This window comes from Nicotiana sylvestris, chromosome 8, assembly GCF_000393655.2.
Source record: "Nicotiana sylvestris chromosome 8, ASM39365v2, whole genome shotgun sequence".
Taxonomy (NCBI): domain Eukaryota; kingdom Viridiplantae; phylum Streptophyta; class Magnoliopsida; order Solanales; family Solanaceae; genus Nicotiana; species Nicotiana sylvestris.
The window spans coordinates 224,301,808-224,363,445 of record NC_091064.1 but is presented as its reverse complement, the minus strand read 5'-3'; the positions used below and the strand labels follow the sequence as shown (position 1 = coordinate 224,363,445).

The following is a 61,638-nucleotide window of genomic DNA, read 5'->3' as shown; positions in this document are numbered from 1 at the left end:
TGGTTTGCCATTAATCACAATGGAATAGGACACTGTGGTGACACAACTCATAATCCATTTAATGAACTGGCCTGGTATATTCATGTAACGACCCGATCGGTAGTTTTGAGTATTTGCACTTCGCTTGGTTGTTTGAGCGCATGAGTAGCTCCGTATGATGTATTATGATTTATGTGAATCGTCGGTTTACATTTTCATGTTATTCGGAATTGACTTGGAAGAATGATTCTCAGTTAGAAGTTTTAAATTTGAAAGGTTTGACCAAGTTTAACTTCTTTTAGTGTTTGACCTCGAATTGAATTTTTGATGGTTCCGTTAGCTCCGTTGGGTGATTTTAGACCTAGGAGCGCGTCCGGATCGTGATTTGGAGGTCTGTAGTAGGATTTGGCTTGAAATAGAGAAAGTTGGAATTTTGGAAAGTTTGACCGGGAGGTGGGCTTTTCGATATCGGAGTCAGATTCCAATTCCAGAAGTTGGAGCAGGTCCGTAATGTCAAATGTGACTTGTGTGCAAAATTTGAGGTCAATCGGACGTGATTTGATAAGTTTCGACATCAGTTGTGGAAGTTTGAAGTTTCAAATTCATCGATTTTGAATTGAGGTGTGATTCGTTGTTTTGATGTTGTTATATGTGTTTTTAGGTCTCGAGAGGATTATGTTTTGGAACTTGTTGGGATGTTCGGACGGGGTCCCGAGAGGCTCGGGTGAGTTTCGGACGGGGTTCGGATCATCTTCGTTAAATAGTGTATAGCTGAAGGCTGTTGGTTCTGGTGTTTCTGCATCTGCGAAAGAATTCACGCAGATGCGGACAGTTGATCGCAGAATTGAAGGAAGACTTGGTTGCAATGGATCGCAGAAGCGGGATTTGGGGCGCATCTGCGGCCCCGCAGAAGCGATGATCTTGGGCACAGAAGCAAGAGCTAGCGCATAAGCGTGTTTGGTTTCGCACCTGCGGATGCGCAGAAGCAGATGTTGGTTCACAGGTGCGAGGGGTCAGTTGGCTAGTGGGGTCCACAGACGGAGCTCGTGTTGCAAAAGCGGCTAATTGTCCGCAAATGCGAAAATTGCTGGCCAGAAGCTATAAATCGAGGTTTTAGTTCTTTCTTCATATTTTGAAATGTGGGACTCTGATTGAGGCGATTTTTGGAGCAATCTTCATCATAAGGATTGGGGTAAGTGTTCTACACTTGGTTTTGATTTTATTCCATGAATCTATCTCTATTTTTGGCGATTTTGGCCTAAAGTTTCATAATGTGAATTTTTGAATTTTGAATCTCGATCCAGAGTCGGATTTGAGTAAAATTAGTATGGTTGGACTCGTAATTGAATGAGTTGTTGGACCGGAGGGAGTACTATTTTCCATTACTTATAACTCTTCTGCACTATTAATGAAACATGTTTTGCTAATTAGGTTGTGTTTTAATTTTTTTGGTTTAATAACTAGAGTATTCATTACCACGCAAAATCATGGTTACCAGCAAGGTCAATTATCAAGGAAACTCTTCTAAAAAGTAAGAATGTCGATCCAAGTGGAGAAATCGTGGTTTTATCAATAACTTGCCCCGTTAGTTCCATTTCACACTATTTCATTTCCTTTACCAAAAATTCTATAAATACTTCTATAGCAACAAAAGTGGACTCCATCACAATTTTACTTATTTATGTTTCATAACGCCCGTTTACCTTGTGTTGCAGTGGAAGTCTCACTTATTTGAGCTTGTGGAGGATTTTTTTTTTTTTTTTTTTTGACGGAACAAAGATAGTATATTAAATATTACGGAGTACCATCAGTTACATCATTAAAAAAACTACAAGCCTTGAGGACATTCAAATTCCCCATCTCGGTCAAACTGCAACACATATTAATACTAATGTTTTTAACCAAATACACATAACTATACTTATTCATTGCTAAGTTATTTAAAACAAAACGGACAGGATTACCAAAAAGCTGGTGTTTTCTTGCATGCTTGAGTGCTTCCTTAGCCATCTTATGAGCTACCTTGTTTCCCTCCCGAAAGTTATGGCTGATCTTCGGTTGCTTCAGCTGGTGCATTAACCACCTGCAAATAACAATAGTCAAGCTGTAAGGGACACAATTAGAATGTAATATTTTGATTACCTCTGTTGCGTCCGTTTCAACCACCAGGTGTATAACCATGAGTTAGAGCAATTGTAAGTCCTTTCTTTAGGGCTTCCAATTCAGTTTGAGGAGTTGAAGATTGATCCAACAATTAAATATGTTCTATTTCAGGCAATTTTCATCCTTCTTTTTTATTTCCCGAATTGCAAGGTGTTTTATTGTTGTTAGTAATTTTGGTAGGAAAAGGGCCAAGATTATCCCTTTACTATAAGAAATATCTTAATTTTACTATCCGCTATACTTTGGCGCCATTTTACACCTTCGCCGTGAGTAAATCGTTTTGTATAATTATAGGATAATCTTAAATCATAGTAAAAAGTAGAAGGATGAATTTGGACATTTTTTGTTAATATTTTAACATGTGGAATTAAGTCAATCTATGCTAGAGCTCCTTTAAAGTAATGGCGAAATACACCATTTGCTACCGACAAGGATATGAAAAGCCCAAAGTATAACGAAGGATAATTTTAGACCTTTATACCTTTTTTCAGTGACCGTGGATTTTTGTAGTTTCAAATAAATTTTGGAATTAAATGTATACTTCTTTATTGGAGTTAATCATAGCTATGAAGATGCACTTTCTATGGCAAAAGCAGGTCTCCAACAGGGTTAATTCTTAAGTGAATCAATCGTCGTGGAATTTTTTACACTTCTTTCAACTAAGAATTTGCCTCAAGTAACTAGCTAAACCATCTCATATCAATAAACTATGTATCCGCTGGTTTATATGGTTATGTTGTTTCGTGTCGTATTAATGTTATTGAAATGTTGTTTCAGTTGAAACTTTACATCTACTACCTTGTGGTTTGGAGATCACAATCTTCAATTGTTTGAATATATGGCTGTCCTTTCCTTTAATTAGCACAGTTGTTTAATTTGGTATAATGCGGAATATACTGAGTTCGTTGTTGTTGGTATAGTACGGAATATATGATTTATGACCTCTCCAGGGAGCACAAAACAACAGCAGTATGCACGTTTGCTCGTCTTTATTTCAAGCACTTACCACATTCTTTACTTTTTAGCCGTCATATTTAGGTGAAGGACATCGACATGTCAGGCTTTCCTTTTGCATCACATATATAGCCACAGGCCATGAATGAAGAATCGTTCCTTAATACCAGTTTTGTAGATGTAACTGAAATCTTTGGTATTAAGAAACAGTTCTTCATCCATGGTCTTTGGCCAAGTGATACAAAAGTAAGAAGCTTGAAACGTAAATGTGTTGCAACTAAATCTGAAGACCAAAAAGTAGAAAATGTGGTAATTGCCAGTAATATTGTTATGTATTCAAGATATGTATGGTAAGCAACAAGAGGGGTAAGGTATTGTTATGTATTCAAGAGGGGTTGCTCTGATGGTAAGAAACTCCCACTTCCAACCGAGAGGTTGTGAGTTCGAGTCTCCCCAAGAGCAAGGTGGGAAGTTCTTGGAGGAAAGGATGACGGGGGTCTATTTGGAAACAGTCTCTCTACCCTACGGTAGGGGTAAGGTCTGCGTACACACTACCCTCTCCAGACCCTACTAAGTGGGATTATACTGGGTTGTTGTTGTTGTTGTATTCAAGATATGTATGAAAGGATGAGATTTAATTTGAGGCTTTGGCTCTATTTATATTGCAGCCAATAGTGTATCACACTAATATCATTTTTCACACACAAACGTCATTTATTAACTAAAAGTTTCAACCCCAATAGCATGGAAGAAGTCACTCCATCTAAACCTTTACCTTTACCTATACCTTATGTTTATATTGATATAGGCCAGATTGGGGGCAGCGACATAACTATGTTCTTTCTGAGAAGTTTTATTTTGTGTTTTATACAACTGACACTAGTTGTATCAGACTCCTTTTTATCTCACAAATTTGTGGACCCCAATCTTACATTTCTGGGTCCACAAAATATCTGGGCCCACAAAATTGTGAGACAAAAAAGTTGTCTTATACAACTAGTGTCAGTTGTATGAGACACGAAATAAAATTTTCCGTTCTTTCTGGTGCACTTGATACTGGTTTGGCATTTATGGCAGTTCTTTTGTATTTGTGTTTGGGATCGGAGAACATAAGTGTTAATTGGTGTTGAAATGATCTAGATGAATGTCCTTATGCTTCTTGTCCAAGGTGCCGTTTGGTTACAGTGAGAATGATTTTAGTTCTGGTTTTAAAATTAGGATCATCTTTTTCCACTGTTTCATTATTGGTATTGGCTAGTAACGATATAGATTTTACACCAAAAGTATTGTACCCAAGACAAAGGCGCCACTGGATTCTTTTAGAAACTGAGGACAGTTCAACCAGTACATTTGCACTAAAGCAGGGGCGGCCCGACGAATTTTGTAGCCTAAAGCCAAACTTTTTAAGGGGTCTTAACTTTTTTTTTTAAATTATTTATTTGAAGTCTATTTTTTTTAGTTTTTCTTAGATACAAAGTTATTAATGATTTTCTTATAATCAATAACTCCTAATAGGTATTTCTCAACTAACAATATAGCTAATCCATTTAACCTTTCTTGTTACATTGTTATTCTTCGGTAAGATTTTATCAATTTTAATTTTGAAAACATCTTTCCGCCGAAGCGATGGTGACATGAGTTATTAACATTATTCTATAAGAAATTTAGGCATTTGAAAAAGAATTAAATCTTTTTATTTGATTAAATGTATCAATTAAACAGTTATCTTCTAATTGTACTATTTTCTTTAATACTTTTAATTCAGAAAATAAATTTAAACCATCAATATCGAATTGATTATTATACTTTAAGGCAATATTTTTTCAAATTTCCAACATCTATACTGCCAACTAGAAAACCAAAAATATTTTCATATGCTTTAAATTGTTCGGATCTATTTTTTAGTGAAAAAATAGCTTGTCTATTATGTATAAAAGTAATTAACTCTAAAGGGCCCTTTGAAAGATTTTGAGATTTCGTTATCAACATTCACATCAAATTGTTACTTCCTATATATCAAACATTTCTTACGAAATTCAAATTTGATATTCATTTCAAATGCAATTTCCTTGGTAGAAATCATCACAGTTTCAAATCATTCTTCTCTATATTTGTTAAAGAAAGAAATCAAATTTTTTCACTTTACAGAACTTTTTTTTGAACTTATACATAGTCTATTAGATGTAACATAAAATGGGGCCTCCACAAATATGGAACCTAAAGCGATTGCTTTACTTGCTTTATGGAAGGGCCGCCCCTGCCACTAAGCGGACTTCTGGAATGGTGTTTAGATAATGTGCCATTTGCAACAAGTTCTTGTGCATGATAACACCTTGTGTCTTCTCAATATTCACATCCTGTATATTTGTAATGCTAGAAAGAGGTCTTATTGCCAGTCCGCCAAGATTGATTTTGATTCTGGTTTCAAAGAGGTTCTTAATTATGTGCTTTCATACGCTGTTCCTAGCACTTGAATATGTGCACCACTGATTTGTTGATCTGTATTTTGCAGTAACAACTGATTTACATAAAAGCATTTCCAGGTAGATTTAACTTCCAGTGCCATTTTGAGTAGTAAACGCTTTGTTGTTTGCCCTCAAGTTCCTTACTCTCATCCTCCCATTTTCTTTTCATAATTGTGCTCCATCTAACCAGCTAAGTTGCTCGGGCTCTTCACTTTCGATGATGCACCCGTGTCGACATGATGTGGGTGCTGGTGTGGGTATTATTTAAAACAAACCTCCCTCCGAAGGAAAGATATTGCATTTTCCAGCTGGATAGCCTCTTTTTATACATATATGGTCCGGCCCTTCCCCGGACCCCACATATAGCGGGAGCTTAGTACACCATGCCCTTATCTAGATTTCTAATGATTTGTACCTTGCCCCAAGTCGATATCCATTCTCTCTATTGATTGTACCTCATTGACCGAAAAAATATTGCTCTTTGCTAAGTTAATGTGCAACACAGAAATGCTTGTTTCTAATTGGCTCTTCACTTTTGATGATGCACCCGTGTCGATATGATGTAGGTGCGGGTGTGCGCGTGGGATCGCACCGGATCTGGTCAATTGATTTTGGGTACTTTGATCAAAAGCGACGTAGAAATTCAGGATAGATACAATGATTTCTGAAATCAAAAGAAAAGTTAGAGTGAAATTGAAGAAAATAGAACACCTTGTATATGGAAATATCTATGTCAGTACTTTTCTTTTTATCTCCTTTCCAAATTCTCCTCTTGATCAATTTTTTGCCTTCTCGAAATACCTTATAAATAATGTCTCATAATTTAGATATATTTTTATTAGATATTTGAACTCATTTTAGCCGAATCCTTGCACCCATATCCGTATTTAATTTCCTACTCCCGAATCTTAAAATTTGGATCATGAAGGATCCGACCTCTAGAGTCGCACCCGTATCGGACACCAGTGCCCGAGTCCTAGCAACTTAGCTAACCAACGGATATCCTCTTTGCTTCGCTACTTCCTTCCTCTCCAAAGAAAATCTCTTCTTAGATTGTCCAAAACTTTTTCAACTTTGAGAACTTGACATTGTATTTGTAATGAGTCTAGAACACTATTACTTAAAACCAACCTCCCTCCGAAGGAAAGATTATATTGCATTTTAATTCCAGCTGGATAGAGCGGGAGCTTAGTGCACCATACTGCCCTTTATCTAAATTTCTAATGATTTGTACCTTGTCCCAAGTCGATATCCATTCTCTCTATTGATTGTACCTCATTGACTGCAAAAATATTGCTCTTTGCTAAGTTAATGTGCAGCACAGAAATGCTGGTTTTTAATTGGCTTTCTTGGTTTTGTGGCAATGGGGCGGGTTGAGCTAAACCCGCAAAAATCTCAACTGTCCCACAGAGACACGGCCGAAAAGTAAAATGAATGATGCATATCAATTCTTTTTTTCAACTCAAACTATGTTATACAACCTTCTTTTACCGGAAAGACCTCTGTTGGAGTGAGAAAGTACGATGAAATGCTCATTTGCTAGTTAAGTAGATCCTTTTTGAAGTGTATTCTTCCTCTGCAGTATGGAAAGTCTGTATGTATTAGTTTTCTATGTCAATTCACAAACCGAAAGAGAGGCAAAAGTAGCTCGTCAGAACTGTATTTTAAACTGTTCTATAACGAGAAAATAAACAAGACTACAAAAGAGGGATAGAAAAGAAAATGCAGTACTTTGTTCCCCTTTATTATCAACTTTTCACCAGATTGTCAAAGAACAAGGTAGCAAAATTAGCTTTTTGGCTGCTCCCACGCCTAATAGCACATTGCATTGAACCGCACAACAAAACATTGTGATTAGAAATAACTTATCAAACTCCACAATATTATGTATGTTAGTGTAAGTTCACCCCTCCAATGTCAATTTCAAGAGCATTAACGAATCACTCCTAACCCTAAACTAGTGTCTCCATGACAAACTTGTTTCCATGTGAATAATGTGAAACCAGAAATAACATATTTACAAAATTGACTTTGTTTCTTTTAAAAAAAAAAAAGATTTTTTCAAAATTACCCTTATGTACGTATCCCTAAAAAGTCATTTACTTCTCCCATTTGAAAATAGAAGTGCTACTATAACTATGTTGCAAAATTTAATTAAGGGTAGTTTAGTCACACTAATTTTTTTTTTAATTGAAAATTTAGTATTTCCTTAATGGATGTGCCCAAAGCTAAGCAAAGGAAAATGTGCCATAAAAAGAATTGTAAATAAATGTAGAATTTAATTCAGTAGTCAAACTAATATAGAGAGATGAGATCTATACAAGCAAGTTGTCAGCTTTCCGTGTAGATAGATCAACATTACAAAATAGTACTCCCTCCGATCCAAAATAAGTGATTTTTTGACCGTTTTCTTGTGGTCCAAAATAAGTAATCTTTTCAGATTTCAAGAATGAGTTAATTATTTTTTTCTTATATTGTCCTTGGAGTAAATAGTGTTGGAATATGTATTAGGAGTGTTTATGTGAGATAGTAAAGGTTAATATGGTCAATTTTATTGTTAATTAATGTTAAACGGTGGATTTCTTAATCTGTGTGAAAATATCCAAAAAATCACTTATTTTGGACCGGAGGGAGTAATGAATAGTATGGCATTAATTAGAACCAGATATTACAGAATAAGATGTATTTTTTTAAAATAAATATACTGAAATAATCAAAGGAAATTAAAGGCGCCATAAATAGAATTGTAAATAAATGCAGAATTCAATGGTATTAATAGAGTAATTAGATTACCTATAATTAAGGTAATCAGATACTGAAGTACTAGTAATTATAGTAAAAAATTGAAGTCTAGAGAATTGGGGAATGCATTATAGAAAAAGTGCCTAGTAATTCACTCAATCAATTCATTCGACTCATTTGCCTTTCTTTCATCGGTTCTTTTCTTCACGATTAAGTATAAGTATTTTCATCATCATTTTTATCTCTGTGTTTTCTGTTCTAATATGGCCACCAGTGATAATGATGGTCGGCCTTTTCCTGAAGATCTAGCAATGGAGATTCTAATCAGGTTGCCGGTCGAGTCCTTGTTGCAATTCAAATGCGTCGGCAAGTACTGGTACGAAACAATTACGAGCCCTATCTTCATCAAAGAACACATGAATTGGAGCAGAAAGAACAAGCCCCCGAAAATCATGATTTATGATCATGTTGGATGCCCCTCAAATGATGATTCTCCGCTCAATCCCAATCCCATCACTTTGATTTCGGTCTCAGATGGTGTTGGCGTACATGCAAATCCTGATTATCTTCAGGAATTCATAGGCATGACGCACTTTTTAGGTTCTGTGGATGGCTTGTTTTTATTGGAGCGAGTAATTGATGACAGCATATTCAACATCTTCTTAGCTTTAAATTGAACTTTAATGGTGGGTTAACGATGTTTCTGCAGTTTTAGAAGAGGGAAAAAGGGTAAAAAGAACGTGTGTTTGAGTAAAACGTGAGTGAGGGTGAGGGTTTGGGAGAGAGAAACGTGGGAGGTGGGATATACGGTACCTTGAATTAAGGAGGGATATACGTTGCATTAATTGTACCCTTAAAATACACTATAGTATAGAATTGGTAATTTGGTATACTAAATGTAATTATATCAAACCTTAAACATTGAGGGTAATAAGGTTTCCTATATGGTATAGGAATGTAAAAATTCCTATAGAGAATCATGTTGTCTATTAGTTCCCACAGAAATCATGCACACTGCGGTAAGTAAATGACATAGAGGAATTTTATGTGGAAAATTTCCAGCTCAACAGGATTAGAAACCATGACCTACCCTTGTAGGATTTCAACTTCACTACTGAGCAATCTTTAGATTACAACCTATTGTAACCTAGGAATTAACCTCTTAGTCCCTCACCAACTTGTAACAACTCTGTTACAAGCAATCTGTAATAACTCTATTAAAAAGATTTTACAACTCGAATAACTCTAGCCAAGACACATACACAAAGGTTCGTTTATAATTTACAAAAGATTTCCTATACAATGCTTCTAAGTAAGCTAAGTAGGAATTACAAGTAAGAGCTTTTTACAAAGTTACAACTCAACTAAGAACATATAATAACTTGATATGGGAATTGGTCCGTAGCAGTTTTGTTCTTTGTTCTTGATGCACTTGAGAATCGTTTGCTGGATGATCAATCATTGTGGGAGTGCTTAGGTAAATTCTCTAAGTGTTCGAGTAATGTTTTGTCTAGATTTAATGTTAATATACAATTGATGACATCACTTGAATGACGTAAGCAATCTGGGTACAATATCTGTCACGACCCCAACCCCGGTTATGATGACGCCCAACACACTGCTAGGCAAGCCCGACCATTCAACAACATTATCCCAAATTCTTATTTAGATTATAGATAAATATCACAGAGAATTTACTAAGTCATCACTTTCAAGTGTATAATTAATAATAAAATCTGCGGAAATTCAACTAAAATACCACACCATAGCCCAATAGAATCCGGTGTCACGAATATGAGCCTCTAATACAAAATATCCACCTATTGCAAGTCTGTCTAGAAGGAATGCGGAATAAAAGATAGAGATAGAGGGGAGAGATCAAGGCTGCGAACGCCACGCAGCTACCTCGATACTCCCGGATACTGCTGCTCAGCTAAACAAATCCTCACTCAGCTTGTAGTGTACCTGGATCTGCACGCAAAGTGCAGGGAGTAATGTGAGTACTCCGACCCAGTGAGTAATAAATATAAATTAAGGCCGAGAATAAGAAATCATGGAAAAATACAAAGTAAACTATAACTGACAGTTTTGAACAACAAATAGTGAAGCAACAAGTCAATTAAATCAGAGTACCAAATACTGAGACAGGTATAACAGATAAAAACAAATGCATGAGCGCAATGCAATGCATATAATGGTACACTCTATGCATGAATGTAATGCAATGCATATGTTGGTATTCTCTAGTACCCACTGCGGCGTGCAGCCCGAGCCATCCATTTTATTTATCGTCGACGGCGCTCACTGGAGGTGTGTACAAACTCCGGAGGGGCTCCTACAGCCCAAGCGCAATATCAAGTCATCTTGTGGCATCAAATCTAGGCCCCCGACCTCGTATCAATATCAGTATAATCACCCAGGCTCTCGGCCTCAATATCAATGTAATCAACCAGGCTCTCGGCCTCAATATCAATATAACACTGTTGCGGCGCGCAACCCGATCCATGCTCAATCCAGAAATCATCATAAGCCCCTTGGACATTTGTAAAACAGTAGTTCTCAACTCGAAATATCATTTAGAAATATCATTTAAGTTTTCAAATCTTAGAAAGATGGCTGAGTTTGCAAAACAGTATTTAAAACCTTGGACTGAGATCAAATGATATGCATGTATGCGAAAATAGTGATGTCAATCCCTGAAGGATTTAAATAATTGGAAAGAAGCCTAAATGTAATAATTAAATCCAAGTAAGGATGATTCTCAATTTAGTTCAAGTAGAAAGCACGGTAAAAACATCTCTCGGGACGGACCAAGTCACAATCCCCAATGATGCTCTACTCACGCCCGTTATCCAGCGTGCAAGTCACCTCAATATAGTGTTACGATGTGAAATTCTGGAGTTTCAAACCCTCAGGACATCATTTACATCAATTACTCACCTCAAACCGGCTATTTCTTTAATTCGCGACGCCTTTGCCCCTCGAATTGGCCTCCGAATGCCTCGAATCTAGCCACAATAATTCGATTCAATCAATAAAAATTATAGGAATTAATTCCATACGGAATTCTACATTTTTATTAAAAACCCGATATTGCACTCAAAATTCGCCCATGGGGCCCACGTCTTAGAATCCGGCGAAACTCATAAAATCCGACAACTCATTCCGATACGAGTTCAACCATACCAAAATTATCAAATTCCGACAACAACTCGACCTCCAAATCTTAATTTTTCATTTTTGGAAGATTTTGTAAAAATCTTGATTTCTTCCATTTAAATCCGAATTAAACGATGAAAATAACCATGGATTTATGTAATATAAACACTTTCGAGTATAGGACACTTACTTGAGTTGAAATCGTGAAGAACACCTCAAAATCGCCCAAGAACCGAGCTCCAAAAATCCCAAAACGAAAATGAAGAAATGAGCATTTTTGGTCCTTAAGTTTCTGCCCGTCCGTCACTAAAAGTCTATTTTCGTCACTAAAAGTCGTCACTACAAGTCCACCAGAAACAGCTTTACCAGCTATATTCAATCGATCATAACTTTCTGTACAAATGTCTTAATGACAAATGGTTTAACTTTATGAAAACTAGAATCCAAGGGCTACAACTTTTGTGTTTTGCTTATTTTCGGATTCTATATATATTTCGAGATATAAGCTTCCAAAGTAGCCTCCTCGCATCAGAAATTTCTGGGAAATTTCAAAACAGCTTTACTTGCCCTTATTCAATCGATTATAACTTTCTGTACAAATATCCAAATGATAAATAGTTTAACTTTCTGGAAACTAGAATCCAAGGGCTACAACTTTTGTGTTTTGTACATTTTCCAATTCCTTATAGATTGGGCGATATAAGCTTCCAAAATATGCTCCTCGCATCAAAATTTTCGAACCTTGCTGTAAAAAATCCAGCAAGTTAAATTGGCCTAAAAATGGCCCGAAACCATTCTGAAACTCACCCGAGCCCCTCGGGACTCTAACCAAATATGCTGACATGTCTTTAAACATCATCCAAACTTGCTCCAATCATCATAACACCTCAACTAACACTAAAATCATCGAATTACATCGAATTCAAGCCTAAGTTCTTTTAAAACTTCCAAAACACGCATTCGATAAAAAACCCGACTAAACCACATCCGAATGACCTGAAATTTTGCACACACATCACAAATGATATAGTGAAGCTAGAGCAACTCTCGAAATTCCATTCCGACCCTCAGATCAAAATCTCACCTATCAACCGGAATTCGCCAAAATACTAATTTCGCCAATTCAAGCCTAATTCTACACCGGACCTCCAAAATTACTTCCGGTCACACTTCTAAGTCACAAACCATCCCCCGAAGCTAACCGAATCATCGAGATTCAAATCCGAGCCCTCTAACACATATGTCAACGTCCAGTTGACTTTTCCAAAACAAACCTTCTTTAAAGAGACTAAGTGTCTCATTTCCTACTAAAACTAATCCAAATCAACTCGTTCACACCCAACACTGATAATGAAGCATAAATAAATAGGAAATGGGTAAAATGGGGCAGTAACTCACGAAACGACGGGTCAGGTCGTCACAATATCCTTCCCAATAGGGCTGACTGCCGCACTATGCTGTACTGTTGCGTGTACACGCAGTCACTTTCCAACTGTTGGAGAGTTGACTGGTATGGTCAGCAGGGGAACTGATGTCCATCTGTTCCTCTTGTTGATTCTTTGACTTCTGAAAGACAGATGAACATCTTCGGCTTAAGTCTGTTTATTTCCATATGCTTGAGAATAAGTACCGGATGTGTATCAAATTCATTATTTGGTTCTTGACATTAAGTTTGTTAGATCATCAAAACATAAAATAAGGTACTTGTAACCTATAAATTTATCCCTTTTTGAGATGACAAACTTATAATTGAAATTCATACGAAGAGCCACAATGAACCAGAAATAACAACGGTTAACCTTGAATTCCCCCTAAATATGTGTTCCCCCTCGGTCAATGCACTCATTTATTCAATCTGAATATGTGTTTCCCCTCAGTCAATGCACTCATTTATTCAACCTGAATCTTTGTTCCCCCTCAGTAAATGCACTAATTTATTCAATTATGCATATTGCTTCCCCTTTTTAGCATAATAAAAAGAAGAAAACAAAGTAAAAGCAAAATGAAGTCCAATATGGTTAACTTATGCCACATGTGTGTATGAGACAAAATCAAATCGGAGAAATTCGACATGGGGAGACAATTGTCATGAGTAACCTGCGGTCGAATTGATCGCTAAGGTCGAGGTCGAGCAGTGATCACTAAAGCCGAGGTCGAGCAGATCAATAAGGCCAAGATCGAGTAGTGATCACTAAGGCCGAGGTCGAGCAGATCAATAAGGCCAAGGTCGAGCAGTGCAAATATATGTACCAGCTAGTTTTGCTTTGGAATCTTCAAAGGGAATATTCTACTGGATATTCCCTCTAAATTGTTAATTTTAGGTGTTTTTAGGGATATCCCTTATAAATAGGAAGAGGGGAATTCTAAAAGGGGGAGGGGCTTTTTCTCTTTCTCTCTCTCTCTAGAAAAATATATAAACACCTCTCTCTAAAGAGATGAGGGGATTCGTTATCCCATACCCTCCACCAGATCCGAAAAGGGTCCTAAGATTCTTGTATCTGTGTATCATTCATCTTTATCAAATGAAAGAGGATCCACCTCACTCAAGATCGGGTGAATATTTTCTTGAATTTACATTTTATTTGCCATTTAACTTTGAGGCTAGGCGATTGCTCTAGCGACTTCGAGGTATATCTGCCGCGTCTGAAAACCGAGGAGTCCCTTTCTATTCTTGCTTCTTTTTTGGTATTAGCCCTTCTGTATTTCTATTCTTTGTTAGACATTCTAGAGTTAGAGCTATGTAGTATCCTTAGCTTGTGATTCGTGGATTTCCGGGTCTTGGATATATGTAATGGTTTTTAGAGTTAAATACTATGTATGCCGAGCGGCACTTTTTAACGTTGTTTATTACTTTATTTCTGCTTTAAATTGTTTTACTTCCGCAAATTTGGATTTTCTTCCACAATTTAGGCTTATCTAGTTATAGGGACTAGATGTCATCACGATGGTTCGCGGAGGGCAAACCGGGGTCGTGATAAGTTGGTATCAGAGCTCTAAGTTCATAGGAGTCATGAATCACGTTTATTAGAGTCTCGCTGATCGGTACGGAGACGTCTGTACTTATCTACGAGAGGTTATGTAACTGTTAGGAAAATTCCATTTCATTTGATTTCCTTGTCGTGCGAGATTTTGAAATCACAATTCTAAACTTCTGTCTTCTATTCTCTCACAGATGGTGAGGACACGTGCTACACGAGAGGATCATGCACCCGCACCCCTTACTGCTGCCGTCAAAGGCCGGGGCCAAGGTAGAGGCCGAGGACGTGTACGCGGTGCAGCAAGAGCACCTGCGCGAGCTGCCACTGAGGAGACACCAGCAGTGCCAGTCAGAGTCCAAGCACCTGACATGCCTACTGCTACTACAACGGCAGCACTTCAGGAGACTCTTGCATAGTTCATGAGCATGTACACCACTTTGGCTCAAGCAGGGTTGCTTCCCCTTGCTGCAGCTACATCCCAGGCCGGGGGAGGAGCACAGACTCCCACCGCCCACACTCCTGAGCAGCTAGTGTATGTTGATCAGGTCCTAGAGATTATTCCTGTGTAGCCTGTAGCCCTAGGCCATCCCGAGGACAGGGCAGCGGCTTTAGAGGATGAGCAGCGGAAACTTGAGAGGTTAACGAAGTATGATCCTCCAGTATTCAGTGGGTCAGCATCAGAGGATGCCTTGGGATTTCTGGAGGAGTGCTACCATGTTCTCCGTACCATGGGTAAATCAGGATCGAGCGGGGTTTCCTTTACTACTTTCCAGCTTCAAGGAGCCGCCTATGAGTGGTGGCGCACCTATGAGTTAGACAGTCCGGACGAGGTTGCTTCACTGACTTGGACCCAGTTTTCAGATCTATTCCTGAGAGAGTTTGTTCCTCAGAGATGCATGGAGCACCAAGTTTGAGCATTTGCGCCAGGGTGCTATGACTGTCTCAGAGTATGCTGCTTGTTACACTAGCTTGGCTAGACATGTACCAGCCTTGGTTTCTACTGTTCGCGAGAGGGTTCACCGGTTTATTGAGGGGCTTATTCCCAGCATCAGGTCTAGCATGGCTCGTGAGTTGGAGATGGATATTCCTTATCAGCAGGTGGTGAGCATTACTAGGAGGATTGAGGGTATGCATGCTAGGGAGAGAGAGGAGAGGGAGGCTAAGAAGTCTCGAGAGTCGGGCCATTATTCTGGTGCCCGTGCCCCAACTGCATGTCGTCATGGTAGGGGTTATATGAGTTGCCCTATTCATTCAGCTCTTCCTGCAGCCAGTGGTATTCCAGATCCTCTTAGGCCTTAAGAGCCTTATTATGCACCTTCAGTTTCTAGCGCGCCTCCTGCGCGGGGTGCTTTCAGGGGTCAGTCCAGCAGACCTGGCCCGAGCTAGTCACAGCCACCACGTCCTCCCAGAGCTTGTTTTGAGTATGGTGACACATGCCATATGGTGAGGGATTGCCCTAGACTTAGGAGGGGTACACCTCCATAGACTTCTCAGCCACAACGTGCCCCGCAGAGTTCTCAGGCTATGGTTATAGCTCCAGTTGCTACCCCACCTGCTCATCCAGCTAGAGGTGGAAGTTGGGGAGGTAGAGGTCACCCTAGAGGGGGAGGCTAGGCCCAATACTATGCCATTCCTGGCCGTACCAAGGTTGTTGCCTCTGATTCTGTCATCACAGGTATTATACTAGTTTGTCACAGAGATGCATCGGTTCTATTCGATCTAGGCTCCACTTATTCTTATGTGTATTCTTATTTTGCTTCGTATTTGGGTGTATCTCGGGATTCTTTGAGTTCCTCTATTTATGTTTCTACTCATGTGGGAGATTCTCTTATTATAGATCGTATTTATCGGTCGTGTTTGGTTTCTCTTAGTGGTTTTGAGACCAAAGTCGATTTATTGTTACTCAGCATGGTAGATTTCGATATTATCTTGGGCATAGACTGATTGTCACCCCATTATGCTATTCTTGATTGTCATGCCAAGACTGTGACGATGGCTATGCCAGGTATGTCGTGTGTTGAGTGGAGGGGTACTTTAGATCACACTCCCAGTAGAGTTATTTCTTTCCTTAAAGCTCAGTGTATGGTTGAGAAGGGTTGTGACAGGTATTTAGCCTATGTGAAAGATGTCAGTATTGATACCCCTTAAGTTGATTTAGTTCCAGTAGTATAAGACTTTTCCGATGTGTTTCCAGCTGATCTTCCAGGCATGCCGCCTGATAGAGATATTGATTTTGGCATTGATCTGTTTCCGGTCACTCAGCCCATTTCTATTCCTCGGTATCGTATAGCTCCTCCCGAGTTGAAGGAGTTGAAGGATCAGTTATAGGAATTGTTTGATAAGGGCTTTATTCGACCCAATGTATCACCTTGGGGTGCTCCTGTCTTGTTTGTGAAGAAAAAAGATGGTTCTATGCGTATGTGTATTGATTATCGCCAGTTGAACAAGGTTACAATGAAGAACTATTATCTTTTGCCTCGTATTGATGATCTATTTGACCAGCTTCAGGGCGCATGAGTTTTCTAAGATTGACTTGCGCTCATGTTACCATCAGTTGAAGATTTGGGAGCCAAATATCCCGAAGACTGCTTTTAGGAATCGGTATGGTCATTACGAGTTTCTTGTTATGTCATTTGGGCTGACCAATGCCCCAGCAGCCTTTATGCATTTGATTCACAGTGTATTCCAGCCATATCTTGACTTTTTTGTCATTGTCTTTATTGATGACATTCTGGTGTATTCTCGGAGTCGGGAAGATCATGAGCAGCACCTGATGACAGTGCTTCAGACTCTGAGGGAAAAGAATTTATATGCAAAAATCTCAAAATGTGAGTTTTGATTGGATTCTGTGGCATTCTTAGGCCACGTGTTATCGATTGAGGGTATTCAAGTAGATCCGAAGAAGGTAGAGGCAGTGCAGAGTTGGCCCAGGCCATCCTCAGCTATAGAGATCCGCAGTTTACTCGGTTTGGGGGGTTACTACCATCATTTTGTGGAGGGATTTTCATCGATTGCAGCCCCTATAACTAGACTGACCCAGCCAGTGGACAGAAGAGTGTGAGGAGAGCTTTCAGAAGCTCAAGGCAGCTTTGACTGTAGCCCCAATTTTGATATTACCTACAGGTTTGAGGTCTTATACGGTCTATTGCAATGCCTCGAGGATTGGCCTCGGAGCGGTGTTGATGCAGGATAGTAAGGTGATTGCCTACGCATCCAGACAGTTGAAGGTACATGAGAAGAATTATCCGGTTCACGACCTTGAGTTAGCTTCCATTGTTCACGCCCTGAAGATTTGGCACCATCACTTATACGGTAGGCCTTGTGAGATTTATACTAACCATCGGAGTTTGTAGCACCTATTAAAGCAAAAGTATCTAAATTTGCACCAGAGGAGGTGGTTAGAGTTGCTGAAGGACTATGATATCACTATTCTGTATCACCGGGGAAAGGCCAATATGGTGGCCGATGCTTTGTGTCGCCGGGAAAAGATTTTAGGGAGTTTGGCTTATTTGCCAGCATAGGAGAGGCCTATGGCGATGGATGTTCAGGCCTTAGCCAGTCAGTTTGTGAGATTTGATCTTTCGGAGCCTAGTCGGGTTTTGGCTTGCGTGGTTTCTCGGTCTTCCTTATTTGATCTTATCAAGGAGCATCAGTATGATGACCCTCATTTGCTTGTCCTCAAGGAGAAGGTTCAGCATGGTGATGCCAGAGATGTGACAATTGGCGAGGACGGGGTATTGATGAGACAGGGTCGGATCTGTGTACCCAATGTTTATGGACTTTGGGAGTTAATTCTAGAGGAGGCCCACAGTTTGTGGTATTCCATTCATCCGGGCCGCAAAAATGTACCATGATTTGAGACAACACTATTGGTGGAGGCGGATGAAGAAAGATATAGTTGGGTTTGTAGCTCGGTGCTTCAACTATCAGCAGGTGAAGTATGAGCACCAGAGATCGGGTGGGTTGCTTCAGCAGATCGAGATAAGAACCCTTACTTACCTGCAAGTTCAAACCATTAGATTGAGTTAGGGTAATTAATCCTTGCTCCTGATTCTCTGTAGTTGCTTGTATCCGAGATCCTGCAGCACTTCCAAAGGTAATAATCCTTACGTTTTTGGGTCGTCCACACCCTCGTCCCTTTCCCATCGGCATGTCAAACCCTACCGACGTACGTTAACTTGCATGCGCCGAGAGCATGGAAAACAGAAGGTTATTTTGCAAAGTTGTTTTCCTCTAGTGTTTAAAGCCATGAACTGCATGACTATCACATTGGTACCTAAAATGACAAACCCTACAAGAGGGAAGGAGCATAGGCCTATCGCATGTTGCACTGTCCTATACAGGTTTATCTCCAAGATTTTGGCCAATAGATTCTAATGAGTCATAAAAGTTGTCATTCATATGTAACGCTCATTCCTGGTAGAAAGATAGCTGATAACATTATTTTGGTGATGAACTGATCAAAGGATGCACTAGGAAAAATATCTCACCAAGGTGCATGATAAAGATCGATCTTCAAAAGGCATAAGATTATGTTGAATGTTGCTATTTAGAGCAAGTGATGGTGGAAATGGGCTTCCCCACATAATTTATTGCTTGGGTGATGCGTGAAAATTGTCAACTCTACCATAATGATAAACGGGCAACCCACAGAACACCTTGATGCTGCTAAGGGTCTTAGACAAGGAGATCACATATCTCCTTTCTTGTTTGCTATTGATATGGAGTATTTGAGTAGAATCTTGAATGAACTGAAAGATTAAAATGCTTTTCAGTTTCACCCAAAGTGTGGTAGGCTGGGCATCACACACTTGGCATTTGCTGATGACTTGTTGTTATTTTCAAGAGGTGATTTTCCATATGTGTGTGTTATACATAAATGTTTTGAATAGTTTTCTAAAGCATATGGACTATTGGCTAATATAGGAAAGAGCTCAGTCTATTTTGGTGGGGTTTTACAGAGTGAAAGGGATAGAATCTTGCTAAGACTAGGCTATATATGGTGATCTGCCTTCCAAATATCATGGCAGCCCGTTGTCAACCAAAAAGCTCTCCTTAATACAATGGCAGCCTCTAACAGATAATATTGTTGCTAGAATTTCTTCCTGGACAGCTCAGAAACTTTTCCTATGCTGGTAGAGTCTAGCTAGTACAATCTGTACTCTTTGGTATTCAAGCGTATTGGGCACAAAATTTGTGTTGCCCGCTAAAGTCTTGAAGACAATTGATGTCTACTGTAGGAGTTACGTTTGGTCAGGTGCAAATATGATTACCAAAAAAGCATTAGTGGCCTGGGACAAAGTTTGTCTACCTTAATCTGCAGAGGTGGCCGATGCTTTGTGTTGCCGGGAAAAGATTTTAGGGAGTTTGGCTTATTTGCCAGCATTGGAGAGGCCTATGGCGATGGATGTTAAGGCCTTAGCCAGTCAGTTTGTGAGATTTGATCTTTCGGAGCCTAGTCGGGTTTTGGCTTGCGTGGTTTCTCGGTCTTCCTTATTTGATCGTATCAGGGAGCATCAGTATGATAACCCTCATTTGTTTGTCCTCAAGGAGAAGGTTCAGCATGGTGATACCCGAGATGTGACCATTGGCGAGGACGGGGTATTGAGGATACAGGGTCGGATCTGTGTACCCAATGTTGATGGACTTTGGGAGTTAATTCTAGAGGAGGCCCACAGTTTGTGGTATTCCATTCATCCGGGCCGCGAAAATGTACCATGATTTGAGATAGCACTATTGGTGGAGGCAGATGAAGAAAGATACAGTTGGGTTTGTAGCTCGGTGCTTCAACTATCAGCAGGTAAAGTATGAGCACCAGAGACCGGGTGGGTTACTTCAGCAGATAGAGATTAGAACCCTTACTTACCTGCAAGTTCAACCCATTAGATTGAGTTAGGGTAATTAATCCTTGCTCCTGATTCTCTGCAGCTGCTTGTATCTGAGATCCTGCAGCACTTCCAAAGGCAATAATCGTTATGTTTTTGAGCCATCCACACCCTCGTCCCTTTCCCATCTGCATGTCAAACCCTACCGACGTACGTTAACTTGCATGCGCCGAGAGCATGGAAAACAGAAGGTTATTTTGCAAAGTTGCTTTCCTCTAGTGTTTAAAGCCATGAACTGCATAACTATCACATTGGTACCTAAAATGACAAACCCTACAAGAGGGAAGGAGCATAGGCCTATCGCATGTTGCACTGTCCTATACAGGTTTATCTCCAAGATTTTGGCCAATAGATTCTGTTGAGTCATAAAAGTTGTCATTCATATATAACGCTCATTCCAGGTAGAAAGATAGCCGATAACATTATTTTGGTGCATGAACTGATCAAAGGATACACTAGGAAAAATATCTCACCAAGGTGCATGATAAAGATCGATCTTCAAAAGGCATAAGATTATGTTGAATGGTGCTATTTAGAGCAAGTGATGGTGGAAATGGGTTTTCCCACATAATTTATTGCTTGGGTGATGCGTGAAAACTGTCAACTCTACCATAATGATAAACGGGCAACCCACAGAACACCTTGATGCTACTAAGGGTCTTGGACAAGGAGATCACATATCTCCTTTCTTGTTTGCTATTGATATGGAGTATTTGAGTAGAATCTTGAATGAACTGAAAGATTAAAATGCCTTTTAGTTTCACCCAAAGTGTGGTAGGCTGGGCATCACACACTTGGAATTTGCTGATGACTTGTTGTTATTTTCAAGAGGTGATTTTCCATCTGTGTGTGTTATACATAAATGTTTTGAATAGTTTTCTAAAGCATATGGACTATTGGCTAATATAGGAAAGAGCTCAGTCTATTTTGGTGGGGTTTTACAGAGTGAAAAGGATAGAATCTTGCTAAGACTGGGCTATATATGGTGATCTGCCTTCCAAATATCATGGCATCCCGTTGTCAACCAAAAAGCTCTCCTTAATACAATGGCAGCCTCTAATAGATAATATTGTTGCTAGAATTTCTTCCTGGACAGCTCAGAAACTTTCCTATGTTGGTAGAGTCCAGCTAGTACAATTTGTACTCTTTGGTATTCAAGCGTATTGGGCACAAAATTTGTATTGCCCGCTAAAGTCTTGAAGACAATTGATGCCTACTGTAGGAGTTACGTTTGGTCAGGTGCAAATATGATTACCAAAAAAGCATTAGTGGCCTGGGACAAAGTTTGTCTACCCAGGAGGTCTGAACCTAATTAACCTGCATCTCTAGAACAAAGCGGCTATTGTTAAATCATGTTGGCACCTAGCCCACAAGCAGGATAAGCTGTGGATTAGGTGGGTGCATACTTTTTACATAAAGGGGCAACAGATGGAGCAAACTAAGCTACCACAATATATAGGCATGCTGGATCATTAGGCAAATCCTAGAAGCTGGAGAAATCCTTAAACAGGTGCAAGACAACCTTAGAGCTGGAAAAAGCATCATAAGGCAGATATACCCACAGTTAATAGGTGATTGTCCTAGAGTAATTTGGAAGCCCTTGATTTTCCAAAATGATGTCAGGCCTAAAGCAAGAATCACTGTGTGGCTTCAACTACAAGGAAAGTTATTAACAACAGATAGATTCGCTGAAACAAAATGTGCACTATGCCAAACTCAAGATGAGAGCAAGGACAATTTGTTTGTGGAATGTGAATTCACTAGGAACCTAGGGAGGAGACTTTTATTGTGGCTTCAGTGACAGAATAACCTAGCAACCAACTGGGAACATCATCTAAAGTGGGTTGTCATGAACTCTAAAAGGAGCTCACAGAAAGCTCAAATCTGAATGTGTATACTCCGATTGGGAACATGAGGATAGTTACTGTTTTATGCTTAAATAAACATCACATTTACCAAAATTCACAGCCAAACAAAATTTTCCTCTTTGGCATCCAACATGTCACAAAATCCCACCTCAGTCCTCGTAACTTAGAAATTTTATCTTGTATCTCACATATCACATAAGTTCCTTTTGCTATTTGTCAAAGTCATTTTATGTCCGTAATCAAGGTCTCATATATCACATAAAATGACTTATGTGATATATGATAACCTCTCCAACAGGATTCTAAGGTATTTAGTCATAGAATTTACCCATCATCAGTCGCGGGACCAGTTTTTCTAGTATTGGTTGCCAAATTATAACGAAGTAAACACACAAAAGAAGTTAAAAGGGTTCAATATATAGTATATATATACACCTATTCATACAATGTGATATATGTGACATATGAGACATAAACTAAGCTACCTCCGTAATGTATCATATATCACATAAGTTCCACTCCTGTTTAAAGTTTAATCAAGGAGTCAAATATGTCCGTAAGTTTCAATGGTTCGGCTCTCCATTCTCTCGTTTAATTCTTACTAAGCTCTCCTTAAAAAAATGAACGGTACGGCCCTCTTTGGTACCTGCTCTCCTCAGGCCTGTATGACGAAATCCAAGATTCCTCGTGGTCTGAGTCCTGACATCATAGGAGAATAGGCGACAACGTTTATCTATAAAAATGAGAGTTCTAGAATACCAAGACATTATATACGAAGGGGTTTTAACGGTAAATTGTTTGATCCAAACACCCGGTTGGATCATTACCCATATATCATAAACAAATCCTACAACATCGGTCATGAGGGCAATGAAGTCACCAAGCAATACCAGTCTCACATTGAAGTGATTGAAAGCGCGCCCAACATCTGGACCTCCGATATCTGCAAACACCTTATTACCAAAGTCAAATGAAAGAATGCTACAATCATCAAAATAATAAAGCCCTCCACATAGCAGCCAATAATAAGTTCCATTTAAATAAGCAGTACCAACGACATCTGCGCTGAATTCATGTACGAGATTTGCAGGTTCAAGGACTCTCAAATAATCCCTAGAACAAGAATAGATTGCTGCATATTCTGGAGTATTATGATTTCTGTCGTCATCCCAGAAGGACCGAAACCAAACAACCTTGTAGTCATTAGTTATGGGGTCTAATCTGAACCCAAAATTACTGCTCATTTGTGTGAAAAATGGTGGAAGCTGGAAGTTGGCTGCAGGAAGGGGCCTCACTTCCCTGGTGGCAGGATTCCACAATGACAAGGAGATGTTGTATATGCTGTCATCAATTTCTCGCTCCAACAAAAATAAGCCATCCACAGAACCTAAAAGGTACGCCATACCTCTAAAGCCCCGGAGATAATCGAGTGGATATTTAATTGCACCAGCATCTGAAACCGAAATAAAATAGATTGGAGGGGCGTAATCTGGGGCAGTATGATTATAAATCAAGATTTGAGGGGATTTCTGATTCATGTGGAGAAGGAGATCAAGAAATTAGACCTGGGGAATCGAGGAATGCCGACAATCACCATGAATTAAGTAATTATAGGGACATTGAGATCGATGAAGTCATGGAGGCAATGCGTAAGATGAGAAGGGGCAGAGCTACCGGGCCAGACGAAATTCCGGTTGAAATGTGGAGGTGTGTGGGTAGAGCAGGCGTGGAGTGGCTTACTGCATTGTTTAGTGTTATATTCAAGACTAATAGGATGCCTGAAGAGTGGAGGTGGAGTACAATGGTCCCGTTGTATAAGAACAAAGGTGATGTCCAGAGTTGTAACAACTATAGGGGCATTAAATTACTAAGTCATACCATGAAAGTTTGGGAGAGAGTGGTAGAAATGAGAGTGCGAAGGACGGTGTCTATTTCAGACAACCAGTTCGGGTTCATGCCGGGGCGATCTACCACAGAAGCTATCCACCTTATTAGGAGGATGGTGGAACAATACAGGGATAGGAAGAAGGATCTTCACATGATGTTTATTGATATGGAGAAAGCGTACGATAGGGTTCCTAGGGAGGTCTTATGGAGCTGCTTAGAGGATAAAGGGGTCCCAATTAACTATATTAGGGTGATTAAAGACATGTATGATGGAGCTAAGACTCGGGTTAGGACAGTAGGAGGCGACTCTGAACACTTTCCAGTTATTACGGGGTTGCACCAAGGGTCTGCGCTCAGCCCATTCCTATTTGCCCTGGTGATGGATGCACTGACTCATCATATTCAAGGGGAGGTGCCATGGTGCATGCTATTTGCTGATGACATTATTCTAATTGACGAGACACGAGGCGGCGTCAACGAGAGGCTAGAGATTTGGAGACATGCTCTTGAGTCTAAAGGTTTCAAGTTGAGCAGGACGAAGACGGAATACCTCGAGTGCAAATTTGGAGTTGAGCCGACGGAAGCGGGAGTTGAAGTGAGGCTTGACTCTCAAGTCATTCCCAAGAGAGGTAGTTTCAAGTACCTTGGATCGGTTATTCAGGGGATCGGGGAGATTGACGAGGATGTCACACACCGTATAGGGGTGGGGTGGATGAAGTGGAGGTTAGCGTCGGGAGTCTTGTGTGACAAGAAAGTGTCACCGTTACTAAAAGGTAAGTTTTATAGAGCAGTGGTTAGGCCTGTCATGTTATATGGAACTGAATGTTGGCCGGTAAAGAACTCACACATCCAGAAGATGAAAGTAGCAGAGATGAGGATGTTGAGGTGGATGTGCGGGCATACAAGAATAGATAAGATTAGGAATGAAGATATTCGAGAGAAGGTGGGCGTGGCCCCCATGGAGGACAAGATGCGGGAAGTAAGACTCAGATGGTTCGGGCACATTCAGAGGAGGAGCACTGATGCACCGGTGAGGAGGTGTGAGCGACTGGCTGTAGTGGGCACGCGGAGAGGTAGAGGGCGACCTAAGAAGTATTGGGGAGAGGTGATCAGACAGGACATGGCGCGACTTAGGATTACTGAGGACATGGCCCTTGACAGGGAATTATGGAGGTCGAGCATTAAGGTTGTAGGTTAGGGGAAAGTTGTGAATATTTCTACAGCACAATAGAGTGAGACTAGCCAGTTAGGTGTTAGACTAAGAATGTCATTGGTCTATTGATGCAGGGGTTTACCTGCTAGTTTTACTATACCAGCCATCTTTTTCATATTTCGTATTCTGTATTTCATATCTCTTGTATTGCTGTTATTTTACTATGCATTTTTACGGTACTAATATATTGGCTCCTGTTGCTTTTTGAGCCGAGGGTCTCCTGGAAACAACCTCTCTACCCTTCGGGGTAGGGGTAAGGTCTGCGTACATATTACCCTCCCCAGACCCCACTTGTGGGATTATACTGGGTCGTTGTTGTTGTTGTTGTTGTTGTTGTGTTCTTTGATGAAGATAGGGCTTGTGATTGTTTCGTACCAGTATTTGCCGACGCATTTGAATCGCAACAAGGATTTGACCGGCAACCTGGTTAGAATCTCCATTGCTACATCTTCAGGGAAAGGCCAACCATCATTATCATGGGTGGCCATATTAGGACAGAAAACAGAGAGATAATGCTTATTCGTGAAGAAAAGAAACCGATGAAGAAAGGCAAAATCAGTAGAATGAATTGATTGAGTGAATTGCTGGGCACTTCTTCTTTAATACATTCCCCAATTCTTTAGACTTCAATTTTTTACTATAATTACTGCTGCCAGTATCTGATTACCTTAATTTTAGGTAATCTAATTACTCTATTACTACCATTGAATTCTGCATTTATTTACCATTCTATTTATGGCGCCTTTAATTAATTCCTTTGCTTATTTCAGTATATTTATTTTTAAAAAAATAATCTCATTTTGTAATATTTGGTTCTAATTAATGCCATACTATTCATTGCTAGTTTTAGTACCCGCGCACACAAATTATATCAAATTGTAATCTATGTTGTTTGAATTATGTGCAAATAACCTTAAAATATAAACCTTTCATATAAAAATTATATAACATTAGATATTAATTTTGAAGCAAGATATGAAATTATTATTCAAATCTCGTAGTAGACAACTTTTATTTTATTTGTAGCAACCTAATCCCTTAATTTTATTACTTGTATTTCGTTTCATTGTCAATATTAAAAAATACTAAATATGTCATGTTGTGATCTGTGTTGTTTGAGCACATTATATCATATTATTTTAAGAAAATTCTTATTATCACTTTGTTTTTGACTGAAAGTCAAATATGTCTTATTCATCACATCATTTTATGCAAATTCTTTTTTATTTTTGTTCTTTTCTTATAGTTATTGTATTATTTATTATTTAATGTTATTATACTGTCATATAATTTTTTATTAGATTAATAATTTAATTAATATCTTGCTTATTATCTTTTTAATTGTCTTTAATAAATATAAATATTTTATTCTTAAAATTTGGTATATTGTTATGCTTGTATCCTCTTATTCGGAATTTTTTAATCATTTAAATTTAATAGTAAGATTTTTAAATATAATTTAATTATTTAATTTATTTATTTTTCAATTAATTTAAAGTATAAATCACACTACCTTTATTTTTTTATACATCTCTTCCCTACTATATTTTAAATAGTTTTTATATTAATATTTTACCTATAACCAAAATAATATCATATTTTATTTTAAATTATAACTTTGAATTAGTCTAAAATATTAATACATAAGTTATTTGATTATTACGTTCCAAATATATTGAGTTCTCTTATAATTATTTTTGTATTAGATGCAGTTAAATTTTCTTTTCTTTTTAGCTTTAAGATACAAATTTAATTTTTAATTATCATTAGTAAAATTACCTATATTAGAAATTAATTTATATTTTTAGAATTTTAATTTAATCATAGAAAAATATTTCTTAATTGTTTGACCACATTATATCTAAATATTGTAGTAATATTTTTACTGTTTTATTTCTTTACATGACATTTTCAAAAATAAAAAAATTATGAAATAAAAAAAAATCTCATCTTAATTTAAATAATTTTTATAATTTTATGTTGTAAATTGGACCGCATTTTCAAAATATTATGCTATGCTTTCAAACTTAAACTAACTGCACTCAATTCAGATATTAATCATAGGAAAATATTTTCTTAATTGTTTGAACACATTATATCTAAATATTGTAGTATTCACTGTCATTTTATTTCTTTACGTAATGTTTTTTCTTTTTTAGTTTTAAGATTCAAATTTAATTTCTAATTTTCATTAGTACCTATATTATGTATTTTTAAATATGTATTTGTTTTTTTATTTTTCATAAATAAGACTTCAATTTCGTGGTATTCTCCATAGTTTGAGCATTCTCAACACAGTTTTAAGAACTTTTTAATGTCAAATTCAAATAGTCTTTCCCTTTCTTTCTAATAGTAAATTTTTAATAATTTAATATAATTTTGCTATTTTTTAATCTAATATATAGTTTTATTACGTTTTATGTGGCTTTTCGTTAATTTGTAACTTTATTTAATATCATTATCACTACTATTCATTATATAATATAGATAAATATATATAAATTTTTGTAATCATAAAATAAATATTTGTTTTGTTTTAAAAATATTTCTCGAAAATTTAAAAAAAATTAAGTTTTGATAATATTTTTAAGTATTGTATATTTACATTTATTTTATTTTCTAAACTTATGATTTACAAATTTCCTCACATTTTCTCTAATTTATTTTTATTATTCAATATTTTAGTTTTTGATTTTATCTATTAGACTTGAGTTATGTGGACTTATCCATATTATGACTTTTCTTATCGTAATATAAAAAAACTTCTCATCTCAAATTTAAATAAGTTTTACCCTTCTCTCTATGATAAAAAATCTGAATTTTAATTTTTTTTTCTATTTATTATTTATTTTTAATATTATATTATTCAATAACTAATATTATTACATTTTCATGTGAATTTTTATTAGCTTGTTTGAATTTAATATCTATTTCTACCACATTCATTCTAATATAATATTGATAAAAATTTTAAAACTTTCTCATCTCAAATTCAAATAATTTTTATCATTCTATTTTCTAATTTGGACCGCATTTTAAAAAAGTATGTTATGCTTTCAAATTTAAATTATCTGCACTCAATTCAAATATTAATCATAGAAAAATATTTTCTTAATTATTTGAACACATTATATCTAAATGTTGCCAGTAGTATTTATGTATAAAATATTCGTTTGCATGATTTATCAATATTAATATGAGTTTGTTATTAAATTATTTTTTCTTGATTATTTAATTTTTTTTACCTTATAAATAATTTGTATACTTTATGTAAGATCTTAATTTGCTGCTTGAATTTATTTAATTTTTACACTCAATAAATTTTTAATATCATAAGTAAATTTTAGTTTTATTTTATAGCTCCAAAGTACAAATAGTCATAGCTTATCTCAATTTATGTCTTTCTATATTTTTTTATTTTTTTTAGGGAAAATGCATAAGTACCCCCCTAACCTATACCCGAATTCCCAACTACACACTTTTTCTTTGCGAGAATCCTATTACCCCCCTAAACTTATTTTAAATATAATTATTTGCACCCTTAATGCTGACAACCAAACTCTTGACAAGTGGTGAGCTACACGCACTCCCACATGTATTTTTAGTACTTTTTTTATTCTTTCTTCTTTTTCTTATCCTTTTTTCTTATTTCTTATTATTCTCATTTTTATTTTGTTATTTCATTCTCTTTCTTTTTGTTCTGGTCACCGGCGACATAAAATGGTGGTCGTCGAAATTTCACAAACACCATTTTTTCCGGCGATAGATTTTTATCCCGATCTAAGTGTGTTTTATTATATATATATATATATATATATATATATTGAAAGTGTAATTTATGTGTGGGAGGAAGAGCAAAAGAAATAAAAACGAATGTAAGCCGAGAAAACTTTTTCCAGCTAAAATTTCAATACATCATTTTTTTTTCCGGCGTGGGAAGGTTTTCTGATGATGAATTTTTTCCCCCAAATCTGAGTGTATTTTGCTTTGCTTATGAATAGATCTTTTTGAGAGTTTAATTTTTGTATGAAAAGAAAAAATGGAAGAAAAACGGTTAGACAAAGTCGCCGGTGAATGAATATCCGCCGAAAATAGAGAAGAAACGAAAAAAAAAGTAAAAGAAAAAAGACAAAGAAAAAAAAAGGAAAAGGATAAAAAATAATCTGAAAAATCATTTTTTCCTTCTTCTCACTCTCCTTTGGGAGAGTGAAATACACACACTCTGCCACGTCAGCGTTAAAGGTGCAAATAATTACATTTAAAATAAGTTTAGGGGGGTAATAGGATTCCCGCAAAGAAAAAGTGTGTAGTTGGGATTTCGAGTATAGGTCAGGGGGGTACTTATGCATTTTTTTTTTTTATTCTAGTTTTTTAATTAATTTTTTACCTCCATATTTCTAACTAATATAAAAGATTGGATTTGTCTAAGATCTATTTGGATTATATATAAGATTTATTAAACTACTTTCATTAATTATGTTTCTATTTATAATTTTTAATTATTAATATTGTCCTAAAATTGCTAAGTGGCTTCATTTTAGCTTGCCACTTGGCTTAACCACAATGCATACTACTCTTCTTTTAATATAATATAGATTTTGTTTCCATCTGAATAAGGCGAAACCAGAGATAACATATTTACGAAATTGACTTTGGTAATTGCAGTGATGATTCCGCTAGGAAGTGTAAAGAAAATGGCAATGACACAAGCTAGAATAACTCCCCACCAAGGTAACTGAAGTTGCCCATTGTAATATTCACAAGCAAAGACAGTGAGGGTAATGTTTGCCACAAGAATGCACCAAAACCACCACTCAGGTACTTGCTCATTAGTTTAGTGTGTATGTCCATTTTCTTCTCTTTGAAGCTTGATTTGTTTTTCTCCCATATTTCCTTGAAATCGAAAAATCCTCATGACATAACTTTCCACATAACACATGTAACATCTACCAATTAATAACTAATTTGTTACTACTAATTAATGTACCTTCCGTAAAATAAAAGGACGTGCATTACAGTAGCGCAGACAGAAGCGAAGCCAACTCCATAAGTAATTAATAACGAAAATGTACTAAAGATAAAGATATCCTTGTTGCTCATAGGAAGCAATGTCAAGATGAAAATTAGAGTCAATGATACTTGATATGTTGTAAACTTGGCCAGAGGAAGTGAAGAGTCCAGAAGAGAAAAGAGGGAATGTTTTGGCTTTGAAAACATCTAACCAGTAACATATTGGAGTCAAAATATACATAATGAAGAAGAATCCAACAGCAACATTAGCAGTAGCAAACCAAGGACTAGCTAATGGGCTTCCTAGGTACGAGGAAATAAAGGACCAGTCCAGGCCTTATATTTCTTTGTTCACACACCTCTCTCACCACCCTGTAAAATGTCATGTAAACAAGTATTTGAGATTTCACGCAACTTCAGGCTACTAAGTAAATAGTATAACTCTTTTTGTTATTTTACATAAAGTATAGTTCTATTCATGGATAATGACACATTTCAGCTAACACGTAATCTTTGTCCAAATTTTGATACAATTTCAACCTTTCATGATAGCAATATCATCAGGCCAAGGCGGGGCAAAGATCTAAAGACAACAATTACATTCTTTGTGTATACAGTTATAGCAATCAGTTAAAGAATAAGTGAATGCTTGAGAATTGATGTAATTCCAAGTAATGAGTGTCTCAACTTTGAAGGTGAAAAAGGGGCAAAGGATGCACGGTGCAGGGGATTTCATGAACTTATTGTATGCGTTCTAAAATTCAAACATAGTCTATTCTCTATAAATATAAAAGACGATGAGTGTTTAACATATCATCCGCTCATGTCTAAAGCACAATCAAGGAGTCAATATGTCTGGTAAGCTGCTACTATCCGACTCTCCATTCCCTCGTTTGATCGTTACTAAGCTCTCCTTGTAAAAACGAACCGAACAACCACTATAGTCATTTCTCCTAAGGCCCGGATGACGAAATCCAAGGCGCCTCGTCTCCTGGGTCGTAACATCATAGGAGAGCAGGCGACAACGATCGCTAACGAAAATGAACGTGTAAGGATTCCAAGACTAAACATATGGAAAATATGCAGAGGATTGAAACGTAATCATTTTATTCCAAACCCCAGGTTGGATCATTACCCATATGTCATGTTCAAATCTGTCCCAGTCAGCTACGCTAAAGAGGGCAAGGGAGTCGTCAAGCAATATCAGTTTCAGATGCCAATGAGTGAAAGGGCGCGGAGCATCTGGCCCTTCAATCTCTGTAAACACCTCATTGCCAAAGTCAAAGGAAAGAATGCTACAGTTACATATTTCACAGATCAGCAGCCAGTAATAAGCTCCATTTAGATAAGCAGTACCAAGGGTTTCTATACAATGTTTAAATAGGAAGATGTCTTGATTTTCAGGTTGAAGGATTCTCCATGAGTCCTTAGCACATGAATAGACGGCTGCATAAGGTTGATCGACCATAAAATTTATGATTTTATCCCAGAAGATCCGAAACCAAATAACCTTGTAGTCATTAGTCATGGGGTCTAATCCGAACCCAAACTGACGTCGACATTGCCTGAAAGATGGTGGAAGATTGAAATCGGGTAAAGGAAGGGACCTCACTTCCCTGGTGGCAGGATTCCACAAAGCTAAGAAGATGTTGAATATGCTGTCATCAATTACTCGCTCCAATAAAAACAAGCCATCCACAGCACCTAAAAAGTGCGTCATGCCTATGAATTCTTGAAGATAATCAGGATTTGCATGTACGCCAACACCATCTGAGACCGAAATCAAAGTGATGGGATTGGGATTAAGAGGAGAATCATCCTTTGAGGGGCATCCAACATGATCATAAATCATGATTTTTGGGGGCTTGTTCTTTCTGCTCCAATTCATGTGTTCTTTGATGAAGATAGGGCTCGTAATTGTTTTGTACCAGTACTTGCCGACGCATTTGAATCGCAACAAGGACTCGACCGGCAACCTGATTAGAATCTCCATTGCTAGATCTTCAGGAAAAGGCCGACCATCATTATCACTGGTGGCCATATTAGAACAGAAAACACAGAGATAAAAATGATGGTGAAAAATACTTATACTCAATTGTGAAGAAAAGATTGAGAGAATTAGGGTCACTTCCTCTTTAATACATTCCCCAGTTTTTAAGACTTCAATGATTTTCTATAATTATTACTACTACAGTACTATGATTACCTTAGAAAGAATTACAAGAAAATACACGTGACTTCACGTCATAACAAAATATGGCCCATGTTTTTAAGTTTTATCTCACCTAACCTATATTGTACACATTTTGAAAACACTAGCTCTTGCAAATTCAAAATATGTGTTCTTACAACCATTGCTTCTAAAAACTATGGAGTTAAATCTGTATTCTCACAACCATTATTTTCACTCTCTCTTCTTCTCACTTTTTTTTTACATATGCTTCAAGGGGCCATCCGCCATTACTGCTTCTCCCCCTATAGCACATGGTTGTAATGTAAAAAAATTGAAGAGTAGAAGTCCACCATTAAAGGGCATTGAAAGCTTTGCTTTAAAAAATAGAATTTCTTGTAATTCTTAGTTGTTTGGATTGGGTGTTGTTCCAATTGATTGAAAATATCAAAAGGAGTTCAAAGTTTAAATTTGAAGTGATTTGGAGTAGATTTGAGCAAGATTTGAGTTAAATTTCAGAAAAAACGCAAGGAAGAAGACGAAGTCAGTTTTTTGTATAATTATGTATAATCTTGTATAATAGTGTATATGAGTGTATAAACTCATCGTATACACTATTATACACCTTTATACAAACGTCTGTAGACGAACTTCTTTCACGATTTTCAGTTGCAATTCCTATTCAAAACCAGTCCAAATCTCCATTAAATGACTTCAAATTTTATATACAACCTCCTTATACTATTTCTAACAAGTCTAAATAACACCCACTCCAAATTTCTCACAAAATCAAATTCGGAATTTAAACCCACATATTTAAGCTTGTTAAAAATCTAATTTTCACCACCCAAATGGATTTGGTTTGTTGAACTAATATTTGAGTCACAATTACTAATCCGAAAGTTAACTTAAAAGCTTGAGCAATCCTTTTTAAAAATTAAATGGTAATTTTGAGAACCTATTAGAATTGGATGTTGAATCTTAGCCTATTATTTTTGGGCTAGTTGGTTGTAAATTGAAATATGGGCTATAAAATTGAAAAATGAGGAGCCCAAGTGACAAGGACTGAAATTATCCCATTACCTTATAAATAATTTAATCACTACTCCCTTCGTTCACTTTTATTTGGCATATATACTAAAAATAGATTTTTATTTTTACTTGTCACTTTACGTATATCAAGAGAAGACAAATATCTATTTCCCGTTATACCCAAAATATTTATTACTCATTTCAAATTATTTTCTCAAATCCAATAAAATATGCATCAATTAATATGGGTATCATGATAAATTATGCACGGGTTTTGACACAGTTACCCACAAAAATAAAACTATTTACCCTTATCTACCTATTTATTTTTCTACCCATAAACTAATTACATTTCCTACCCATAGTAGATTTTGTGGGGAATTTTCTCTTTATTCTCCAATTTTTTTTTTTTTTATGCTTCTTTTCTTTTCTTTTTCTTTTCTCCTTTTCTTTTTTCTCGTTTTCTTCTTATTTTTTTCTTTTTTCCTATTCTAATTTTATTTATCTTTTTTTTTATATTCTTTTTCTCTTCATAATCTAATTTCATTTACTATTTTCACTATTTTTTATAATTCTTTTTTTTATATTATCACTAAAGAAAAATCAAATTGTGTACCAATTAATTGTCGCTAATACAACCAAAAAAATATTAACTAACATTTGATACCAGTATAGTATATAGTTATACCAACAGGGTATATAATTGTACGCAAAGAGTTAAAAAAAGTTTAATTCAATTATTGAAATAATATCAGTTGTCAATAAAAATTTCAAAAAATTCTAAAAGGATCTAATTGTAAGAGTATACCGTTACATTATATAACATACTGTAATATTTTTTTTTTTTTATCTTTTTTGCATTTTCAATTTGCCTCTCACGCTGGGTAAAAGCTTAAAGCAAATTAAAAGGGAAAAGACAAGTGAATTTACGGGTAATAAGTATACTATTATAATATATTGTATACTATTACAACATATTGTTACAGTATATTGCATATTATTACAGTATACTATAACAATATATTGTATACTATAATAGTATATTGTTGCAGTATAGCTATATACTCCTATAGCATATTGTATACCGTAGTGGTATACTATAACTGTGTTCTTCTTCGATTTTCAAATGAAAATTTCGATCTCAATCACCTCAAATCAGCTCCAAATGCTATCAAATCTCAGTATGAACTTCTAGAATGTACTATAAGCAATATTTAACAGCACCCACTTTGAATCAAACAAGAAATCTTCAAAAATGTTGTTGGTAGCTTGATGTATGCAATGGTTTGCACAAGGCCTGACATTTCACAAGCTGTTGGAGTTATTAGCAGATATATGCACAATCCAGGGAAGGAGCATTGGCAAGCTGTGAAGTGGATTCTACGGTATATTCATAATACTGTAGATGTCGGGTTAGTTTTTGAGCAGGAAGACAATCAGTCTGTAGTTGGATATTGTGACTCAGATTTTGCGGGTGATATGGACAAACGAAGATCAACTACTGGTTATGTGTTTACTTTTGCAAAGGCACCAGTTAGTTGGAAGTCTACTTTGCAGTCAACAGTTGCTTTGTCTACAACAGAGGCAGAATACATGGCTATTACAGATGCTGTGAAAGAGGCAATTTGGCTTCAAGGATTGCTAAAGGAGCTTGGTGTTGAACAAAAAGGTATCACAATTTTTTGTGATAGTCAAAGTGCTATTCAATTAGCGAAGAACCAAGTTTATCATGCAAGGACGAAGCACATTGATGTTCGGTATCATTTCGTACGAGAAATCATAGAAGAAGGTGGAGTCACAGTGAAGAAAATTCATACTACGGAGAATCCTGCTGATATGCTGACAAAGGTGGTGACTGCGATCAAGTTTCAACATTGTTTGGATTTGATCAACATTGTTGAACACTGAAGATTGAAGATGAAGACACAACCAAAATTTGTTATTGAGAGAAAATTGAAGATGTGGAATTTTGCCAAGGTGGAGATTTGTTGAAATTGGCAAAATGTTTGTCCCACATCGGTGGGAAAACAAAAGTTGGGGGGATTTTCCCCCTATAAAAGAAGGCTTAATGTTTAGGATTTAAACACACCTCTCATTTGCCTTCTCATCTGTTTAAGGCATTTGTATCTTCTCTCTTTAGTATTATTTCACTTGTATTTTTGGAGTGAAATAAAATATTGGTTGTGTCCGAGGAGTAGGCAAAATTAGCCGAACCTCGTAAATTCTGGTGTTCCCTTTATTGTTGCTTTATTGTCTTATTTATTATTTGGTGGCTGTCATAATTTTTGGTATAGTAGTTGTGACTTATTCACACTATATACATTTGGCTTCCGCAACAATTGGTATCAGAGCCAAGGTACTGTCTAAGTATGCTCTGTGGTTGCAGCATAGTCTGATCTTCCACATCAGAAAAGATTTATCTTGGTAACTGAGTCAAGGTTCTGTCTGAGTATGCTCTGTGGTTGCAGCTTAGTCTGATCTTCCACACCAGAAAGGAAATAATCTTGATTTGTGTCGTCAGCTATTAAATAATATTTGTGTCAAAGATGGGAGACAATAAACAAGAAGAATCTACATCAAGTGTCAACAATACGTCATCATTGGCATCTTCGCTTATGACAAGAATTGTGTCAAATGCGAAATTTGCGGTCGAAATATTTGACGGGTCCGGACATTTTGGGATGTGGCAAGGCGAGGTTCTAGATGTCCTTTTTCAACAAGGGCTAGATCTGGCCATTGAAGAAAAGAAACCAGATGTTATTGGAGAAGAAGATTGGAGAATTATCAACCGTGTTGCTTGCGGTACCATTCGATCCTACCTTGCTAGAGAGCAGAAATATCCATACACAAAGGAAACTTCTGCAAGTAAATTATGGAAAGCACTGGAGGATAAATTTTTGAAGAAAAACAGTCAAAATAAATTGTACATGAAGAAGAGACTGTTTCACTTCACCTATGTTCCTGGTACCACGATGAATGAACATATCACCAGTTTCAATAAGTTGGTCACAGATTTGCAAAATATGGATACAACTTATGATGATGGTGACTTGGCCTTAATGTTGTTGGCGTCACTTCCTGATGAGTACGAGCACCTTGAAACTACTCTACTCCATGGAAATGACGAAATTTCTCTCAGAGAAGTTTGTTCGGCTTTGTACAGCTATGAACAAAGAAAGCGAGAAAAACAGAAGGGCGGAGAAGGAGAAGCACTGTTTGTGAGGGGTCGTCCTCAAAATCAAACGAGGACAAAGAAGGGAAGATCCAAGTCAAGATCCAGACCCAGCAAAGATGAATGTGCCTTTTGTCGAGAAAAAGGGCACTGGAAGAAAGACTGTCCGAAGTTGAAGAATAAGGCCAAACATAACAATGGAAAGGCTATTATGGATTCAAATGTAGCTGATTGTGATGATTCAGACTTCTCATTAGTTACAACAGAGTCATCAACATCATCAGACATATGGTTGATGGACTCGGCTTGTAGCTATCATATGTGTCCCAACAGGGACTGGTTCGTGGAATTTCAAGAAGGAGAATATGGAGTCGTCCACACAGCGGATAACAGCCCTCTTACCTCATATGGCATTGGTTCAATACGATTAAGGAACCATGATGGAATGATCAGAACATTAACAGATGTTCGATATGTACCGGATTTGAAGAAGAATCTCATCTCTGTGGGAGCCCTGGAATCAAAAGGGTTTAAAATCATTGCAGAAAATGGAGTGATGAGAGTATGTTCCGGTGCACTAGTGGTAATGAAGGCTAATCGGAAGAATAATAATATGTACCGCTATTGTGGCAGTACAGTTATTGGGACAGCGACAGTGACATCCAGTGACGACAAAGAGGCAGAAGCAACCAAGCTATGGCACATGCGCTTGGGACATGCTGGAGGAAAATCCTTGAAAACTCTATCAGATCAAGGATTGTTAAAAGGAGTCAAGGCTTGCAACTTGGAGTTTTGTGAGCATTGTGTTAAAGGGAAACAGACAAGGGTTAAATTTGGTACAGCGATCCATAATACTAAAGGCATTTTGGATTATGTACACTCTGATGTTTGGGGTCCTTCCAAAACACCTTCATTGGGTGGGAAGCACTATTTTGTAACCTTTGTTGATGATTTTTCCCGAAGAGTATGGGTGTATACAATGAAGAGCAAAGATGAAGTGTTGGGAATTTTTCTCAAATGGAAGACGATGGTGGAGAATCAGACAGGCAGGAGGATCAAGTGTATTCGCACAGACAATGGAGGTGAATACAAAAATGATCATTTCAATAAGGTCTGTGAAAATGATGGCATCGTCCGACACTTCACTGTTAGACATACACCACAACAGAATGGAGTGGCAGAACGTATGAACCGGACCTTGCTGGAGAAGGTACGGTGTATGTTGTCCAATGCTGGCTTGGGCAAAGAATTTTGGGCTGAGGCAATTACATATGCATGTCACCTCATTAATCGTCTACCATCTGCTGCTATTGATGGCAAGACACCATTTGAAAAATGGTACGGAAAACCTGCTGTAGATTATAACTCTTTGCACGTGTTTGGCTCAACTGCATATTATCATGTGACGGAGTCAAAATTGGATCCAAGGGCAAAGAAGGCTATTTTTATGGGAATTACTTCTGGAGTCAAAGGATATCGCTTATGGTGTCCTATGACAAAGAAAGTAATATTCAGCAGAGATGTTACCTTTGATGAATCTGCTATGGTAAATAAGGTAACAGAAGACACCAAACAAAATAAAGGTGCTTCTAAGCAGGTGGAGTTTGAGGGAAAATTTATTTTTCCTACACAAGAAGCAGAGGAGGAAACAAATGAAGATTACCCTCTGGAAGGAGAGCCAGTAGAGGAGATTCCAACTCAGGAACCTCAACAACAACTTGAATCAATAGCAACCAGCAGGCCAAAAAGAACAATAACGAAACCTGTTCGTCTCATAGAGACGGTTGCTTGTGCAACCTCAATTGTAGCTGATGATGTTCCTACTACTTATAAAGACGCTGTCCAAAGTTCAGAAGAAGATAAGTGGAGGATTGCCATGAATGATGAAATACAGTCCCTTCATCAGAATCATACATGGAGATTGGCCAATCTCCCGAAGGGAAAGAAAGCAATTGGGTGCAAATGGGTATTTGCAAAGAAAGAAGGATTTCTTAACCAATTAGATGTTCGCTACAAAGCAAGATTGGTGGCCAAAGGATATGCTCAAAAGGAGGGAATTGATTACAATGAAGTGTTTTCTCCAGTTGTAAAACATTCCTCCATTAGAATTATGTTGGCTTTGGTAGCACAATTGGATTTGGAACTAGTTCAGATGGATGTAAAAACTGCATTTTTACATGGAAACTTGGAGGAGGAAATCTACATGACTCAGCCAGAAGGATTCAAAGTTGCTGGAAAAGAAAATATGGTGTGCAAACTTGAAAAATCATTGTACGGATTGAAACAATCTTCTAGACAATGGTACAAGCGATTTGACGAGTTTATGTTGCGGCAAGGGTACAAGAGAAGCAAATACGATCATTGTGTGTATTTGCACAAGCTTAAAGATGGTTCCTTTGTATATCTTCTCCTATATGTTGATGATATGTTGATAGCTTCCAAGAATTCGGAAGAAATTGATAAGTTGAAGATTCAACTGAAGAAGGAGTTCGAGATGAAGGATTTGGGTGAGGCAAAGAAAATTCTTGGCATGGAGATAATTAGAGATAGACGTTCAAAGAAACTCTGTTTATCTCAAAAGGAATATTTGAAAGAGAGTACTTCAACGTTTTGGCATAGATGACAAGACTAAGCCAGTTAGTACTCCACTTGCTTCCCATTTTAAGCTAAGTACTATTATGTCGCCAATGGATGAAGCTGAACGAGAGTATATGTCAAAGGTACCATACGCAAATGTTGTTGGTAGCTTGATGTATGCAATGGTTTGCACAAGGCCTGACATTTCACAAGCTGTTGGAGTTATTAGCAGATATATGCACAATCCAGGGAAGGAGCATTGGCAAGCTGTGAAGTGGATTCTACGGTATATTCATAATACTGTAGATGTCGGGTTAGTTTTTGAGCAGGAAGACAATCAGTCTGTAGTTGGATATTGTGACTCAGATTTTGCGGGTGATCTGGACAAACGAAGATCAACTACTGGTTATGTGTTTACTTTTGCAAAGGCACCAGTTAGTTGGAAGTCTACTTTGCAGTCAACAGTTGCTTTGTCTACAACAGAGGCAGAGTACATGGCTATTACAGAGGCTGTGAAAGAGGCAATTTGGCTTCAAGGATTGCTAAAGGAGCTTGGTATTGAACAAAAAGGTATCACAATTTTTTGTGATAGTCAAAGTGCTATTCAATTAGCGAAGAACCAAGTTTATCATGCAAGGACGAAGCACATTGATGTTCGGTATCATTTCGTACGAGAAATCATAGAAGAAGGTGGAGTCACAGTGAAGAAAATTCATACTACGGAGAATCCTGCTGATATGCTGACAAAGGTGGTGACTGCGGTCAAGTTTCAACATTGTTTGGATTTGATCAACATTGTTGAAAACTGAAGATTGAAGATGAAGACACAATCAAAATTTGTTATTGAGAGAAAATTGAAGATGTGGAATTTTGCCAAGGTGGAGATTTGTTGAATTTGGGCAAAACTATTTGTCCCACATCGGTGGGAAGAGAAGGGTTGGGGGGATTTCCCCCCTATAAAAGAAGGCTTAATGTTTAGGATTTAAACACACCTCTCATTTGCCTTCTCATCTGTTTAAGGCATTTGTATCTTCTCTCTTTAGTATTATTTCACTTGTATTTTTGGAGTGAAATAAAATATTGGTTGTGTCCGAGGAGTAAGCTAAATTAGCCGAACCTCGTAAATTTTGGTGTTCCCTTTATTGTTGCTTTATTGTCTTATTTATTATTTGGTGGCTGTCATAATTTTTGGTATAGTAGTTGTGACTTATTCACACTATGTACATTTGGCTTCCGCAACACAGTTGCCGGTATATTGGTTGAATTGTCCCCAGTTTCTAAAAGAATTCAGGGATGCATTTGTCTTGGGTACAAATAAAATACTTTTTCTATGAAATTTATACCATTACTAGCCAATACCGATAATGAAATAGTGGAAAAAGATAATCATAATTTATTACCAGAACTAAAATCATACTCCCTGTAACCAATAAACGACTCCTCGGGTGTTTTGTTGTGTGGTTCAATCAAATGTGTTATTTGGGGTTTAAATAGTAATCCTATCCGTAACTGATCGCTTTGTTCAGTTCTTGCCCGTTACTATCATTTATTGTATTTTTTGTGTGTTACATAATTGATTGGTAATTGATATCATAATATTGGCAAATTCCGTATAATTCGAGATTTGTTTGATTCTTTCCTTATTCCTAACTATGAGCGATCCTATGTACCAAACTCGGGCCTATTCTCTTTTAATCAGTTTCGGGACTAATGGCTACAATACTAATTTGTTTAGCTTTAAATGTTCACCTTTCTTCACTTTCTTTAATGATATGTGTTACAGTTTAATTAATCTGCGTGGCGAGTTTATTTTTTACTAATATATAATATTCATTTTTGATATATTAACAACTTTCTGAGGTGTAATAGATATATCTAAAAGCACGTATATAAGAAGATATATTCACCTTCACCAACAACAAAAGTTTATGTATAGAATACTGTAAGAAAATCCGTTTTAGCTTAATTTCTTTTCGGATCTTTAAATTCTAGTGAGAAAATCAAAGACATACTTGAGGAATCCGATGGAAAGAGCCAGACAAATAATGTTGTTAATCTCTTGTCTAATAGACGATGAGATCCCAATAGCTTAGTTGAAGCAAGTTCAACACTGCCACCAGCAGGAATGCATCATAGAAATCTAAACATAAATTAAATGTGAATGCTGGGGAAGAAATGCAATTACCCTAGGTCGTATCTTAATCTAGCAAGCAACACAGACACCTATAATCGTCCAGCTTCCACAATATGTACGTATTTAGCTAAAGATCAACCACTTTATACCATTTTAACAAAATAAAACACAGGTTAAATGGATTATTATCCACAGGTAACACTCCTCATTCTCTTGTGTTTTCCATGGAGTTACAAGAGAAAGAAACAATAGAAAACATGCTATCTATAGCTAATGAAGGGGTTACTATCGAAGGAGGTGAGTATAGGTCTGAGCATCAAGGGGAAGAGTCTAAGACCTTGGTAGAAGGTATATAGCTTGTGCCTGTTGAACAATCAACACAGGACAATACTACTGGGGGTACCTAATAAAGGACTTGATCTTCCTCGGAGGATCCAACTCTGAGGTTCTCTTAAGAGCCTCAGGTCTGTATTGATCCTGCTCCATCTCCTCATTTTTATGCTGAGCCTTTGTCTCTGGTGGTGCCTATGATGAGATCTGTATCTGGTGAAGAACATGGGGATAGTGAAGAGGATTTGGATGATATAGCTATTTCTAGCTTTATCCGGGCTAGACATGGACCAGTTGCCACTCTAGAGCCAACTCCTAAGCGACCCACTACAAGGTTGCAAAAGAAGGAGACTCTTGAGTCCGCTCTCAAACAAAGCCAAGTCAGTCAGAGAAGGAGGAAATTGGTGAAGGATGGGAAGTTTGTGCATGAGAAGGTAGTGCATGTTGTCACTGTGGATGATAAAGTGGACGGGGAACCTGGTTCCTTGACTCACAAGCGCTCACAAAAGCACTCTCTCTCCAAGTCTAAAAGAAACCTTATGTGACTGTTGAAAGTCCAAACAAGCATGGTGATGTTATCTCTAGTGAAAAGTTGGTGGAAGAATCTAGTGACAAGATAGTTGAAGGTGATATTTCTGGTGACAAGTTAGTGGAAGAGTCTGGTGACAAGGTGGTTGAAGAACTAGGTAAAAATCTATCTAAGAAGATTGAGTCTCTGAAGTTTGTTGAGAATGGAAAAAGTGCTCGCAAATCTATAAAAAGGAAAGTTGGTACTGACGAGGAATGTGGTTACTCCAAGAAGGTCAAAGTTGGTGATCCCCAGAGTGTTGAGAAAGAGAAATTGAGGAATCAAAAAGTGCTATGGGGCTGCACATTTTCCCCTGACATTTTGGATGAGGCTGGAATGCGATAATTGATTGAAATTTGTCAGTTTCAACAGTGGACACATTTGTTCACAAATGATGCTCAAAAAGTGAATGAGGAGGAAGTATAGAGTTTCTATGCCAATTTCTTCAAAGTTGAGGATGATTACATCTGTGTACTGGTGAATGGAGTTGATATAGTAATAGACTCTGCCTTGTTAGAGTCTATTCTGGGTATACATGTTGAAGGGTTATCTATAGTTTAGAGAAGTTGTTCTTCAAACTTCAGAAATTCTATCCTGAAGAACAGAGCAGTTTAGCAAGGGGAACGGGTACAGAAGAACGCCCTCCTTCTGGTGTACCAATTGTTATTTGAGATGGTGAACAAGGTCTTTCTCCCTCATGCTGAGAGAAGATCCATTACTTCTCATGCAGACCTGGTTCTCATGGAAGCACCGGATAACTACACTACCATCAATTTGCTTGGGATCATGATAGAGCACATGCAAAAAGTGGCAGAATTCAAAGATGATAATCATGGGCTGCCTTATAGTTCCTTTTCACCAAGGTTTTTGAGTTCTTGAAAGTTCCTTTGCGACAAGATAAAGGGGGCACTAAGAAGCAAACTTTCTCCAAGTCCATTCTCGAAGAATGTGAGTGCATTGATAAGGCTGGGGGAGTTGGAAGCACTTCTACCATTTCTCAGTTGATCAACGCTTAGAACAACGCCACTACTGATATAAGGCAGTTGAAAGCAAGGAATGCTATTCTTGAGAGTCAGTTGAGTCAGCTTCAGGAGGCTCCTGGTTCCAATAGCTCTCAAAGAGAAGAGGTTGTCCATCTGACAAAGGAGAATGATGAGCTTAAGAAACAGGTTGAAGACCTGACAGAGAAACTGCTTAATGAGAAAATGTTGACGGATGCTTGAATGGATTTACTCCTCCAAACCCTTGCCTATTCCTTTAAGCCCTCTCCTTCTAGTGCTCTCTAAACAGTCTCCCCTCCAGTGTCCAGTTTTCAGTATCCGTTTCTCATGATTTTTTTTAATGATGTTTTATAGTTGGTACTTGTTTTTTCTGTTTTGAATTGTGGATGGTTGCTGGCAACATTGAAATTGCTCCTGTCGTAAAATCTAAATTGTTTATTGCAAGATTTCCCCTTTTTGGTGTGTATACATTGCTCTTATGTCTCTTCTATCATATTGTATGCATACATTGCTTGACCAAAAAAGTATGAGACCTTTTTGTTAAACTAATTAAATAAGAAGATAGAGGGTAAATCCTAGTTAAGGATAGTTAACTCTAGATCTGAGATGAATAACATGAATAGAAGAATATAGTTGAGTATATATGCAGGTAGTGATTATGGCCAGATTTATAGTATAAAAAAAAGATGCATTAAGTAACATTAAATGGCAATAAAATATAAATTCAGGAAAAGATTCACCCGATCTTGAGTGAGGTGGATCCTCTTTCATTTGATAAAGATGAATGATACACGGATACAAGAATCTTAGGACCCTTTTTCGGATCTGGTGGAGGGTATGGGATAACGAATCCCCTCATCTCTTTAGAGAGAGGTGTTTATGTATTTTTTTAGAGAGAGAGAGAGAGAGAAAAAGTGCCCCCCCCTTTTAAAATTTCCCTCTTCCTATTTATAAGGGATATCCCTAAAAACCCCTAAAATTGACAATTTAGAGGGAATATCAAGTAGAATATTCCCTTTGAAGATTCCAAAGCAAAACTAGCTGGTACATATATTTGCACTGCTCGACCTTGGCCTTATTGATCTGCTCAACCTCGGCCTTATTGATCTTCTTGACCTTGGCCTTAGTGATCACTGCTCGATCTCATCCTTATTGATCTGCTCGACCTCGACTTTAGTGATCACTGCTCGACCTCGACCTTAGCGATCAATTCGATTGCAGGTTACTCATGACAATTGTTTCCGCATGTCGAATTTCTCCGATCTAATTTTGACTCATACACACATGTGGCATGAGTTAACCATATTGGACTTCATTTTGCTTTTACTTGGTTATCTTCTTTTTGTGATGCTAAAAAGGGGAAGCAATATGCATAATTGAATAAATGAGTGCATTTACTGAGGGGGAACAAAGATTCAGGTTGAATAAATAAGTGCATTGACTGAGGGGGAACATAGATTCAGATTGAATAAATTAGTGCAGTGACCGAGGGGGAACACATATTTAGGGGAATTTCAAGGTTAACCGTTGTTATTTCTGGTTCATTGTGGCTCTTTGTATGAATTTCAATTATAAGTTTGTCATCTCAAAAAGGGAGAAATTTATAGGTTACAAGTACTTTGTTTTATGTTTTGATGATCTAACAAACTTAATGTCAAGAACCCGATAATGAATCTGATACACATCTGGTACATATTCTCAAGCATATGGAAATAACCAGACTTAAGCCGAAGATGTTCATCTGTCTTTCAGAAGTCAAAGAATCAACAAGAGGAACAGATGGACATCAGTTCCCCTACTGACCGTACCAGTCAACTCTCCAACGGTTGGAAAATGACTGCCTGCACACGTAATAGTACAACATAGTGCGGCAGTCAACCCTATTGGGAAGGATATTGTACCCAGACTGCTTACGTCATTCAAGTGATGTCATCAATGGTATATTAACATTAAATCTAGATAAAACATTACTTGAACACTTAGAGAATTTACCCAAGCACTCCCACAGTGATTGATCATCCAACAAACGATTCTCAAGTGCATCAAGAACAAAGAACAACACTGCTACGGACCAGTTCCCATATCAAGTTATTATATGTTCTTAGTTGAGTTGTAACTTTGTAAAAAGCTCTTACTTGTAATTCCAACTTAGCTTACTTAGAAGCATTGTATAGGAAATCCTTTGTAAATTATAAACGAACCTTTGTGTTTGTGTCTTGGCTAGAGTTATTCGAGTTGTAAAATCTTTTTAATAGAGTTATTATAGATTGCTTGTAACAGAGTTATTACAAGTTGGTGAGGGACTAAGACGTTAATTCCTAGGTTACAATAGGTTGTAATCTAAAGATTGCTCAGTAGTGAAGTTGAAATTCTACAAGGATAGGTCGTAGTTTCTAATCCCGTTGAGCTGAGAATTTTCCACATAAAATTCCTCTGTGTCATTTAATTACCACAGTGTGCATGATTTCTGTGGGAACTAATAGACAATATGATTCTATATACAGTTTGGTGGACCCTTAAATTCTATCATAAGGCTACTTATTCAAGAGTTGTACAACCAACCCTTAAATTCTCTATACTTATTCTCTATACAGTTTGCTTTGTAGATGCTTGGTTATGAAGTGTTGTACTGCTTGTTGCTGCATTATCTGTCACCATTGCCAACTGATTAATAGGTTCTTCCTCTTCCTCCATCCCTTGTAATATTGCAAACTTGTTAGCTACTTGAACATGATCATTATCTTCATTGTCTACTGCCTCCAATTCCTTACCACTGTTGCTTTGTGCTTCTGCTTGTCTCTCTACAGTGCTTGTACCCTCTTTATTGTTATTGTTTTCAAACTGCTTAGCTGGTGTCATCTCCATTCCATTATTACTGAGACTAGTATTTTGATTTACTACATTTCTAACTCCTCTGTGTCATTTAATTACCGCAGTGTGCATGATTTCTGTGGGAACTAATAGACAATATGATTCTCTATACAGTTTGGTGGGCCCTTAAATTCTATCATGAGGCTACTTATTCAAGAGTTGTACAACCAACCCATCTCTTTTTCTTTTAAAAAACAGAAGTGTCAAGTTAGAAATAACTCATTAAACTCCACAATATTAGAAACAACTCAATTTCAAGAGCCTTAACGAATCACTCCTAACCCTAAACTAGTGTCCTCAAGTCAAACTTGTTTCCATCTGAATAATGTGAAACCAGAGACAACATATTTACAAAATTAACTTTGTTTCTTTTTACAATAAAAAAGTGTCAATAACCCATTCCCAAGTGTCTTTGGCTTTTTTTTTTCTCTCGTTAATTTTGTAGTAAACAAATCTCAATGTTAGCTATATTACAAATATTTTTGGATTTAGCTTAATATTGCATAGTTCGATTTTAAAATTTTCTGTGCATCCATTCGTAATATATATATATATTATCCAAAGTTTGAACACTCGATAGAGATAAAAATGACGAACAATTGCTCAATCGTAAAGGGAAAAACCGATTAAGAAAGCTAAATCGGTCGAATGAATTGATTGAGTAATTACTGGCGCTTCCTCTTTAATACATTTCCCATCTTTTTAGACTTTAATTCTTCATTTAATTACTACTATATATGATTCCTTTATTAATATTATTAAATTACTGTAAAATTAAATTTAATTTTGCATTATAGTTGGGCGTTCAGAAGTGATTTAGTATTACTTCCCAGTTCTTCGAACATTTCGATTAACATAAAATTAATTATTAAATTTTACATTTAATATTGCTATATTATCTCATAAATAGTCCAATTTAGAACAACAATTAACGCAATCTCATACTTTTATAATATTATGCCAAACTACTAAAAAACATCTTTATTTAGGGATATCTTTTGGAATCTTGTAGTAATTACCTTAGATATTAGCTTTTACAATACTGTGCAACAAACAATAGGCCCGAAATCCTTGATTGTCACAGAATTGGGTATCTTAGGCAGCAAGGTTGTAGTGGTGCAGTTGATAGCTGGATACATTACACCGTTGTGAAAGAATTCTTTAACTGCTTCATACACTTCCTCTTTGATCACATGCCAAGCTTCCTTGAAAAATTCCACATTATAGCCATCTATTCCAGGCGCTTTATCACTTCTAATATCTTTCAGCCCATCATATATTTCTTGATCAGTCAATTCCGAACTCTACTTGCTGTTGATGTGTTAGAATTGGTCCATTCTTCATAACCATCATATTGACAGCAAGTAGCTTATTGGCCCTAGACCCCATTAGACTTTTATAGAATTGTACTATCTCCTTCCTAATAGCTACTGGTTCTGTAATAGTAAAACCTGATAGAGCTTGTATTTTAGTGATCTGTTTCTTTTGTTGCTTCTCTTTTATGACAACTGAAAAGAATTTATTATTGGAATCTCCTAATTTGATCCACGTTGCTCGAACCTTCTGCTGTAGGATCCCTTACCTGGTCTAATAATGTAGCAGAGTAGTGTGTTTGCATTTGACTTTGGACTTGAGAGAGTGCTATTCGAGCTTGTTCTATCTTCTCTGCTACTCCTTTAAATTCTGTTGCATTTAGGTGCCATCAGATACCACTATCTTCTCTGCTACTCCTTTAAATGCTTTGTAATTTCTCCACCCTTCTGCTACCATCAACTGAAAAGCTGCATGATTTGCCCAAACATTGAAGAACCTGAATGGATATTTGGTTTGAGTCTTAGGCTGCCTTATATAGTAATAATCATAGGATTCTAATCGGAAGTATAGGGCTCTCCATACTCTGTGACTATATGGCCATAATTCATCATCCAGACATCATTTCCCAATAATCTGTCTATGTGACTCCACACTCTAGCATATCATTGTTGTTTATTAGTCCATGTGAAATAGTCCCCTCTCCAAGGAAGCTCTATAAGACGGATGTTTATGGCAAAGTTTTGCAAAGTCTGTAATGTCAGCATTGGTCACAGGCACCTTAGACAATCTGCCTTGAGGAGTAAGTAGTGCATTGAAATCTCCCCCAATTATCCATGGTCATATAGTTTTTTGTGTTATCCTTTGAAGATGTTCCATAGTTTCTTCCTCTGCTCAACTACATTTTGCCCATACACGAGATAGCATTGCATTCCATTATATTTTCCTGTAAATTGGCAATGAATAAATTGATCTTGTTTATCAATTGGCTGCACTTCATACATTTGGTCATCCCATATAGTCCACACCCTACCATTCACTTCATGCTCATAATTAGTAATCTTGTTCCATCCAGGGGTAATTCTGCTCATCACCCTTTCTGCTTTAGCTTCTTTTACCTTTGTTTATACCGGACCAGCTAGCTTTATGTATTTTTCCTTTATGTACTACTTTATTTCTTTTTGCTTATATCGCTTATTCAAACCCTTAATGATCCAAATCAACAAAGTCATTTTTGTAGTGTATCTCCACCTCCTCTATTAGGAGGCATAGGATTCTCAACTTTCTCATCTTCTCTCTGCAGGATTTGAAATCCATTATGAGTTGATATTGAAGTTGTCCCAGATACATTTTTCCTGTTACTAGTCCGTGCCATTCAGTATTTAGTCCTTGATTTTGGCTTTCTTTTGCTTTCCCTTTATCCTATGTTGTTGCAGATTTCACACTAGGCTCGTCAGTTGTTGTCACAGTAGGTTGCTCATATGCCTGTGCTTTGGTTGAGGCATTGTTCTGCTCAACTAAAGGTTGTTGTCACTACCCTTTAACTTGCCACCATGTAGCGACTTTACCCTGTCTTTTCCTTTCTTTAGGCTGCTCTTCTTCGTTTTCTCGTTTAGTCAATTCACAATCATGGCCAATCTTCATACACTCAACACAATAGTGTGGTTTTCATTCATATATCACCTATTGTTGGAACATTCTTCCAGATGGATCTTGTAGTGTCAACTCTGTTGGAAGCTTTTTAGTGACATTTGCATCCACCAGAATTCTTGTATAGGATATGCGCGTCTGCTTTGTTGTGCATTCATCCCCAAAAAGTGGCTTTCCTATAGAACTTGCCATTTTACTTAGAGCCTTATTTCCACAACAACTCATTGGCAAATTTGGTAGTGTGATCCAAGTGGAATTTCAATCAAGAATTCAGTTGTAAGGTCAAATTCAGGGGACCATTGTTTTAGGATCATTGGTCTACCAATAATTGTGTATGGACCTCAATATAAAATATCCTTCAAATCATCAAGTATATGAAATTTAGCAATGTAATACCCTTCCTCATGAAGAAATAGATCTGGAGCAGTCACTCGACTCCAATTTTGAGCTATGTATCTCTGCATGAATTATAACCAGCGTATCCCCAATTACATAGACAATTAGGGCACACTGCCACTTCTTAGTTTGATTGTCAATTTCATCCTTATCCAGTTTCACCATAATGTTACCATCAATAATCTTTGATGGAATTTAAGAGAGTGACATACTATTTTCTAAAGATCTATTACCAGCAAATAGATTGACCAATGGTTTTCCCGGTGGTGGTGGCTCTGCATGCGTCGGTTGTGGTCTGGTAGCCTCCTCTGCTTGTACTCTTCCATTGGTTTTTGGATCTATCTCTGAAATTTTCCCATTGGCCTCTGTATTTTTCACTACTTTGTTTACTGGCGTGCCTTCACAGGATGACGATGCCACATTCATCTGGATTGCACTGAGGTTTAGCCATTTTGTCGGTCCTGTTGTTGTGCTTGAAGATCCTAATTTCTGCAAGCTAGGTTGAAATTGACTGCCAGTCTGAGTAGTTTTTTGTTGTGTATTACCTATTTGGAAATAGCCTCTTTTACGCCAGGGTCTCTGCGCCAGGGTAGGGGTAAGGTCTGCGTACACACTACTCTCCCCAGACCTCACTAAGTAGGATTATACTGAGTTGTTGTTGTTGTTGTATTACCTTTAGCTAATGTATCTGCTATTACTGTTACACTTACTGCTTCTCCGACCGTCACGAGTGGGTATCGTTTTGGCCAGCCTCGCTTTCTTGCCATGGCTAATTCTCAAACGGCGTACATTAGCATAACGTGCGCTGAGAGCCTAGAGAGAGAAAGTTCTATAAAGCCAATTCTATTTAATATTATTGTTTAACAACAACAACAACAACAACAATAACCCAGTATAATCCCATTTAGTGGGGTTTGGGGAGGGTAGTGTGTACGCAGACCTTACCCCTACCTTAGGGTAGAGAGACTGTTTCCAAATAGACCCCCGACATCCTTCCCTCCAAGAACATCTCACCTTGCTCTTGGGGAGACTCGAACTCACAACTCACAACCTCTCGGTTGTTTGAGATGATGGAAAATATATGATAATTAACTATGATTAAAGACTAATACTTATAGGCAAATAATGTGACATGTGTTATTTGTTTATTGGATGGGTGTGAACGCCGGTAAGTTTTTACCATAGATCAACCATGGACTTGTTGAGAACTAGTGAAGGAATGAAAAAATGAATAGTATGGTATTAATTAGAACCAAATATTACAAATGAGGTTATATTTTCCCTTTCTTCATCGGTCTTTCCCGCAAGATTTATCAATGGATATTCTAAATTCTGATGACCTTATTAGCCTTATTTAATTACTACCATTAAATTCTGAATTTATTATTAGACGTTTAGGAGTGGTATTAGTATTACTACCCAGTTCCTACTCATTCTGTCTTTTCTTCTGATTAACTCATAATTAATCAGACATTAAATTCTGCATTTATTATTGCTATATTATCTCATACCTGGTCCAATTTAGAATAACAATGAACATGCTCTCATACTTTAATAAGACTATGCCAAACTGCTAAAATATTATGTAACATCTATTTATCTGGAGTCAAGTGCTGTGGTCGACACCATATCAAGGAAGTATCAAAGTTAATACCGATGTTAGCTACATCAGAGAAACAACAAAGCAGGCATATGAGGCATCGTAAGAAATAGCAACGACGACCTTATTATGGCTTTCTCGATGTCATTCCAGTGTGATAACAACAATACTGCGGAGGCTCTTGCTGCTGAGTTTGGAATCAAATGGTGCAAGCTACAAGGCTATACTAATTTTATTCTCGAACTCGACTCTATGATGATTGCAAACATGCTGATAAATAGGGACACCAACAATCTTAAAATCAAACATATGATTGGTAGAATGCTGTAGATTATACAATAGGCCAATGTAAGCGTAAAGCATTGTTACAGAGAATGTAACCAAGTTGCAGCTTGTCTTGCGAAATTGGCTAATTGCATTTAAAAAAATGTTGGTCAAGAATAGCCTCAAAAGTGAATTCTCAATCAGATAGAACAATTGATATTGCAACATTAAAAATTTATGGTTATGAAATAAATTGCATTCTTGTTTGGGTATATTCAAAAGCCAGGAAACGTGTTACATGTACTACTATAATGTAATTTGACCACACAAAAAAAAAAAAACCTATGATTAATTTTTATTCTATCAATATACTGTCGGCGTTCTTATGAATTTGGGAAATCATATTAGTATTCAGTTTTATTGGAAAGATCGACCTTTCAGGACTCAGGAGAAATATTATTGGAAAGATCGACCTTTCACATGAATGCATGCATGCATAGCGCAGCATATCAATTGGTATCTACTAAATTTAAAGTTGGGTTCTAAAATTCATTTAAATTGAAATCAAACATGTTACAAGGGAATTAATAGAAATTCAAATAGTTCAATTACTCCCTAATTCACGTTTCCTTTAATAAGACTAGAACTTAGGAATTATAATGTTGGACTCCTGGATACAGCCTCTTGCATCGCGACTTGGTGGGCATGAAATGAACTGCTTAAACGTAGTGTCCATACAAGGGCTTATGCTACAATAACTAGGTGCCCATTGTACATCATATAGTGATATTGGCCATTCGTAACTTCGGTGGTGCACACAAGGGTAAAAAGCAGCAGTATTGTAACCAACTCCATAATTAAGTGAGTATGAAATAATGTTTTTAATTTGTTGAACTATCATTCAGGAAAAAACATTATTTCATACTCGATTAACTAATGGAGTTGGTTACAATAATCTTGCCTTTTATCTTTGTGTGCACCCCGGATCGAAGTTACGAATGGCCAATATCACTATATGATGTACAGTAGGCACCTAGTTATTGTAGCATAAGCCCTTGTATGGACACTACGTTGCAGCAGTTGGTTTCATGCCCACCAAGTAGGGATCCCAAGCCCTTGAATCGCAACAAGAATTCTGATTAGAATCTCCATTGCTAGATCTTCAGGGAAAGGCTGACCATCATTATCACAGGTGGCCATATTAGAACAGAAAACAAAGAGATAAAAATGATGATGAACAATGCTTAATCATGAAGCAAGGAAATCAATGAAGAAAGGCAAATCAGTAGAATTAATTGATTGATTGAATTACCTTTAAACTTCATTTTTTTACTATAATTACTACTGCATTACCTTAATTATAGGTAATTTAATTACTCTATTACTACCATTGAATTCTGCATTTATTTACAATTCTATTTATAGCGCCTTTAATTAATTCCTTTGCTTATTTCAGTATATATTTATTTAAAAAAATAGTCTCATTTTGTAATATTTGGTTCTAATTAATGCCATACTATTCATTATATTGTAATGTTAGATCTATCTACACGGAAAGATGACTACTTTCTTGTACAGATCTCCTCTCTCTATATTTAGTTTGACTACTGAATTATACTCTTGAGAGATGGTATCTACTTTAGGAGTCCGGAAGCAAAATGGGGTTCTTTTGGACTCAAACAATCAAAATGTGTAGAAAAAATATCTCGTGACAATTCTATATAAAACGTCTTTTAAAAAGACGCTATACCTCAACGGTTGTTTTGCCAGTTAAGTATAGCGTCCTTTTAAAAGATGCTATATTTGAATTAAATAAAACGGGAAAGGATAGCGTTCTTTATTAAGACGTTATATAAATGTCGTCTTCCCCACAGAATCTTCACCCCCCCCCCCCCCCCCCCAATTTTTTAATCAATAAAACTCGAGTGGAGCCCACCGATCCCACAAAAAGTGAAGATTCTCGATCCCACGTGCTAGCTAAGGTGTTATCTCGGAGTGAGTTGCTTGTTTTGTCTCCAAATCACCAAAATTTTAATTTTTCAAAAATTTTAAATCGAGGTATTCCGACTTAGTTTTTGTTAAAACTCGTATAAAAATGCATATTAGTTGTTTTTTATGTGCTCTATGGTATTTTGTGATTGTTTTGCAATTTAACTAATTTGTTATTTTTTATCCAGGACTATTGTATTAGTGTGCTAAAAAATAGTAAAATAGATAAATTGTTATTAGTTGTTAAAAAAATATTAATTAGTTACTTTTTACTGTGGTATATGTATTTTCGTGATTGTTTTGGTGATTAAATTGATTTGTTGTTTTTATCTGATTTAGATTATTTATTTGTTAAAAGACTAGTACACTAGATAAATTGTTACTTTAATTCCCAGTAGTGGTATCTTGTGGCCTAATATAGTGCTCGTATTTGTATTATAGTGCCCTTTTAGCATAGTAAAATGTAGTGCCCTTTAGCGTAATATTCTTGTAGTTATAGAAATTAATTATTTAAGTATCTCTTATACCCAAAAATACGTCAAAAAGTTGATAGTTCAAACACAAATTATGTCCAATTATAGCCAAAATAACATGAGAAACAACAATATTTGTCAAACTAAGTATTGTTATATGAATATTTAATAATTAAATTATGTAAATTATGAAAAATAAATAATTTAATTTTATTATTGGAAAAAATAAGTGAGTAACAAACAAACATATAAAATAATAAAACTAACATATAAAATAATAAACTAACATATACAATAATAAACTAACATATAATAACAGACCGGTTGAGTGATAAATCGGAAAAAATTTCTCATCATGAACATAAGAATTCAGGATACCTTGGTGCTACTAGGCCTCAAATATTGTGCCTGGAACCAAAAAGTGAATATTTAATAATTAAATCATGTATAGTTATGAAAACTAATTATTTAATTTTATTATAATCAAAAATAGGTGAATAACAAAAAAATATATAAAATAATAAAACTAACATATTAAAGTAACATATAAAATATAAAATTATAATATTGAAAATGTATCAACGTAATTAACAATATAGTAAAAATATTGAAAAAAATTTAATATTAAAAGTATTGCAATATATTTAAGCAATGAAAAAGAAAAATAATGTAATTAATTTTGTTCAATTTACAGTAGTTGTCATGGAGGTTTCGCCTTTGCTTCTCGTACCTGCCTCGCTAGAGCTACTATCGCTACAGGCCGAGCATAGGTCTTCCTACATATGGGAGGGGCAGTTATTGGCCCAAACTTTCCGTGCTAGAAGAGTAGACGATATGTGGGACTTTCTTAAGACCCGACATCTGCATCCTCGTATAGTTAGACGCCTGCAGGATACGAATTTATATAGGATTATTGAGATTGGCCGGCTACAGCTGATTGGTCGTTGATCACGGCTTTGATAGAGCGGTAGTGACCAAAGATGCACACATTCCATTTGCCCCTTGGCGAGGCCACTATCATGCTGCAGGACGTGGAGATTCTGTATGGGCTACTGGTTGATGGACTTCCTGTTGCTTTGCCGCATGACGAGAGAGTATACGGGAGATCAATACCTAGAGATGTTGCAACGGATCACCGATTTCCGGCTAGCGGATGAGGATGCATTGGTTGGGGCTAGTCGTCTTGTATTGACGCTCGTCCGGCTGCATCTGGAGGCGATGCATGCTGACATTACGGCTGATATACCGGATCTTAATATTAACTGGTACACGAGGTTGCTGCTGTGTTTGGAGGGGTATTGTTCTCGAACACTTCGGGAAATCTAGTCAGCTTGAGATTTCTTCATCATCTTGAGCGGTTAGATGATTTACATGATTACAGCTGGGGTGCTGCTGTTCTTGGTTACATGTACAGGCAGATGTGTCAGGCGAGCATGGGCACCCAGCGAGACGTTGCAGGATTTATGTCGCTGCTGCAGGTAAAAACATAGTCAAATACTCTCTTTATTATAACATACATCATAAAAATATACCTTAAATATTACGTCCGAACTGTATATTAGGTTTGGGCCAGGGAGCGGTTCCTGCAGTTGCAGCCACCTCTACCACCCATAGCTTAAGATGCACCACCTCCACTGTTTCTCCCTTTATTTAGGAGGTGGGTTGATAGGTGAGGATACAGACACGAGTACGAGGCTCAACGTAATCTCCCCTATTGCAGGGATTTATTGGATTTGTTGGAGGCCACGCAGGTAATTTTATACTTAAGTTTACTTGGCCTGGATTTATATATGTTGTGTATACTCATGGTTCCTGTTTTTACGTAATAGCTCATTTGGAGGCCATATAGTGACGAGTTAATAGCTGGTTTGCCCGATTATTGCTCGACTGGAAAACTTATATGGAGCTCTTCCGTCCCGTTGATTTGTCTCGATATTATCGAGCATCATGCCATCGAGCGAGTCCTTCGCCAATTTGGTCGACCGCAGCTTGTACCTGCACCGCCCGCTTGACATAGGACACATTACCAGCAGGATGATCGTTCGAGGGTTGACCAGGCATATGAGGCATGGCTAGAGTTGCAAATCGAGATTTGGGACCAGCGGCATGACCTGATTCTGCCACCCCTCCACCCGAGCGTATGGATGGTGAGCATAAGTATATCGGCTGGTACCGCAACATTACCCGATTTATCGTCGCGAATTCTGTTCATCGCACTGGTAGTCGGTTCGTTCCATACGCCAGGAGGAATGAGGCGCTGGTAAGTTATTTGGTATACTTAGTTATAACGTTAATCTTACCATTCCGTAATTAATATTTTACATGTTGTGCAGGCTATTGGCCTACATCTATTCTACTAGTTGGGACTGCAGATGCAGCAGCATACCGGCGAGGGAGCGCCCGCTTTGCACGAGTATGGCCGGCAGGTTACAAATTTGGCTGCCCCATGATTGCAGCGAGATAAAAATGATAGATGAAAAATACTTACACTTAATTGTGAAGAAACTAACCGATGAAAGAAAGACAAATGAGACGAATCCTAGCTCATTGATTAGATGTAGTGATTTTCTCCATGTTATATATGAAAAGTTCGTCAAAAGGCTAATGGCTAAAAAGAAGCAAAGAATTTCTGTTTTGTATAGGAGAAAGATGAGAAAACGACAGGCGGAGGCAATGATGCAAGTATTGTACTCCCTTAATTGGACCGGAGGGAGTATTTTACTATCATTAAATTCAGCATTTATTTCCAAATCTATTTAGGTCGCCTTTCCTTCATTATTTCAAAGTATTCATTAAAAAATAATCTCATTTAGATATAATCGTATGCTTCCACTTTAAGTGATTTTTTTTTTAAATTTTTTAATACATATTACAACTTGTTTGAATGATTGTTACTCATTGTATTGTATCGTATTATTACTTTAAATACGATGTTTGTTTTGATTGTTACTTAAATTTTATTGTATCGTCTCGTTAAATTCGTCGTTACATAACGATGAAATATGCCACTTTATATAACGACCGATTTGGTGTGGTCGCGTCATTACCTTATTTTTTCTCTCAATCTCACCCTTTATTATTATTATTAAATAATTTATTTTATCTTTTACCCTACCTTTTTGTGTAGTAATTTAACTCTATATCATAATTTTCTTTATAATATTACAAATTTATTCTTCATATTACTGGTGCGTGATATCATGAAACGGTGACAAACGACACAATCTATCTAAACATTGTATTTATCAAACGATACAGTACAATACAATACAATGTAATACAATGCATTATGAAACGATGTGTAACAACCATCCAAACAAGCTGTTAAGGAATTTATATTTTAGTTTTACTTAAAATAAAATTGATCATATTTACTGTAATTTGCTCCTTGGAAGTATAACAAACTATTCTTAAACTCTTTACTCCAAGGACAACTTTGGAAATAAAAAAATTCCTTCTTGAAATTAGAAAAAAAAAAATATTGTGGACAATAAAAAAAGTGCCAAAAAAATTACTTAGTGTAAAATTACTCTTTACACTAGTTTAAGAACTGAATTGTGCTCTTGAGAGATGGTATGAAAGACAGCCACTTTAAACCCTCTTATGTAGTCTTGTTTATTTTCTTGTCACTCCACAATGAAAGGAAAGAAGAGGAAAAAAAAAAAAAAACAGAACAATTTAATGTACAATTTTGATGAGCTAGTTTTGCTTGTCTTTGACATGGAAAACTTATAGAAACTGATTCAAGAGAAATCAATGAAAGAAAATTAAGTTGCATGATTTACACAAATTCAAATAGAGTAAAAAATTAGTACAAGCAAATTTGGTCACAACACAATTTAATAAACAACAGGGCAACCTTGTTTAATAATCCCTTTGGCTGTTGGACAAGAAGCATAAGGACATCCATCTAAATCATTTCCCCACCAGTTAACACTTATGTTCTCCGATCCCAAACACAAATACAAAAGAACTGCCATAAATGCCAGACCAGCATCAAGTGCACCAGAAAGAACATAGTTATGTCGCTGCCACCAATCTGGCCTATATCGATAAACAACATACCCCGACAAGAACCCTACAATAATCCAGGTTGTGTAGTTCACAGCCGTGGCCGGTGGCATCATCCCAGTAGCTCCTATCAACACTGGCATGTTAATGAGTTTGATCCATTCTTGCTTAGGGAAAGCCCTGGCTGCTAACCATACAACAACTGGCGCAATAGCACCAAATAAGAAGAACCAATTGACCATCCCATAAGTTCCTAAATCTCCGAAAATCCTTCTTGGCGCTATCAAACCCCATATCACTGATGCATCGTAGAATACATGATCTGAAGGACAAGTCCACACGGTGTTGGACAATGTTTTAATGCATATGTCTGGAATTGTTTCCATTAACCACCATGCAGTTCCCAAATACACGAACCCTGCTATTAGAGTCCCTACTACCTGCATTGTCCGTTTTCTATGATTGTAAGCCCATATATAAAGACACTTAACGTGCAACGAGAGTAAAATAAATCAATCAACTAATGAGTTCCTTTCTTGAACTAGTAGAGATAGACTATATGAATCATCTGAATCCATTCTACTATATTCGGAAAATTAACTGACAGAGTGAGTAGTGAGTAGTTTACCTGAGCCATAAACATGGTTCTTGGTGGAATTTTCATGTAATGACCGAGCTTGAAATCTTGGAGGAAAGTAATAGCTTGATTCATACTAATATAACCATAAACCTTGAAACACATGTTAGCAACCGGATATCCTGGATAAAGGTATCCTATGATATACTCCGTGATAACATTCAACCCTGGTGTCTACAATGACCAAGAATATCAAAAACTAAATGTGAATTAGACGCTATTAGCTTAGTAACTAGCACACAAAACTGTGGATCTATGAGATTACCTGGTTAGTAATGGCAGTGATGACTCCGATAGGAAGTGTAAAGAAAATGGCAATGACACAAGCCAGAATAACTCCCCACCAAGGTAACTGAAGTTGCTCGTTGTAATATTCACAAGCAAAGACAGTGAGTGTAATGTTTGCCACAAGAATGCACCAAAACCACCACTCAGGTACTTGGTTATACTTGCTCATTAGTCTAGTGTGTATGTCCGTTTTCTTCTCTTTGAAGCTTGATTTGCTTTGCTCCCATATTTCCCTGCAATTAAAAAATCCTCATGACATAACTTTCCATATAACACATATAACAATTACCATCTAATGACTAAAAAAAGGGTAGCCTGGTGCACTAAGCTTTCGCTATGCGCAGGGTCCGTGGAAAAGCTGGACCACGAGGGCCTATTGTACGCAGCCTTACCCTGCATTTTTGCTGTTTCCTAGGCTCGAACCCGTAACATCATTTTCACATGGCAACAATTTTACCAGTTACGCCAAGGCTTCCCTTCAATGTTACTGGTTATTACTAGTAATAACTAAGTTGTTACTAATTAATGTACCTTCCGTGAAATAAAAGAACGTGCATGACAGTAGCGCTGAGAGCAGCGAAGCCAACTCCATAAGTAATAACAAAAAATGTACTAAGATAAAGATGTCCTTGTTGCTCATAGGCAGCAATGTCAAGATGGAAATTAGAGTCAATGATACTTGATATGTTGTAAACTTGGCCAGAGGAAGTGAAGAGTCCAGAAGAGAAAATAGGAAATGTTTTGGCTTTGAAGACATCTAACCAGTAACATATTGGAGTCAAAATATACATAATGAAGAAGAATCCAACAGCAACATTAGCTGTAGCAAACCAAGGACTAGCTAATGGACTCCCGAGATAAGAGGAAATAGAGGACCAATCCAGGCCTATAGCACCAATGCCAAGCCCATTTAGACCTGAACCAAGTTGTTGGACAAAAACTGATTTTGGAAAGATCCAACAGATCCATGATAAAGATGTCAGCATTGAAAAGAGATAGCCAGGGAAAACATAGTAAGCGAAACTGCAGATAAAGGCTATTAGGAAGAACTGAGTACGCGTTAATCCGCCCTTTGAACGTTCTTCTTTTTCGTGTAAAGCCCTGCAATATAAATTTATATGTTCAATTAGAAATGAAGAATTTTACTCTTGACAGAGAAAAGTAAAAGAAAAAGTCTATTCCTGTGGAACAAAACTAGTTACAGATACTCATGGACCTATAAAGTTAAAGTATATAGTGAGAAGTGGCAAAATATTAGGTTTGAACCATTTTTTCAAAGATTCGGGACTTTGAACCTGTTAAATTTATATCATGAATCAAACTCTACAGATAGTTGTAAAGATACGAATCATCTTTCAGAGAGGGATTCTGGAATGTGGACACAGGTGATGGGTTGAGGGGTCACGTGACCCGTTAGCGGCAAAAATTCTGTATATACATATTATATATATTTGTACGTATATATGGAACCCCTTAAATATTTTAAGTGTGCCTCTAAGATAAAGATGTGGCTGGGAGAAGTGGTTGTTTTGGGCCCTTAAATTCCCAACTTTCTCGGGGACGTAGGTTTGAAACCCCCTTTTAGCTTTTTTCTCCTCCTTTTTATTTTTATTCTTTGAGTACAATGTAATTTATATTTAATAATAAATTGCTTTATCTTTTACTTTTATCTTTTTTTTTTGAATTCAAGTATAATTTAGTACTAATATATAATAGTTAACTTTGTTAATATTTTAGTTCTTTGAATACAATATAATTTATATTTAATAACAAATTGCTTTTTTTTTTTTACTTTTTTTTTATTTCATTTATAGTTTAGTACTAATACAAAATAGTCAACTTAATTAATTTTATTCCTTCTCTTCCCATAGCACCCATTTTACGAAAAAATATCTCTTTCTCTCTCTCTCTATATATATATATATATTTGTACGATTTTTTTTCTTCTTTATAATTTTATCGCTGGTGATTAGCATATAATGGTGTTCTTGTTGTGCTCAAATCCTGAATCCGCCTCTGGGTGGTGCATGACTGTCGCCAGTTCGTGCCGTAAGGTGAAGGTGTCCACGTTAGTGATAGTGCAAGAATATTTAAGGATTAATACGTTAACACTGTTGCAGCAAAAAAAAAATTTAAAAAGTTTTCTAGTGCAATGTTGCATTTTCTGGATCCACAAAATCCTATGCCAACGTGAAAATCGTGGAAAAAACTTTATATTGAGGGGAATTATTATCTTAAATGGGTCATTCTAGAGATCTGTAGTCCCGCTGACATGTTACGGTTCTGTTTACTTTTATTTGACACGTTTTTACTTTTTATGTCCCTTAAAAAATAATAAATAAAGTGTATAATTTATCAAGATACTCATATTAATTGATGCATATTTTATTGGATTTGAAAAAATGATTTGAAATGAGTATAAATATTGTGGGTATAACAGAAAAAAAAATTGTCTTCTCTTATATGCGTAAAGTGACAAGTAAAAATAAAAAGTTATTTTTAATATACATGTCAAGTAAAAGTGGACAGAGTGAGTATTTATTAACGCTACTTAAAGAAAAGTTCTCCTAATATTAAATTCTTTGTTTGGAAAAAAGAAAATTGATATCTCTATTTACCTAAAATGCATTTTCAGCATTTGCTACCCTGTATAATTATCTTCTCCATTATTTCATTTTCTTCCTAATTTCAAAGGATATTATTTCCCCGAAAAGCAATTCAATTACTAAAATTGTGTGGTGTCCATGTACCATTATCATCATAATTATCAGTCACACCCAGCCGAAAAAATTAGTAATTGTTATCAATCAAGAACAGTGCCAAAAATCAATTATCTTGGTTTTTCTATGTATAATAATATC

The 61,638-nt window shown here is 36.8% G+C and overlaps 3 protein-coding genes across 3 annotated transcripts in view; all 3 read right to left on the bottom strand.

Annotated features, from left to right (window-relative positions):
* Positions 1–2,020: 2,020 nt before the first annotated feature.
* LOC104245316 (F-box protein At3g07870-like) lies at positions 2,021–23,596 on the bottom strand. Its single transcript, XM_070155348.1, has 3 exons — positions 22,840–23,596; positions 20,307–20,386; positions 2,021–2,062 (listed from the first exon to the last, which is right to left on the bottom strand). The coding sequence occupies exons 1-3, from the start codon at positions 23,594–23,596 to the stop codon at positions 2,021–2,023; spliced, it is 879 nt and encodes a 292-aa protein (XP_070011449.1).
* A 7,428-nt stretch (positions 23,597–31,024) lies between these two features.
* Positions 31,025–32,425, bottom strand: LOC104245315 (F-box protein At2g40925-like). Its single transcript, XM_009800907.2, has one exon. It carries the CDS (start codon positions 32,342–32,344, stop codon positions 31,367–31,369), a length of 978 nt encoding a protein of 325 aa, XP_009799209.1. The 5' UTR covers positions 32,345–32,425; the 3' UTR covers positions 31,025–31,366.
* Positions 32,426–57,598: 25,173 nt separating this feature from the next.
* Positions 57,599–61,638, bottom strand: part of LOC104216912 (oligopeptide transporter 7-like) — a 6,556-nt gene continuing 2,516 nt past the window's right edge. The window contains exons 4-7 of the mRNA XM_009767049.2: positions 59,309–59,878; positions 58,755–59,010; positions 58,481–58,663; positions 57,599–58,292 (exon numbers count right to left, since the gene is read on the bottom strand). Of these exons, the coding sequence (XP_009765351.1) occupies positions 57,681–58,292; positions 58,481–58,663; positions 58,755–59,010; positions 59,309–59,878 (1,621 nt within the window). The 3' untranslated portion in view covers positions 57,599–57,680. The remainder of the gene's footprint in view (positions 58,293–58,480; positions 58,664–58,754; positions 59,011–59,308; positions 59,879–61,638) is intronic.

Bases quoted from the DNA above. Each gene is read 5' to 3' on its own strand.
- LOC104245316 (XM_070155348.1), bottom strand. From the start codon at position 23,596: ATGGCGTACCTTTTAGGTTCTGTGGATGGCTTATTTTTGTTGGAGCGA. The intron at 20,387-22,839 runs GTACCAAAGAGG...GAAGTGCTGCAG, and splicing joins TACAGGCCTGAGGAGAGCAG to GATCTCAGATACAAGCAGCT. The intron at 2,063-20,306 runs GTAAGTAAGGGT...TGTTATTTGCAG, and splicing joins CTAATGGGTTGAACTTGCAG to GTGGTTAATGCACCAGCTGA.
- LOC104245315 (XM_009800907.2), bottom strand. From the start codon at position 32,344: ATGGCCACCAGTGATAATGATGGTCGGCCTTTTCCTGAAGATCTAGCA.